Source organism: Somniosus microcephalus, chromosome 15, assembly GCF_052327205.1.
Source record: "Somniosus microcephalus isolate GS21.2 chromosome 15, FLI_Smic_1.0, whole genome shotgun sequence".
NCBI lineage: Eukaryota > Metazoa > Chordata > Chondrichthyes > Squaliformes > Somniosidae > Somniosus > Somniosus microcephalus.
Window position 1 is genome coordinate 108,300,467 of NC_141001.1, and position 72,089 is coordinate 108,372,555.

General features: G+C 48.5%; 1 protein-coding gene across 1 annotated transcript; it reads left to right on the plus strand.

The window, feature by feature from the left end:
* Positions 1 to 26,603: 26,603 nt before the first annotated feature.
* On the plus strand, positions 26,604 to 50,233 carry slc35c1 (solute carrier family 35 member C1). The gene is made up of 3 exons (XM_086008235.1): positions 26,604 to 26,794; positions 26,897 to 27,402; positions 48,759 to 50,233. Exons 1-3 carry the CDS (start codon positions 26,691 to 26,693, stop codon positions 49,316 to 49,318), a joined length of 1,170 nt encoding a protein of 389 aa, XP_085864361.1. The 5' UTR covers positions 26,604 to 26,690; the 3' UTR covers positions 49,319 to 50,233.
* The last annotated feature ends 21,856 nt before the right edge of the window (positions 50,234 to 72,089 follow it).

Here is a 72,089-nt window from a genome sequence, read left to right on the forward strand (position 1 = left end):
TGATTTTAAGGTTCTGCCCCTTTATTCTGGACTCCACCAACAGAGGAAATAGCTTTTCTCTCTCTACCCTATCAAATCCTTTAATCATCTTAAACACCTTAATTAGATCACCCCTTAAATCTTCTATATTCAAAGGTCCTCTTTGAGGAAGGACGTCCCCCCGCCCCCCGCACTCATTCAATGTTCCCTCTTTTTTTTCCCTTGCACAGATCCTTTAACTTTGCTGCGAGGTTGCGCATGCGCGGTATCTCTTCCAGCGGCAGCGGCTAGTGAGCAGCCTGCGCGGGACCCCGCGATCAACCTTTAGGGGAACATTGGCACCCCCCCCCCACCACCCACATTCCCGGATCGTCAAACATCAGTTTGTGTCATCTCTTACCAAGGCTGATTGTAAGGGAACTCATCGGAGGTTGTAAGGGGTTTTCTCCGATACCGGCCCCCCGTTACACACAGTTCTTGGACGTCAGGGCTTATGAGAACAAAATACACACGGCACAGGGTTTTGGCTCAGCCTTTGATTCATTCGTTTACTGAACACACATACACACAATTACTTCCCCAGTATAAATCCCTATGATTTATATCAGGCTAACAACCCCAAAATACAAACCCCTACGCAAGGGTCATTTGCATCGACACAATATGACACAGTTGAACCCGTCTGCAATTTGACTGTTACATATAAAGTTACCCAGACTCAATCACAAAGCCCTTATTGTGGCCATTCACACTTCATCTAGAGCCATCCTTTGTTCCTTGAATATCTCTAATATCTCTTAATGTCTCTTAATCTCTCCTGCTTTCTATCCTATCACTGACCTTCCCTATTGTTCTTTCATCCCCTCCCGCTTTTCCCAGCCCCTAAACTTGCTTTAAAATCTATTCCCTTTTCCTGCTTTTTTTCCAGTTCTGATGAAGGGTCCCAGACCTGAAACGCTAACTCCGTTTCTCTCTCCACGGGTGCTGCCCTGGCCTGCTGAGTTTTTCCAGCGTTTTCTGTTGTTATTTCAGATTTCCAGCATCCGCAGTATTTTGCTATTGCCTTATTGTGATCTGACTGAAACTCACAAACATAATCAGACTCAATCACAAAAGCCCCCTCTATGATTTGACTGAAACGTACAATCCCCACTGCCGATCGGCTGTCTCCTGGAGTCGATTGTCGGCCCGAATCTTTCTGTTCGCTGTTCTGCCGTTGGCTTCCCCCCACACCACTGTCTTCGAAGTGCCTCTTACTTTAAACCAAAACCAACTTGCAGTATCTTGACACACATTTCCAGGCCCCCTCCCGAGCATATGATGGCCGTTTCGAAATGTGTGAATTGTCCCTGGTATTGTCCATTGATTAGAGATACCTTTCTGACAATGCAACCTTCCCAAAGTGACTGTATATGCAAAGTTGTTGGTTTCTGTTAGCATTCATATTCAAAAAGTTCAAGGCCTGGCCCATTGTCTAGGCCTGCACTGAAACTAGTTATTCGGGGGCCATGGTCTAAGGTGAACGTAGGTGGGTTCAACAAGGTGGAGAAGTCCCGATTTCTCCAATAACTGGAGAATATTGCCAGCTCTTTGTGACCCTGCAGCAGCACACAGGTAGAAAAATGTTGCCCAACCATGCTTGACTCTGTCATTGCAAGACAAATTTGCAAAGGATCAGGAGGCATCGCCCACACTTTGCAAACAAGTCCTCCTCGTTCGCCTCTCGGTAATCTGGATTCCTGTAACTGTAAGCGCCTGAAACGATTCAGTTGTTATTCTTACCAAGGGATTCAGTGTTGCTCCAGAAGGCACGGGGAGGGATAAATGTTACCATTTAATGTCCCCAGCACAGAGCTTCGCACGACAGGGGAGCATGTATCAGAAGTTCACCTGCGGAGGGCTGTGCATCCAAATCGTGAGATAGGAGCAGGAGGAGGCCATTCAGCCCCTCGAGCCTGTTCCACCATTCAATGAGATCAGGACTGATCTGTATCTTAACTCTATCAACCCGCCTTGGTTCCGTAACCCTTAATACCCTCGCCTAACAAAAGTCAATCAATCTCAGTTTTGAAATTTTCCGTTGACCCTCCAGTCTCAACCGTTTTTTGAGGGGAGAGAGTTCCAGATTTCCGCTACCATTTGTGTGAAGAAGTGCTTCCTGACATCACCCGAGCGGCCTAGCTCTAAATTTAAGGTTGTGCCCCCTTGTTCTGGACTCTCCCACCAGAGGAAATAGTTTCTCTCTATCCACCCGATCAAATCCTTTAATCATCTTAAACACCTCAATTAGATCACCCCTTAAATCTTCTATACTCAAGGGAATCCAAGCCTAGTCTATGCGACCTGTCCTCATAATTTAACCATTATAGCTCAGGGTGATTTTCAGACTGGAAGATAAATCTAAATTTAGGCGGTGAATTGGGGCCCCAATTTTAACTCTTCAAACAGTTGCACAAACTTACGCAGAGCCAGGAGAACTGAAAAAGCACGTCAGCTGCAAGTTGTTGATCCCTTTAAATAGCGCTGCTGCGGAGGGGGGGGGGTCCTTCCTGCAGCTGCACACTTGGCCAGCTGGTCGTGATTCGGAGAGATCGTCAAAAGGAGCGGCGACGCCCAAAATGGTAAATGGGGCATCAAATCAGCGTTGCACACTCATTGACGTCATGATCTGCCTAATCCAAATAACTGGAGTGAGCGCTGGCAACGGCAGCGCTGCCGACCTTCACAATATGGCGGCCAGCCGCGGGACCCGCCGGAAGCGGGCGGAAGCAAGTCGACCGCCATTTTTTGCAACGGCGCTAAACCCCCCTCCCCCGCAATTTCGTGGTCATTGAATTTACAGCACAGAAACGGGCCATTCCACCCAACTGGTCCGTGCCGGTGCTTAGGCTCCACACGAGCCTCCTCCCACCCCTCTTCATCTCACCCTTATCAACATAATCCTAAAGGGGATTAACACAATTGTAAGGAAGGATATTAGCTCTGGTGATGTGGAATCTGTATGGGTAGAACTGAGAAATACCAAGGGGCAGAAAACGTTAGTGGGAGTGGTATAATAGACCCCCAAACAGTAATGCTGAGGTTGGGGATGGCATTAAAAGGGAAATTAGAGAAGCATGCAATAAGGGCACAGCAGTTATCATGGGTGACTTTAATCTACGTATAGATTGGGCTAACCAAATTAGTAACAATACTGTGGAGGAGGAATTCCTGGAGTGTTTACGGGATGGTTTCCTGGACCAATATGTCGAGGAACCAATTAGAGATCAGGCCATCTTAGACTGGGTATTATGTAATGAGAAAGGTTTAATTAGCAATCTTGTTGTACAAGGCCCCTTGGGTCTGAGCGATCATAATATGATAGAATTCTTCATTAAGATGGAGAGTGAAGTAGTTGACTCAGAGACTAGGGTCCTGAATTTAAATAAAGGAAACTTCGATGGTATGAGGCGCGAGTTGGGTAGGATTGATTGGGGAATGTCACTCAAAGGGATGACAGTGGATAGGCAATGGCAAACATTCAAAGACCGCATGGATGAACTACAGAATTTGTTCATCCCAGTTTGGCATAAAAATAAAACAAAAAAGGTGACTCAACCGTGGCTAACAAGGGAAATTAGGGATAGCATAAGGTCCAAGGAGAGGACATATAAATTGGCCAGAAAAAGCAGTAAACCTGAGGATTGGGAGCAGTTTAGGATTCAACAAAGGAGGACAAAGGGATTAATTAAGGGGAAAATAGAGTATGAGAGTAAGCTTTCAGGGAACATAAAAACTGACTGTAAAAGCTTTTATAGATATGTGAAGAGAAAAAGATTGGTGAAGTCAAGCGTAGATCCCTTGCAGTCAGAATCAGGGGAATTTATAATGGGGAACAAAGAAATGGCAGACCAATTAAATACATATTTTGGTTCTGTCTTCACAAAGGAGGACACAAATAACCTCCCAGAGATGTCGGGGAACATAGGCCTAGAAATTCAGTTTGGGGTGCCCAGCTCGCCTGGGCACCGGAATTACCGCTGCGCGCGGAGCCACTTGCGCCAGCGGGATATTCAGTTTCAGCGCCCCAAGTGGAAGCCGGCCGCTAAACAAGGGTTTCGGTGGCCCACTTGGGGCGCTGAAACTGAATATCGGCGTGCAAAGTGCCGCAGCGCCACTCGCTGTGGCACGGCAGCCTGCGGTACTGCAGGCCTTCCTCTCACTCTTAAGGGGGAGGTGCCTGCAACAGCGCGATCCCCGCTCGCGAGTGCCGGCAAATGAGCCCGGCACCAAGGAGAAGTGCCGGGCTCTCTGGAAACAGCCGGCAATGCCGCGGGGGGTGGGTGTAGGAGGCCGGGGACGGAGGTGCGGGCAGGCGGCCGCCGAAAAAGCGGCCGGCCGCACCTCCACCTTAACTCGCCCCACTACCGGCACAGGGAGGCCCCTGTGTACCGGTCGCTGTTTGCGGCCGGCGCGGAGGAGGCGGCAGCGACCAAATATGGCCAGCGGGGCGATAGCGGGGCGCTGCGCACACCGATGACGTCATCGGTGGCGGCGCAGCGCTACAGGCTAACGCCGCCATTAGCGCCCCGCTAAATATCGCGGTAGGTTTGGACAGTGGCGCAAAAGCCCTCTTTGGGCGCAAACTGGTGGCGCAGGCCACTGAATTTCTAGGCCATAGGGTCTGATGAAAGGGAGGAACTGAAAGAAATCAGTATTTGTAGGGAAATGGTGTTAGGGAAATTGATGGGATTGAAGGCCGATAAATCCCCAGGGCCTGATAATCTACATCCTAGGGTACTTAAGGAAGTGGCCCTAGAAATAGTAGATGCATTGCTGATTATCTTCCAACATTCGATGGAATCTGGAACAGTACCCATGGATTGGAGGGTAGCTAATGTTACTCCACTATTCAAAAAAGGTGGTAGAGAGAAAACGGGGAATTATAGACCGGTAAGCCTGACATCAGTAGTGGGGAAAATGCTAGAGTCCATTATAAAAGATGTAATAGCAGAGCACTTGGAAAACAGTGACAGGATTGGACAAAGTCAACATGGATTTACAAAAGGTAAATTGTGCTTGACTAATCTTCTGGAATTTTTTGAGGATGTAACTGGTAAAATAGATAAGGGAGAACCAGTGGATGTGGTGTATTTGGACTTTCAAAAGGCTTTCGATAAGGTCCCGCATAAGAGATTAGCGTGTAAAGTTAAAGCACATGGGATTGGGGGCAAGGTATTGACTTGGATAGAGAACTGGTTGGCAGACAGAAAGCAAAGAGTTGGAATAAATGGGTCTTTTTCCGAGTGGCAGGCAGTGACTAGTGGGGTACCGCAGGGATCGGTCCTTGGACCCCAGCTATTCACAATATATATTAATGATCTAGACGAGGGAACTAGATGTAATATCTCCAAATTTGCAGATGACACAAAGCTGGGTGGGCGTGTGTGCTGTGAGGAGGATGCCGAGAAACTCCAGGATGATTTGGACAGGTTGGGTGATTGGGCAAAAGCATGGCAAATGCACTATAACGTGGATAAATGCGAGGTTATCCACTTTGGTGTCAAAAACAGATTATTATTTGAATGGCAATAGATTGGGAGAAGGGGAAGTGCAACGAGACCTGGGTGTCCTTGTGCACCAGTTGCTGAAGGTAAGCATGCAGGTGCAGCAGGCGGTTAAGAAGGCAAATGGTATGTTGGCTTTCGTAGCGAGAGGGTTTGAGTACAGGAACAAGGATGTCTTGCTGCAGTTGTACAGGGCCTTGGTGAGACCACATCTTGAGTATTGTGTGTGGTTTTGGTCGCCTTATCTGAGGAAGGATGTTCTTGCCATGGAGGTAGTGCAGTGAAGATTCACCAGGCTGATACCTGGGATGGCAGGAATGACATATGAGGAGAGATTGGGTCGATTGGGCTTATACTCACTGGAGTTTAGAAGAATGAGAGGGGATCGCATTGAAACTTATAAAATTCTGACAGGACTGGACAGACTAGATGCAGGAAGGATGTTCCTGATGGTCGGGGAGTCCAGAACCAGGGGTCACAGTCTAAGGATAAGGGGTAAGCCATTTAGGACAGAGATGAGGAGGAATTTCTTCACCCAGAGAGTGGTGAACCTATGGAATTCTCTACCACAGAAGGCAGTAGAGGCCAATTCATTAAATATATTCAAGAAGGAGTTGGATATATTTCTTAAGGCTAAAGGGATCAAGGGATATGGGGAGAAAGCAGGGACCGGGTACTGAACTTGGATGATCAGCCATGATCTCATTGAATGGTGGAGCAGGCTCGAGGGGCCGAATGGCCTATTCCTGACCCTATCTTCTATGTTTCTATGTTTCTATCCCTTTCTCCCTCATGTACTTATCTAGTTTCCCCTTAAATTCATCCATGCTCTTCCACTTGATGTGTTACTGAATTGTAAAATAAGAAATTGGTGTGATTTAATCTGTAATTGGTGCCAGCCAATGAAAGCCAACAGTGAATACATTCTGAAGTATTTCTTATTGAACGTCTGAATGACTGTGATTAAGATAAGTAGAGGGAGAAAGAGAGATGCATAGGTAGAGTTAGATAAATAAATAGATACATACATAGAGACATACATACACGGTAAACAGATAGTCAGGCAGACAATAGCCAAATCCGTAATGATCATTTTAATCTCGCAGTGCTCAGTTGTGGCTGTCCTATTTGCAGTGTCGTTTATCACAGAGACTATTATGTGTCAGAAATCTGTCATACGCTCCATTGCTTTTCATATCGCTGCAGGAGTCTTCGCTGCTCCTAAGGTGGCTTTATTCCACAGGAACTCGGCCAATTCACGAGTTTCCCTTTTGCATCTGCAATGGTGTTTCTGGGTGTGATTGTTCTCCTTACAAAACGTGCCCAGATTCAGTTTAAAGAAGACGCAGAACTGAAGGTCACCGAAAACTAAAGTACAATCAGGCTGAAGTATCTGTTAGCGTACTCGCAACTCACGCCAATATAATATCAGATCTTCAGAAGGATTATTACAACTAAGTGTGAAGAATGGAAAAGCGAAACACTGCGGATGCTGGAATTCTGAAATAAAAACAGAAAATGCTCAGCAGGTCCGGCAGTATCTGTGCAGAGAGAGAGGAACAGAGTTAACGTTTCAGGTCGATGACCCTTCATCAGAACTGGGAAAATCATCGACCTGAAACATTGGCCGGAATTTCCTGCGGGTAGGCAGGTTGGGGCCGGGGGGCCTCTGAGGCGGGGGTGGGGGGGTGGGGGGGTACCCAGGAGGTTGGGTTTCCTGTCCGTGCAGCCCACTTTAACGGCAGAGCCTGATTTGCATGTGAGGCCTCGGTTTCCCACCCGCAGCCAGCCCAGATTGAGAGGTTGTGGCTAGCTGTGGGCGGGTAGGCCTGCAGATGTGAGGGGTCGTTCCGGGGGAAGGATGGGGGGAGGTGGTGTGGCTGGGGATTAGCAGGGGCTCGGTCGGGGATCACGGGGGCGGGGGGGACGAGGATCGGTGAGGGGGGGTCGGGGATCGCGGGGGGGGTCGGGGATCGCGGGGGGGCGGGGATCGCGGGGTCGTCGGGGATCGGCGGGGGGGGTGGGTCGAGGATTGGTGGGGGCTGAAGATCGGGGATCAGCGGGGGGGTCGTGGATCGTGGGGGGTCGGGGATCATGGGGGGTCGGGGATCGCGGGGGGTCGGGGATCGCGGGGCTGTTGGGGATTGCGGGGGGTCGCGGATCGCGGGGGGTCGGGGATCGCGGGGCTGTTGGGGATTGCGGGGGGTCGGGGATCGCGGGGGGTCGGGGATCGCGGGGGGTCGGGGATCGCGGGGCTGTTGGGGATTGCGGGGGGTCGGGGATCGCGGGGGGTCGGGGATCGCGGGGGGTCGGGGATCGCGGGGGGGTTGGGGATTGCGGGGTGGTCGGGGATCGCAGGGGGTCGGGGATCGCAGGGGGGTCGGGGATCGCAGGGTGGTCGGGGATCGCGGGGGGGTGGGTCGAGGATTGGTGGGGGCTGAAGATCGGGGATCGCGGGGGGTCGGGGATCGCAGGGGGTCGGGGATCGCGGGGTGGTCGGGGATCGCGGGGGGGTCGGGGATCACGGGGGCTCAAGGATCGCGGGGGGGTCGGGGATTGCGGCGGGTCGGGGATCGCGGGGGGGTCGGGGATTGCAGGGCGTTCGGGGATCGTGGGGGGGGTCGGGGATCGCGGGGGGTCAGGGATCATCGATGGGGGAGGTTGGCTTGTAGGTCGGAGGATCGGTGGAAGTCCGGTGTCAGAGGATTGGGGCAGGGGAGAGAGGATCAGGGCCGGCCTCAGCATCATTGGTGGGGTGGGAGGGAGGCCTCATGTTGGGGATCGGCAGCCTGGGAAGGCGATCGGAGGCCTTGTGGGGGATCTCTGATCGCGGGGGGTGGGTTTGGTGGGGACCCTGGATCCAGGAGATGGGTTTAAATTCACTTACCTCCTGGATGCAGCAGTCCCCGCCTCGGTTTAACTGCTGTGTTTCACGAATTGTGTGAAACCCGTCCACATGCAGATTAAATTCAAAATGAAGGGAGAAAAAGAGACTGACATGAATCTTGTCATTCATGTGGAAATGACTTATGAAATAATACTGGGTGGCCTGCTGGTGGCGCTCTCCCGGGAGAGTATAAATACTCGGGCATGGGCCCAGCTTGCTCAGGACATTCTTTAACAGGAACTAGTGAAGGACACAACTAGATCTCCATGTTGTAAAACAATTGATTGAAGCCTTGTTTAATGCTTAGACCAAGTGCCTAGTAGTTTTCTTACGTCAGAGGATTCCAGCCTCATTATATTTAAATCGACGTACCGCCCCTGAGAGTGGGTTGGTCGCCCGTCTCCCCGCCTCGCCCCCGTCCCACCTCCGTTAAAACAGGAAGTGAGCGGGTTGGAGGCGGGATCAGGTCAGGAATCCCATTTTTAACAATTTAGCGGCCCCCTGGCTCCAAACCCACCCGTTCTTTCAGGGGGGAAATTCCAGCCATTAACTCTGTTTTTCTCTCTCTCTCCACAGATGCTACCTGACCTGCTGAGTATTTCCAGCATTTTCTGCTTTTATGTTACGAACGGGTTTTAAGATGTCGGAACCAGTCCAGAACCCAGTGGAGATCATCAACCAGTGCAGAGCTAGACATTTATGAAAGAGAACTTGATTAGTCGACACACGTCAAACCTCTACATATAAAGTCCTGAACAGCTGCACTATATAAAAGTCACACTGCTGTCTATATAAAATTAAGCGGTACTAGCAGCAAGTGGTGAGAAGCACCAGGGAGTGGGAGCACTCAGAACTGGGTTGCCAACCCTCCCGGATTGCCCTGGAGTCTCCAGGAATTAAAGAATGATCCCCAGGGCACAGCCAAAACCCGGGAGAAAAATCACTGGGGCACCAAAAAAAAACATTGCGTGTGGGATTTTATTCAATTTCTTAGTCATAAAAATCTTGGCAACGGGATATAAAGGGCTGATTGGCTGACAGTCGAGCATCAGCCAATCGGATCACAAAGAGCCTGTTCGCTTTGCAGCTGGCGAGTGAAGGCGGGGCTTCGTGAGGATGGACGTGTCATAGAAATATAGAAACATAGAAGATAGGAGCAGGAGTAGGCCATTCGGCCCTTCGAGCCTGCTCCGCCATTCAATGAGATCATGGCTGATCATCCAAATTCAGTACCCTGTCCCTGCCTTCTCCCCATATCCCTTGATCCCTTTAGCCTTAAGAAATATATCCAACTCCTTTTTGAATATATTTAATGAACTGGCCTCCACCGCCCTCTGTGGCAGAGAATTCCACAGGTTCACCACTCTCTGGGTGAAGAAATTCCTCCTCATTTCAGTCCTAAATGGCTTACCACTTATCCTTAGACTATGACCCCTGGTTCTGGACTCCCCGGCCATCAGAAACATCCTTCCTGCATCTAGTCTGTCCAGGCCTGACAGAATTTTATAAGTTTCGATGAGATCCCCTCTCAATCTTCTAAACTCCAGTGAGTATAAGCCCAATCGACACAATCTCTCCTCATACGTCATTCCTGCCATCCCAGGTATCAGCCTGGTGAATCTTCGCTGCACTCCTTCCATGGCAAGAACGTCCTTCCTCAGGTAAGGCGACCAAAACTGCACACAGTACTCAAGGTGCGGTCTCACCAAGGCCCTGTACAACTGTAGCAAGACATCCTTGTTCCTGTACTCGAACCCTCTTGCTACGAAGGCCAACATACCATTTGCCTTCTTAACCGCCTGCTGCACCTGCATGCTTACCTTCAGTGACTGGTGCACAAGAACACCCAGGTCTCTTTGCACTTCCCCTTCTCCCAATCTATTGCCATTCAAATAATAATCTGCCTTCCTGTTTTTGCCACCAAAGTGGATAACCTCACATTTATCCACATTATAGTGCATTTGCCATGTTTCTGCCCAATCACCCAATCTGTCCAAATCGTACTGGAGTTTCACGACATCCTCCTCACAGCTTACCCTCCCACCCAGCTTTGTGTCATCTGCAAATTTGGAGATATTACATCCAATTCCCTCGTCCAGATCATTAATATATATTGTGAACAGCTGGGGTCCAAGGACCGATCCCTGCGGTACCCCACTAGTCACTGCCTGCCACTCGGAAAACGACCCGTTTATTCCAACTCTTTGCTTTCTGTCCGCCAACCAGTTCTCTATCCAAGTCAATACCTTGCCCCCAATCCCATGTCAGGCGACCAATGGCAGGAACGCGGGGGGGCGGGGCAGTGGGAGGCGGGCGGTCATGTGATTAAAACCTCCAGGGATACATCCAACCAGAGTTTGGCAACCCAAACCAAGAGGAGGGGGTACCTGGGACCTGCGAGCACTGGGAAGAGGAATTGGACGGGCCGAGTCAGAAGACAGTATTAAAAGTGGTGAGCCCATTCAGCGGCCAGCTCCTCCCTGACCCCACATGACTTCCCAGACCCGCCCTCACCCAAAAGAAAGTTCCAGGCTTTTTCTCTAAGAGGTGACTTGATTGAAACATATAAGATCCTGAGGGGCCTGGACAGGGTGGATGTGGAGAGGATGTTTCCTCTTGTGGGAGAATCTAGAACTAGGGGGTCACTGTGTAAAAATAAGGGGTTGCCCATTTAAAACAGAGATGAGGAGAATTTTTTTCTCACAGAGGGTCGTGAGTCTTTGGAACTCTCTCCCTCAGAGGGTGGTGGAAGCAGAGTCTTTGAATAGTTTTAAGGCAGAGATAGATTCTTGATAAGCAAGGGGGTGAAAGGTTATTGGGGGTAGGCGGGAATGTGGAGTAATCAGATCAGCCACGATCTTATTGAATGGCGGAGCAGGCGCGAGGGGCCGAGTGGTCGACTCCTGCTCCTAATTCATATGTTCGTATGTACCACCGGTTAGGCTGACTAGTACAAATGGACAGAGTGTGCATGATGCATATTTGTATCTGAAAATTGCAAACGGGGTCCTACAACCAGCGTAGGACCCCTATTTACATATGTAAGCAGCTGCTCGCCTGATTCTGACACGTGTGCTACGCGCCAATTTACAAGCCTGCCTGAAAATTGAATCAGGCAGCTGAGGTGCCCAACCACCCTCCCCCCAACCCCGATTTTCCACTGCCAATCGCGCTACTTTCATGCAAGAAAAAACAGACAGTGGCAGTCGAAAATCGCACCCCCACCCCATCTACGTTGCTGTCTCTCTTTATTACTTCCATTGTTACTATTTTAATTGTGACTGATTAAAATGTTTACATATCAACAAAACACTCTTGATTGTAATTACAGTTTATGATTACCTAAGAAATCAAATTAGCATGAGGAAAGACACTGGTGGGGTAGATTTTAACTGTCGGGCAGCTGACTGGTGAAGAGTTGCTGGCAGCACCCTGAGGAAAATGGCGGCGGAGCGGAAACAGCGCAATAAGTCCGCCACCTCCATTTTAACTCCGCCAATATGCCATTTCTGCTGTGCGGAGGGAGTGAAAATCTCCCCCATTATGGTTTTGTGGTCTTTCTCTGTCTCTCTGCTTGGCTGGCCAGCTCCCTCTGATTTATAAAGGGGCAATTTTACCACTACCCGCATGTTGGAACACCACCAGCATCTCACCGCTCGCAATTTTAACCTGCTCTCCGGAGCAGGCAGCAAGGAGTAATGCCACCCACCCCCCCACCCCCGACCCCGCCACCCCACCTCTGCCCCATTTGAAGCCTAGGAGAGGGTGCAGAGGAGATTTACCAGAATGGTACCAGGGATGAGGTGACTTCAGGAGACTAGAGAAGTTAGGGTTGTTCTCCTTAAAGCAGAGAAGGTTAAGAAGAGATTTAATCGAGGTGTTCAAAATTATGAATGGTTTTGATAGAGTAAATAAGGAGAAACTGTTTCCACTGGCAGGAGGGTCGGTAATCAGAGGACACAGATTTAAGATAATTAGCAAAAGAACCAGAGGGGAGATGAGGGGATTTGTTTTACGCAGCGAGTTGTTATGATCTGGAATGCGCTGCCTGAAAGGGTGGTGGAAGCAGATTCAATAGTAACTTTCAAAAGGGAATTGGATAAATACTTGAAAAGGAAAAAATTGCGGGGTTATGGGGAAAGAGCAGGGGAGTGGGACTCATTGGATCGCTCTTTCAAAGAGCTGGCACAGACACGGTGGGCTGAATGGCCTCTTTCTGTGCTGTGTGATTCAATGTAATCTTAGCCTAAAACAAGAGAGCAACAGAATAGAAGGGTGAATGACACAGACAAAACTGAAATTGATAACAGTAGTAATGTAACTTTGTGTTGGAGATTATGTTTATTACAAGTCCCCAGGGCTTCATTATCAGATGAAGCATGAGGATATTATTACTTTGTTAAACTGATATTGCCATTCTTTTTAGCATTTTGCATGCAGTTTAATGAAACCAGGCTGCTTTATGAAGCAGCCTGATCTGCTGAGCCATAGAATCATAGGATGGTTACAGCACAGAAGGAGGCCATTCGGCCCGTCGAGCCCGTGCCGGCTCCCTGCAAGAGCACTTCAGCTAGTCCCACTCCCCCGCCCTTTCCCCGTAGCCCTGCAAATTTTTTTCCTTCAGGTACTTATCCAATTCCCTATTGAAAGCCACGACTGAATCTGCCTCCACCACCCCTTCAGGCAGTGCATCCCAGAGCCTAAAAAAGTTTTTCCTCATGTCGCCTTTGGTTCTTCTGCCAATCACCTTAAATCTGTCCCCTCTGGTTCTCGACCATTCCGCCAATGGGAACAGTTTCTCTCTCTCTACTCTGTTGAGACCGCTCATGATTTTGAACACCTCTATCAAATCTCCTCTCAACCTTCTCTGCTCTAAGGAGAACAACCCCAGCTTCTCCAGTCTATCTATGTAACTGAAGTCCCTCATCCCTTGGAATCATTCTCAGAAATCTTTTCTGTAGCCACTCTAAGGTCTTCACATCAGTCAATCAAGAGCATGGTGGATGCTATTAGTTAATGTTTAACACACATAAGAGGACCATTCCCACACGATGCCCTGAAGTAAAATCTTTAATGTGGAAAAGTATTCCACTCCAGAGCGCACCAATGATGAACACAAAAGCTCACCGGAAAATATTCACTTGAAATATAACTCCTCTTGCACATCCCCAAATTCCTTCACCCCCACCATGGGAGGCCGTGCCTTCAGCTGTCTTGGCCCCAAGTACTGGAATTCCCTCCCCAAACTTCTCCACCTCCTTTAAGATGCTCCTCTCTGACCCTAATATCAGCTTATGTGGCTCGGTGTCAGCATGTTGCCTGATCATCGCTCCTGTGAAGCGCCGTCGGATGTTTTTACTATGTTAAAGGCGCTATGTAAATGCAAGTTGTTGTTGACGTTGGTGGGGGGGCCTCTTCCCAATGGCAGACTTCCCAGTGGCATCCCAATGAGGTGCGAGTGCCTAACTAACCCTCATGCAGGAAGGTTCAACAGAAGCATCCCAATCATTGCATCTCATGCTTTGTTCGGTAATACATGGAAGAAAACGTGTCAGCGTGATCAGGCAGCCAGCCTTGCCTGTTTGGCTGGACCTGCGGCCAACCACTACAGTGGTCCCAAGGGAAACCCACCGGGGCAATGCCTGCAGTTATCCGCTTTCTCAGTACGATAGCAAAATACTGCAGATGCTGGAAATCCGAAATAACAACAGAAAATGCTGGAAAAACTCAGCAGGCCAGGCAACATCCATGGAGAGAAGTTAGAGTCGATGTTTCGGGTGAACCCTTTTTCAAAACTGGAAAGGAAATGAAATAGATCGAAAGGCAGGGCTGCGAGAGAACAAAAGAGAAGTGAAGAGACATTAAGAGGTATTCAAAACGAGACGAGATGGTAATAGGACAGTGGAGACAAAAGACGACTCAGATTAGGTGTGAAATGTTCTGACAGAATGAGAGACAGCTGCCATGTGGGAGAGAAAAAACAAAAGGAAAGGGTGGGGGGGAGGGAAAACCCAAAACAAAGGGGTGGATAAAAAATATAAGTAAAAATGTAATAGGGGCCGAGGTTATGATCTGAAATTGTTGAACTCGATATTGAGTCCGGAAGGCTGTAAAGTGCCTAATCGGAAGATGAGGTGCTGTTCCTCGAGTTTACGTTGAGCTTCCGTGGAACAATGCAAGAGGCCAAGGACGGTGAGGTCCGAGTGGGAATGGAGCGGTGAATTAAAATGACAGGCGACCGGAAGCTCGGGGTCACCCTTACGGACTGAACGGAGGTGTTCTGCAAAGCGGTCTTTGTTATCCGCTTTCTCAGTGTCTGAATCAGCAAGCACTGCCACCTGCTGGTAGGACATCAGCAGCTACCATGGAGCACAAAGCTTTGCACATTGCGCAAAGGGACAGCAATGCCCAGCTCTGGTCTGAAACGTGACTGCACCTTCTGGCAAGGAGGCTGCCAGTGCCGACCCATCCAAAACTCTGCTGTCCGTATCGTAGCTCGCACCAAGCCCCGTTCACCCATCGCCCCTGTGGTAAACCACTGTTATACCTGTCTGTATGTGTATGTGTATTCCACTAGGTACAGGTCTGGACATGCCTCGGCTGACTCCTCCCACTATTCCAGGTATATAAGTGACTACCTCCCAGTCCCTTAGTATTCTGGACGGGTCGACCACTCGAGACAAGACCTTCATTCTTTAGTTAATAAAAGCCTGGTTGTTACTCGCTTAACCTCAGTCTTTTGAGTAATTGATGGCGCATCAATTTTATTAACTAAATTTTTTATAATGGAGAAGATCCTCACACCAGCATGCCTGGACCTGGACAGTCGGGAAGCGGACGCTTCCACCAAGTTTGCTCACTGGCTCACATGCTTCGAGACATTCCTGACTGCCTCCACTGCGGTCGTAACGGATGCAGACAAACTGTCTGTCCTGATCTCCAAGGTGAACCACCGAGCGTACTCAGTCATCCGGGAGGTGACCTCGTACACAGCCGCCCTCCAGCTCCTCAAGACCCAGTACACGCGCCCTGTGAACGAAGTATACGCCAGGCACCTTCTGGGGAGTCGCAAGCAACAACCTGGGGAATCGACTGAAGAATACCTCCAAGCACTGTCCGTGCTTGGCCGGGCCTGTGGGTGTAAGGCGGTAACGCCCGCTAAGTACACGGAGGAACTGATCCGGGATGCCTTCGTAGTGGGCCACAGGTCCAACTACACCCGACAGCGACTGCTGGAGCAGAGTGACCTCACCCTCGACAAAGCCTCCGAAATCGCACTAACGCTGGACGCAGCCTACCGGGGCATGGATGCCTACTCCTCTGCACCGTGGACGCCACGGGGAACGACAACCTGGGACACGGTAGGACAGCCCCATAGCACCGTGCCACCCCAGCCACAGCCAAACAACGGCCCAACTACCGCAGCAGTGTCCCAAAGCCAGACAGCAGTATCCCAAGGCCAGAAATGCTACTTCTGTGGCCAGGCCAAACACCCCAGAGCGCGCTGCCCGGCGAAGAATGCGACCTGCTCGGGCTGCGGGAAAAAGGGACACTACGCCAGCGTCTGCAAGGCCAAAGCCACCCCGAACGCCAGCAGCGCCGCGTGTGGGCCGGGCGAGCCGCCATCTTGGGCCCCCAACAGCGCCGCGTGTGGGCCGTGCAGGCCGCCATCTTGGGCCTCCCCAGCCATGTGCGAACCACCGCAGCAGCAGCCATCTTGGACGACTCCAGCCACATGGGAATCATGGACGCCGCCATCTTGGACACCAGCCGGGACGCAGCAGACCGCCAACCCCCCCCATCTGATACCCGCAGCGACACACCGACCCCTACGCTGGCCTCTGTTACGCTGGACCAAACGAGACCGCACCAACTAGCTCGGTCCAAAATGGACGTTAAGGTAAACGGCCATGCAATAAACTGCCTTTTTGACTCCAGGAGCACAGAGAGCTTCATCCACCCCGACACGGTGCGGCGTTGCTCTCTCCCAGTCCTGCCTGCGCACCAGCGGATTTCTATGGCCCCCAAGTCCCAGTCAGCGGACATTGGCGGCTACTGCGTGGTGACACTAGTAGTAGACGGGACTGTGTTCAATCATTTTAAACTCCTGGTCCTGCCCGACCTCTGCGCTGCCGTTCTACTGGGGGTGGATTTCCAGTGCCACCTCAAAAGCGTTACGATGGCGTACGGTGGCCCCCTCCCCCCACTCACAGTCCGCAGCCAGCAGCCTCCAAGTTGCCCGCCGCGCACCAGATGCAACCTCTCCACACTCAGAGTCCCACCCCCCCCCACTGTTTGCTAACCTCACCCCCGACTGTAAGCCCATCGCCACAAAGAGCAGGCGATACAGTGCCGGGGACAGGGTTTTCATCAAAACCGAAGTGGAGCGGCTCCTGAAGGAGGGGATTATTGAGGGCAGCTCCAGCCCCTGGCGAGCCCAGGTTGTGGTCGTTAAGACCGGCGAGAAACAACGCCTGGTCATCGACTACAGCCAAACAATAAACCGCTACACCCTGCTGGACGCCTACCCACTCCCCCGCATAGCTGACATGGTCAACCAGATCGCGCAGTACCGCGTCTTTTCGACCATTGACCTGAAATCAGCGTACCACCAGCTCCCCATCCGCCCTGAAGACCGCCAGTATACTGCTTTTGAGGCAAACGGCCGCCTCTATCACTTCCTTAGGGTTCCCTTCGGCGTTACCAATGGGGTCTCCGTCTTCCAAAGGGAGATGGACCGGATGGTCGATCAAAACGCGCTGCAGGCCGCTTTCCCTTACCTAGACAATGTGACCATCTGCGGCCATGACTTGCAGGACCATGACGCAAACCTCGAGAAATTCCTCCGCACCGCCCAACTCCTGAACCTGACATATAACAAGGAGAAGTGCATATTCCGCACAGACCGCCTCGCCATCCTTGGCTGTGTTGTGGAACACGGGGTCATCGGTCCCGACCCGGACCGGATGCGTCCCCTTATGGAACTCCCACTGCCCCACTGCCTAAAAGCCCTGAAGAGGTGCCTAGGGTTTTTTTCCTACTACGCTCAGTGGGTCCCCTACTATGCAGACAAAGCCCGTCCGCTGATCAAATCCACCTCTTTTCCCCTGATGGCAGAGGCCCGCTTGGCCTTCCACCGTATCAAGGAGGACATTGCCAAAGCCACCATGCACGCAGTGGACGAATCCATCCCCTTCCAGGTGGAAAGCGATGCGTCCGACTTCGCTCTGGCCGCCACCCTTAATCAGGCGGGGAGACCTGTGGCATTCTTCTCACGAACCCTCCAGGGCCCGGAGACCAGACACTCCGCGGTCGAGAAGGAGGCCCAGGCTATTGTGGAGGCTGTGTGTCATTGGAGGCACTACCTGGCCGGAAAACGATTTACCCTGCTCACTGACCAGCGTTCAGTTGCTTTTATGTTCAACAACAAGCAGAGGGGCAAAATCAAAAATGACAAGATCTTGAGGTGGAGAATCGAACTTTCCACCTACAACTACGAGATCTTGTACCGGCCTGGGAAGCTCAATGAACCCCCAGATGCCCTATCGCGTGGCACCTGCGCCAGCGCGCAGATCGATAGGCTGAGGGCCCTCCACAATGACCTCTGCCACCCGGGGGTCACCAGGTTCTTCCACTTCATCAAGGCCCGCAACCTGCCTTACTCCATCGAGGAGGTCAGGACCATGACCAAGAACTGCCAAGTCTGCGCTGAGTGCAAACCGCACTTTTATAGACCAGACAGAGCCCACCTGATAAAAGCCACTCGCCCTTTCGAACGCCTGAGCGTCGATTTTAAAGGGCCTCTCCCCTCCTCCGACCGCAATGTGTACTTCCTCAACATCATTGACGAGTACTCCCATTTCCTGTTCGCTATCCCCTGCTCGGACATGACCAGTGCCACGGTCATTAAATCTCTGAACAGCCTCTTCACCCTGTTCGGTTTCCCCAGCTATATCCATAGCGACCAGGGCTCATCGTTTATGAGCGACGAACTCCGCCAGTACCTGCTCGCTAGGGGTATAGCCACAAGCAGGACCACCAGTTACAACCCCCGGGGGAACGGACAGGTGGAAAGAGAGAATGCAACAGTTTGGGAGGCCGCCCTACTAGCCTTAAAGTCTAGGGGCCTTCCGACCTCCCGCTGGCAGGAGGTGCTCCCCGATGCGCTCCACTCGATTCGGTCACTGCTCTGCACTGCCACCAATGCCACCCCTCACGAGAAAATGTTTGTCTTCCCAAGGAAGTCCACATCGGGGACATCGTTACCGCCATGGCTGACGTCCCCAGGGCCGGTACTACTGAGAAGACACGTGAGGGCCAATAAAATGGACCCCCTGGTCAAGAGGATCGACCTCCTCCACGCCAACCCCCAGTACGCTTACATTGCGTACCCGGACGGGCGGGAGGACACAGTCTCCATACGAGACCTCGCACCCTCGGGGACCGCTGTAGGGCGGGAGGACACAGTCTCCATACGAGACCTCGCACCCTCGGGGACCGCTGTAACCCACTACCCATTACCACCCCCCCCCACGACCCGATATCCAACCCCAGCAGCCGGCTCGCCTTGGACCGTCACCCACGAGGACTACACTCCAGGGCCCCAGCCTACACGGGACGCGACGCCGGAAGCTCCACCACCCCTGCCGTCGCCACGTCGATCACAGTGGCAGACAAGACCTCCGGAGAGACTCCAATACATGAACTTTTAAATACACTTCACCCCGCCGGACTCATTTTTAAACAAGGGGTGAATGTGGTAAACCACTGTTATACCTGTCTGTATGTGTATGTGTATTCCACTAGGTACAGGTCTGGACATGCCTCGGCTGACTCCTCCCACTATTCCAGGTATATAAGTGACTACCTCCCAGTCCCTTAGTATTCTGGACGGGTCGACCACTCGAGACAAGACCTTCATTCTTTAGTTAATAAAAGCCTGGTTGTTACTCGCTTAACCTCAGTCTTTTGAGTACTTGATGGCGCATCAGCCCCCCCGCCGCCTCCCCCCCCGCCCCCCCACCTGTGCTCGCTGACCTGCACTGGCGCCCGGTCCGGCAATGCTTCAATTTTAAAAATTCTCATCCTTCTTTTCAAACCTCTCGCCCCTCCCTATCTCTGTAACCTCCTCCAGCCCGACAGCCATCGTTCCCGTGGCCGCGCGGGTGTCTGCCGTTCCCACGCAGCCCGGGACCGGCTTTTTAAATGTGAAATTTCGTGCATGCGCGAAAATTTGAATGGGCCGCGCACCCAAAAAATAAATTAGGGGGAACATTGCCTAAAAGCCTCAGAGATCTCGGCGCTCTTCCAATTCTGCCCTCTTGCGCATCCCCAATTTTCTTCGCTCCACCACTGGTGGCCTAGGCCCTAAGCATTGGAATTCCCTCGCTAAACCTCTTTACCTCTCTCTCTGCTCCTTTAAGACGCTCCTTAACACCTATTTCTTTAGCCAAGGTTTTGGTCACCTTATGAGGCTCGGTGTCAAATTTTGTTTGATAATCGCTCCTGTGCAGCGCCTTGGGATGATTTACTGCGTTAAAGGCGCTATATAAATGCAAGTTGTTGTTGTCGATGGTACAGAGAAAAACTCTCCTCGCAAGCCTATTATGCAACACCACCTCGACTTCAGCAGCCATCAAAGAGGAGGCCAAGTGCTGGGGCAATCTTGTCTGCAGACTCACACCTGTACCTATGGATTATTTTCCCTTTATCCTGGCCTGCCACTTCGCAGTCCCACTCTGCTTCAGCTCTGGCAAAGATTGCTGATGCATTGAGATGTCTTTTAATGCTCTCCAGATGCTTTCTAAATTCTCGTCCCCCCTCCTTGTGACCCTCCATCGATATATGGAGTGTATAGTGGGTTCAAGCCCCACTCCAGAGACTTGCGCACATAAATCTAGGCTGACACTCCCAGTGCAGAGCTGAGGGAGCGCCGCACTGTCGGAGGTGCCATCTTTCAGATGAGACGTTAAACCGAGGCCCCGTCTGCTCTCTCAGGTGGACGTAAAAGATCGCACGGCACTATTTCAAAGAAGAGCAGGGGAGTTATCCCCGGTGTCCTGGCCAATATTTATCCCTCAATCAACATCACTAAAACAGATTATCTGGTCATTATCACATTGTTTGTGGGAGCTTGCTGTGCATGAATTGGCTGCCGCATTTCCTACCTTACAACAGTGACTGCACTTCCAAAGTACTTCATTGGCTGTAAAGCGCTTTGGAACATCCTGAGGTCATGAAAGGCGCTATATAAATGCAAGTCTCTCTTTCTTTCTATATATATATTAAAAGTCTTACCTCCAGCACGCACTTTCTGTTTCTCACAGTTACAGCCTGTTGTCACACTTGCATTCTGTTGTCACACTTTCACCATTGCACTTCTGCTGTCAAACTTTGAAGAGGTGGGGAACGTACGAATCAAAAAGCAAGGCAAGTGACTAGAAAAATGTCAATGATAAACTGCTAAATACTTAGGAACACAACCGATTCTCAATGAGCTGTCAGAAGAATCCACCAATAAAAAAAATTTTTAAAGACAGTCTTGCATTTATATAGCGCCTTTCACGACCACCGGACATCTCAAAGCGCTTTACAGCCAATGAAGTACTTTTTGAAGTGCAGTCACTGTTGTAATGTGGAAAACGCGGCAGCCAATTTGCACACAGCAAGCTCCCACAAACAGCAATGTGATAATGACCAGATAATCTGTTTTTGTTATGTGGGTTGAGGGATAAATATTGGCCCAGGACACCGGGGAGAACTCCCCTGCTCTTTTTTGAAATAGTGCCATGGGATCTTTTACATCCACCTGAGAGAGCAGACGGGGCCTCGGCTTAACGTCTCACCCGAAAGATGGCACCCCCCACAGTGCAGCACTCCCTCAGTATGTTGAGGGATAAATATTGGCCCAGAACACTGGGGATAACTCCCCTGCTCTTCTTCAAAATAGTGCCATGGGATCTTTTACATCCACCTGAGAGAGCAGACGGGGCCTCGGTTTAACGTCCCTTCCGAAAGACGGCACCTCCGACAGTGTAGTACTCCCTCAGCACTGTGCTGGAGAGTCAGTGTGGATTATGTGCTCAAGTCCCTGGAGTGGGACTTGGATCCACAACCTTCTGACTCAGAGGCGAGGGTGCTGCCCACTGAGCCACAGCTGACATAGAGGTGAAACACTAAATGATTTTTGAAGAAAATTTGGCAACTAATTGTTTCTCATTGAGTGAGATTTCTAATGTACAAAATAAGATTTGTAAACAAAACAAAAACACAAAAATGCATATTTTACAATAACACAATGAAATTACCCGATTGAATTGTCTTTTGCGTCTATCGATACCTTTATTAAGGATGTACCCTAATTGCCCTCTAATTGACCTAAGAATGTGCCTTTTTACAGCAGTTAGACATTATAGCCTTAAAGGGATACAGCTCCACCTGAGCAACAGAATAATACATGATGCATCACATGGTCTAATACTCCTGCCCCTTTAAACAACGCTTCCTCCAATTTACCACAAGCAGCTCCACGGGAGAGCCAGTAGAATTTAAAATATTATATTTAGATACAGGTGAATAGATATTTTTCTGAAATTCCAATTAATAAGCTGATGGTGTTTGGTCGATACAGTCACTACTGGCTGCTGAATTAATTACACTTCCTAGAAAACCATCACTTCAGACTGGTTGGAAATCCAGAGCCTTGAGCACACAATCTAATCTGACACTTCAGTGCAGTACTGAGGGAGTGCTTTTGGGTGCATTGTTAAACTCATCTGCCTGTTCAGTTGAACATGAAAGATCCCACGGCACTATTCTGAGAAGAGCAGACATCTTGGCCAACATTTACCCCTCAACCACCATCATGAGAGCAGATTGCCTGAACATCTAGTACGATAGCAAAATACTGCGGATGCTGGAAGTCCGAAATAACAACTGAAAATGCTGGAAAAACTGAGCAGGCCAGGCAACATCCGTGGAGAGAGAAAGAGAGTCAATGTTTCAGGTCGAAACCCTTCGTCAGGACTGAAAAAACACAGGAAATGAAACAGGTTAAAAGGCCAGTTTGGGGGCTGGGAAATGGGGATGAGAGAACAAACCTCTCGTCTGGTTTTGAATACCTCTTAATGTCTCTTCACTTCTCTTTTGTTCTTTCATCCCCATTTCCCAGCCCTCAAACTGGCCTTTTAATCTGTTTCATTTCCTGTGTTATTTCAGTCCTGACGAAGGGTTTCGACCTGAAGCGTTGACTCTGTTTCTCTCTCCACGGATGTTGCCTGGCCTGCTCAGTTTTTCCAGCACTTTCTGTTGTTTGCCTGAACGTCTATCTCCTCGGGCATTGCAGTGAGCAAATTGCCTGTCTGGCAACTGCACTTCTAAAGTAGTTCACTGGCTGTGAAGCGCTTTGGGACATCCCAAGGATGCAAAGGGTGTTATATAAATGCAAGTTCTTCTTCCATTCACCTCCCTCCAAACTGATAAGATATTAGCCTGCTTTTTGCTGTGGTCACGATGGCAAAACTGTCATCGTTCGCTGTCATTACCCCTCTGAAACTGACAGCAAGTTCATGAGATAGCGCAGGCGCAGTTAAACGCAGAAATCCAGAAGCTCCTGTCAATGATTCCACGCTTTTCCATAGGGAGCGCTGTTGAATTCCCCGGAGCCGGCAGCCCTTAAGACATCACTGAATTGACGAGAACTTAAGCTTTTACCCTGTAATGTCACTCTTACAAACCCCCAAAAAAGTTAAGCCTTGTTGAATGAGGTGTAACTGGGATTTTAATGGCATACTGAGTCATATTTATGGCTGAACAACCATTCTGGCCCTGAAAATCTAATTTTATATTTGTGGAATGTGAAATTTTTAAATTCCATGGTTTTTAGCATCACATAATTTTTTTTTAATTTTAAAGTTTGTTTATAATATTTCTGCTTCTACCTTAATCCCATGTGTATGTCCCAATATTTATTTTGCTCTCTAAAATATTTAAAAAGTGAAGGAAAATCAATGCATTTTACTTCCTAGTTTGCTGTCTGTGAGAATTCTTCAATGTGATTGGCTGCTTATCGAGCTTGATGACATGACTGTTGCTGGACGCCGGAGATCCCCTAGACTTGACGCCAGCATGAAATTCACGTCGGGAGAGCTGAAATCGACGCCACAGAGATCGCTAGATCTTTGTGGGCAGCTTTCTTCAAGGTCAGTGGCGACGCCGTCACTTTGCCGCCGACTGAAAATTCCAGGCTGATGTTAATCTCCATCTTTCAGGTGGTTTACATACATTTTGGTGGCTCCATCCTTCTATCCACCCCGCCGCTGTGTCCAGTTGAGTTTCAAAATCGATTTCAGATAGTTGGAGTGTGCCACCCCTGCCTCAGCTCATCTGCTGCTGAAACCCTCATCCATGCCTTTGTTATCTCTAGACTTGACTATTCCAACACACTCCTGGCCAGCCCTGATATTCTTCCCATGTTCTACCCTACGTAAACTTGAGGTCATCCAAAACTCGGCTGCCCGTGTCCTAACTCGTACCAAGTCCAGTTCACCCATCACTTCTGTGCTCGCTGACCTACATTGGCTCACGGTTAAGCAAGGCCTCGATTTCAAAATTCTTGTCAAATCCCTCCGTGGCCTCGCCCCTCCCTATCTCTGTAATCTCCTCCAGCCCCACAACTCCCCGAGATATCTGCGCTCCTCCAATTCTGCCCTCTTGAGCATCCCCGATTGTAATCGCTCAACCATCGGTGGCCGTGCCTTCAGCTGCCTGGGCCCTAAGCTCTGGAATTCCCTGCCTCAACCTCTCTGCCTCTCTCTCTCCTTAAAACCAGCCTCTTTGACCAAGCTTTTCGTCACCTGCCCTAATATGTGGCTCTGTGTCAAATATTTGTCCTGTGAAGCACCTTGGGACGTTTTACTATGTTAAAGGTGCTGTATAAAAAAAAGACTTGCATTTATATAGCATCTTCACAACCACCAGACATCCCAAAGCACTTTACAGCCAATGAAGTACTCTTTGAAGTGTAGTCACTGTTGTAATGTAGGAAACGCAGCAGCCAATTTGTGCACAGCAAGCTCCCACAGTCATGTGATAATGAGCAGATAATCTGTTTAAGTGATGTTGATTGAGGGATAAATATTGGCCCAGGACACCGGGGAGAACTCCCCTGATATTCTTCAAAATAGTGCCGTGGGAACTTTTATGTCCACCTGAGAGAGCAGACGGTTTAACATCTCATCTGAAAGACGGCACCTCCAACAGTGCAGCACTCACTCAGTGTTGCACTAGAGTGTCAGTCTAGATTTTTGTGCTCAAGTCTCTGGCGTGGGGACTTAAACCCACAACCTTCTGACTCAGCGATGGTGGTACCAACTGAGCCATGGCTGACACACATGCAAGGTGATACAACCTACCATAAGTAACAGACTGGGATCAGCTCAGGAATTCAATACAACATAACTTTTGAATATTTCAAAAGTAAAATGATTTAAAGTACAATGTTTTTGTAAAAAAATTGAACCACTTCTCTCTGATGCCAGCTATGGCTCAGTGGTAGCACTCGCGCCTCTGAGTCAAAAGGTTTGTGGGTTCAGAGTCCCACTTCAGAGTCTTGAGCACAAAATCCAGGCGGACACTACTGAGGGAGTGCTGCATTGTCAGAGGTGTTGTCTTTTTGGATGGGACGTTGAACCGAGGCCCCGTCTGCTCTCTCGGGTGGTGCAAAAGGTCCCATGGCGCTATATGGAAGAACAGCAGGGGAGTCCTGCCAATATTTATCCCTCAACCAACATCACCAAAAAAACAGATTATGTGATCATTATCACTTATGGGACCTTGCTCTGCGTAAAATTGGCTGCCGCGTTTCCTACATTACAATAGCGACCACACTTCAAAAAGTACTTTGGGACTTCCTGAGATTGTGAAAGGCGCTATGTAAATGCAAGTCTTTCTTTAATAAATGTTACTGAGTCCAGCAAACAATTCTGAGGACCCACAGCTGTGAAGTCCATATTTGCTCACTGTTATACTTAGCATGGAGAAGACTGTGTAGAAACGAAGAACGTTTTAATCAAGAGGGATTAGGTGGTGCGGTGGTTTAATATAGAGTATTATCCACTTACCTCTGACATTTGGGTTCGAATCTTGCTCTGACTGAGGCGATAGATATGCTGTCTTCTGATGCTCCTGTCCTCCACTCCTTGGTTGATTTATGGCACTTATCCTCGGTGAAAGTCAATCTTACTTGCAATTAATCCTGATCCACGATTTGAACCCACAACCTTCAAACATGATTTTGAGCAGAGCGTGTAAGAGCGCTTACCCCACTGACTGACACACTACACACGTTGTTGGGCTTGAGGCATTCCGCGACCGGTGGGCGCCACGGGGACTGGAGTGCGTTATCAACCCGGATAATCAAATTTTAATTTAATTTGTTAAGTATTATTTAAAGTTTTATTAATTTACAGTCAATTTACAGGGCTGTCATCCTACTGAACTCCACAAATAAACTCTAAAGCCTGCACATCTGCCAATGCACTTTACTATGTTTATGTTAATGTATTACAAGCCAAATGAATGTTGAATGTTTAAATGTCTTAACCTAAACAGCTGTAGCTACTATGACCGGAAAGCTCTGCAGCGGGTAGTCAAAACTGCCCAACGCATTACCGGCACCCGGCTACCGACCATAGAGCACATATACCAGAAACGCTGTTTACGGAGGTCACGGTCCATCATCAAAGACCCTACCCACCCCAGCCACAGTCTGTTCGCCCTCCTGCCATCTGGGAGACGCTACAGATGCATTCGCACCCGTGCGACCAGATTTAGGAACAGCTTCTTTCCCAGGGCTGTCATCCTACTGAACTCCACAAATAAACTCTGAAGCCTGCACATCTGCCAATGCACTTTATTATGGTTATGTTTATGTTAATGTATTACAAGCCAAATGTATGTTGAATGTTTAAATGTCTTAATCTAAATGTACACTCTCGGGAGCCGCAAGCCTACATTTCGTTGTACTGCACTTGTGCACTAACAATGACAATAAAAGTTGATTTGATTTTAAATGTACACTCTCGGGAGCCGCAAGCCTACATTTCGTTGTACTGCACTTGTGCACTAACAATGACAATAAAGTTGATTATTATTTTATTATTAAAAGAGTACACAAGTTGTGGCTGTTGAGGCTGAGGCTGGGCTTCCTGGAGCAACGCTGGAATGTGGCATCCCATTGGCTCGCCGGTCGCCCAGCGACGGAGAAATTGACACACGGAATGGAACGTTACCCGGAAATGCGGCGTGCGCGAGCCTGTGGCTGTATCTGTTCCGCTGGGGTAGCTGCAGCTCTTTGTTCGTCTTTTATTTATTATTTGCACTGGTAAATGTTATTTTGATTCTTCTTCCGCGTTTAACACTTGAAAACACATTCTTTGCATGCGCTTGTGTCTTTAATCTCATTTCTCTTGCACACCATGAACAGGACGCCGCTGAAACGATCGAACATCCTCAAAATGGCCTTGTTCAACCTGGAGCTGGGCAAGGCGGAATCCTTCGTAGCCAAGGCGGCGAAGATCGCCTGCGTGGTGGTCCTGTACTGGTTCGTCTCCATCACCATGGTCTTCTTGAACAAGTACCTGTTGGACAGCCCGGACTTGCGGCTGGACGCGCCGCTCTTTGTCACTTTCTTCCAGTGTGCGGTGACGGTGTTGCTGTGCTGGCTCCTGAAGCTGCTGGCCGTCTTCTGCCCCAGCCTGGTGGATTTCCCGTCCATTGGCTGCGACCCCAAGATTTCCAGGGGGGTCCTGCCTCTGTCCCTGGTCTTCATCGGGATGATAACCTTTAACAATTTGTGCCTCAAGTACGTGGGGGTGGCCTTCTACAACATTGGGCGTTCCCTGACCACTGTCTTCAACGTCCTGCTCTCCTATGTGATACTGAAGCAGACCACCTCCTTCAATGCCATATTGTGCTGCGGTATCATCATAGGTAATGGACGTTTTTGCTGCCAGCTTTATGGTATTTCACAGTGCATGTAGTGATTGCCCATTTTCCACAGGAGTGCTGGCTGCAGAGGATAACTAAGGCATGCACACTGTTTATAAATATTGCTTGCAACATTTATGCATGTGGGGTAAACAAACAGCAACAACTTGCATTTATTTAGCGCCTTGAACTTAGTAAAGAGTCCCGAGGCGCTTCACAGCAACGTTATCAGACAAAAAGTGACACGAGTCAAAGAAGAAGGATATACTTGCCTTGGAGGCGGTGCAACGAAGGTTCACTAGATTGATTCCTGGGATGAGAGGGTTGTCCTATGAGGAGAGATTGAGTAGATTGGGCCGATACTCTCTGGGGTTTAATAGATGGATCTCATTGAAACGTATAAAATTCTTAGAGGGCTTGGACACGGTAAATGCTGAGAGGCTGTTTCCCCCGACTGGAGAGTACAGAACTAGGGGTCAAAATCTCAGTATAAGAGGTCGGCCTTTTAAGACTGAGCTGAGAAATATCTTCACTCCGATGGTTGTGGTTCTTTGGAACTCTCTACCCCAGAGGGCTGTGGAGGCTCAGTCGTTGAGTATATTCAAGACAGAGATCGATAGATTTTTGGACTCAAGGGATATGGAGATCAGGCGGGAAACTGGCGTTGAGGTCGAAGATCAGCCATAATCTTATTGAATGGCGGAGCAGGCTCGAGGGGCCGAATGGCCTACTCCTGCTCCTATTTCTTATGTTCTTAAGACATTAGGACAAGTGACCAAAAGCTTGGTCAAAAAGGTAGCAGAGTCTTAAAGGAATTGGAGAGGTGGCAGAGAGGTTTAGGGAGGGAAGCTTAGGGCTTAGGATCTAGACAGCTGAAAGCAAGGCAAAGGATGTGGGGGATGTACAAGAGGCCAGAGTTGGAAGAACGCAGAGTTCTTGGAAGGCTGGAGAAGGATGGATAGGGAGGGGAGGGGGCATGAAGGGACTACGAGGATGAGAATTTTAAAGTCAAGGCGTTGGTGGACCAGGAGCCAATATAGGTCAGTGAGCAAAGGGGTGATGGGTGAATGGGACTTGGTGCGAGTTAGAACACGGACAGCAGAGTTTTGGATGAGCTCACGTTTATGGAGGGTGTAAGATGGGAGGTTGGCCAGGAGAGCGTTTGAATAGCGGATTTACCAAAAGCATGAATTAAAATTTCAGAAGCAGATGGGTCATGGCAGGGGCGGAGCCAGGCGAGGTTACGGAGGTGGAAGTAGGCGGTCTTGGTGATGCTGAGGATATAGGGTCAGCTCAGGATTAAATAGGACGCCAAGGCTGCGAACAATCTGGTTCATCCTCAAGACAGTGATCAGGGCGAGGGGTGGAGTCGGTAGCTACGGAACAGAGTTCGTGGCGGGGACCGAAGACAATGACTTGGGTCCTCCCAATGTTCAATTGGAGGAAATTTTGGCTCATCCAACAAGCAGTATGACAACACGGAGACCGTGGAGGGGTCAAGAGAAGCCTGTGTCCAGTGGTGTACCGCAGGGATCGGTGCTGGGTCCCTTGCTGTTTGTAGTGTACATTAATGATTTAGATATGAATGTAGGAGGTATGATCAGTAAGTTTGCAGATGACACGAAAATTGGTGGGGTGGTAAATAACGAGGAGGGAAGCCTCAGGCTACAGGACAATATAGACTGATTGGTCAGGTGGGCAGAACAGTGGCAAATGGGATTTAACCCTGAAAAGTGTGAGGTGATGCATTTTAGGAGGACTAACAAGGCAAGGGAATACACAATGAATGGTAGGACCCTAGGAAGGACAGAGGATCAGAGGGACCTTGGTGTGCGTGTACATAGATCCCTGAAGGCAGCAGGACAGGTAGATAAGGTGGTTAAAAAGGCATATGGGATACTTGCCTTCATTAGCCGAGGCATAGAATATAAGAGCTGGGGGGTTATGATGGAGCTGTACAAAACGCTAGTTAGGCCACAGCTGGAATACTGTGTGCAGTTCTGGTCGCCACACTATAGGAAGGATGTGATTGCATTGGAGAGGGTGCAGAGGAGATTCACCAGGATGTTACCTGGGCTGGAGCGTTTCAGCTATGAAGAGAGACTGGACAGGCTGGGGTTGTTTTCCTTAGAGCAGAGAAGGCTGAGGGGAGACCTGATTGAGGTGTACAAAATTATGAGGGGCATAGATAGGGTAGATAGAAAGGAACTTTTCCCCTTAGTAGAGGGGTCAATAACCAGGGGGCATAGTTTCAAGGTAAGGGGCAGGAGGTTTAGAGAGGATTTGAGGAAAAACTTTTTCACCCAGAGGGTGGTTGGAATCTGGAACTCACTGCCTGAAAGGGTGGTAGAGGCAGGAACCCTCATAACATTCAAGAAGCATTTAGATGAGCACTTGAAACGCCATAGCATACAAGGCTACGGACCAAGTGCTGGAAAATGGGAATAGAATAGGCAGGGCTTGATGGCCGGTGCGGACACGATGGGCCGAAGGGCCTCTTTCTGTGCTGTATAACTCTATGACTATGAGGTCAGTGGCCATTGAATCAGCTGATGAGTTGACAGCTTCAAATGTCAAGTCAAAGCTCCCAGCTAATTGGGAAATGTTTCCTTAGCCACTAGCTTCTCCAAACTGCATTTCCAATACAGATTCAGAATGCTGCAAATCTTTACACAAGTCTCCATCCAGTCTGACCTCATTGCCTCTCCCACCATTGACAGATCACTTTTGTCATCTCTACTTCACCTGCCATCTATTCCATCAGCATGGGTGCCCTTTATACTCTCTCACCTTGGTCCTCAGAATCCCACCACGATCAGCCCCAACACCAGGCACACCAGCAGCACCAACAACAACACCAACCTTCTCCGCAATCAACTAATGCTGCACAGGACACAGGGCATCAGCACCCAACCACATTGCTGCCCGGGAGGCCAGGGATGACCGCACCATGGCCAGATTTACTTCACTTGGTGCTGTACACCCTGGCTGCCACATGATGCGTCAGGTTGGCACCACCCCACATCAGCACCATAAAGCATCCCTACAATGCCCAAGCCATTCCTTTCACACTCATCAGCATTGCGGGGACTTCCGTTATGTCTCACCATTCAACGCAACTCACTAAGCCACTTCCAAAATGTGCACACAAATCTGTCCAAGAATGCAAAGTGTTGAAAATAAAGGTTTCAATGTCTGACACCGCATTAACAGAAACTTTACATGAACATTGCATAAAACACACCGGTACCTACCCTTGTGTGTTGTTAGTTGGTATGATTGCACTAGGATGAGGGTGAGTGTGAGGGGTGGCTAGTGAGATGGGGAAGTGACAATATAGATAGAGAGGGATGGGTGGAGGTGCAAGGTAAGTTGGTATGAGTAAGGATGTGCAGGAGTAGGGTAGGGAAGGCAGAGTGATGGGGATGTGATGAGTGGCACAGCAGGATGAGGTTGAGTGTGGCTTCGTACTAACATTTTGTGATCTACTGAGATCGTTGAAACGTTTACGGCACTGCGCCCAGGTCCTCCTGACCACATCCCTGCTTGTGCCCTCCTCTGCAATGTGCAACCAGGCTGTGTTGATCTCCTGGGGAGGTCTCCTCCATCATGGGAAGGGAAGAGAACCTCCCTGTGTGCTGTGACTCCCTCCATAAGCATATGGAGGGAGTAATGGGAGAGCCAGGGTGCAACCCTGCACCTTTCATTGTCAGTGTTTGCAGCACCTCCATGCTGTAGAATAGTGACAGCAATGTCAAATGAAATTTGGACATGGTCCCTTTAAGGAAACCGGCTGATGACACGCCTTCAAATGATGTCACCAGACCCGCTTCCTCTAATTGGCCGGGAAACGCGCTGGGCGGGCTTAACGAGCCCAATCTCGGGGAAATTCATTCTACACAGCGGGCTGGAGCCAGCAGCGGGGCCGGGACCCGCCACCAACATCACCCGCCACGGACTCGCCGAGGTTCGTAAAATCCAGCCCTATGGCCCCTAGTTCTAGACTCCCCAGCCAGGGGAAACAGCCTCTCGGCATCTACCCTGTCAAGCCCTCTAAGGATGTTATATGTTTCAATGAGATCACCTCTCATTCTTCTAAACTCCAGAGAGTATAGGCCCAATCTACTCAATGTTGAACAAGCAGCGGTCTTAACCTCTGAATCATCAGGCCAAAACAGTTATAGAACAATTTATGAGCTAAATAACAATGGGTGTTTTATAATTATCTTTTGCAAACAACAGAACTTAAAGTAAATCGGATGTGATTTAATGCACTCCTCCTTCAAAAATGTTTTTGAATGTAATGTAAACATTGATCAAATTATCAGCTTTGCTCAGTGGTTGGAGTCTCATCTCTGAGTCAGAAAGATGAGGGTTTACTCCAGGACCTGGACGCACAAGCTGCAATAACTCACGAGCGTGACAGAGGTGCAGGGCTGCAACCAGGCTCTCGCATGAATCCCTCGATATGCTTATGGAGGGAGTCGCAGCACGCAGGGAGGTTCTCTTCCCTTCCCATGGGCGGAAGAGACCTCCCCAGGAGACCAATGCAGTCTGGTTGCACATTGCACAGGAGGGCACAAGCAGGGATGTTGTCAGGAGGACCAGGCTGCAGTGGCACAAACCTTTCAATGATCTCAGTAGCTCACGAAACGTTACTGCAAAGCTACACTCAACCTCATCCTGCTGTGCCACTCATCACATCCCCATCACGCTGCCTTCCCTACCCTACTCCTGCACATCCTTACTCACACCAACTTACCTTGCACCACCACCCATCCCTCTCTATCTACATTATCACATCCCCATCTCACTAGCCACCCATCACACTCACCCTTATCCTAGTCCAATCATACCAACTAACTGCACAACAACACTTGGGTGTTTTATCCAATGTTCGTGTAAAGTTTCTGTTAATGTAGTGTCAAACATTGAAATCTTTATTTTCAACATTTTGCTTTCTTGGCCAGATCTGTGTGCACATTTGGAAGTGGCTTAGTGAGTTGCAGTGAATGGTGAGACATAACGGTCCCCCCCCCCTCCCAAATAATGATGAGTGTGAAAGGAATGGCTTGGGCATTGTAGGGATGCTTTATGTTGTTGGTGTGGGGTAGTGCCAACCTGGCACATCATGTGGCAGCCAGGGTGTGCAGCATCAAGTGAAGTAAATCTGGCCATGGTGAGGCCGTCCCTGGCGTCCCAAGCAGCAATGTGGTCGGGTGCTGATGCCCCCTGTCCTGTGCAGCATCAGGTGATTGTGGAGAAGGTTGTCGGGGCTGCTGGTGTTGGGGCTGATCGTGGTCAGATTCTGAGGACCAAGGTGAGCGAGTATAAAGTACACCCATGCTGATGGAATAGATGGCAGGTGAAGTAGAGATGAAAGAAGCGGTCTGTCATGGTTGGAGAGGTAATGAGGCCAGACTGCATGGAGACTTGTGTAAAGACTTGCAGCATCCCAAATCTGTAGTGGAAATGCAGTTTAGAGATGCTAGTGTTTAACGGAATATATCTCAATCAGCTGGGATCTTCGAGTTGACATTTGAAGCTGTCAACTCATCAGCTGATTCAATGGCCACTGACCTCCCGCCTCAGCTTCACAGATGAGGTCTAGGCACAGCGGGAAACTGGTGGGAGACCTGTGAAAGTTCAAAAGCTGGGAAAAAAGCATTGTTAAGTGGCTGGAAACAAGCCACTAATGATTTGAATTGGGTCCCCCGCCACTGCCTGTTTGGTCTGCTCAGCGCTGGCAGACCTGACACCGGGAAATGCAGGGGTGTGCGTTTTTACAGTGGGTTCCCGACCTGCTGTCGATCATTTTAAATTTCACAGCTGACCCACCACCAATGAGCGCTGGGAAAATTGCAGCCTAAATATCTATTTCTGTCTCTTTCTCCAACACCCCCCGTCCCGCCCCCCCCCCAACCCAACACACTTTTGCCAGTCTTTTTATAAAAAAAAAAAAAAAAACATTTTTAAATCAGAATTGAACATTATTTTAGGAAGGAGTCGAGTCCTCCTATTGTTAGGTGGCGAAAAACTATTTCCTCCGGTGGGGGAGTCCAGAACAAGGGGGCATAACCTTAAAATTAGAGCCAGGCTCTTCAGAGGTGATGTCAGGAAGCACTTCTTCACACAAAGGCTAGTAGAAATCTGAAAAACTCTTTCCCCCCCCAAAAAGCTGTTGCGACTAGGGGGGTCCATTGAAAATTTCAAGGGTATTAAGGGTTACAGAACCAAGGCGGGTAGATGGAGTTAAGATACAGATCAGCCGCGATCTAATTGAATGGTGGAGCAGGCTGGAGGGGCTGAATGGCCTATTCCTGTCCCTATGTTCCAAACTCTCGTGCAGCAGACATTCAGTTTGTTACACGCTGCACTGCTGCAAGCAGTCTGGGCGCTCCTACTGTGGTCTTTTACCTCTAAACTTGGTCATTTATTTTTTTTATTCATGCTCGCTAAAGGACAGATTTAATTTGACGATTTAGTGGACGTGTGAGCCACAACGCAGGGAGTTTAAAAACCCCCATCTTACAATTGAAGAAAAAATATTCTACTCAGACTTTAGAAATGAAATCGGAAATGAGGAGGAATTTCTTCTCATAGAGTTATACAGCACAGAAAGAGGCCCTTCGGCCCATCGTGTCTGCACCGTCCATCAATCCCTGTCCAGTCTAATCCCATTTTCCAGCATTTGGTCCATAGCCTTGTATGCAATGGCATTTCAAGTGCTCATCCAAATGCTTCTTGAATGTTGTGAGGGCTCCTGCCTCTACCACCCTTTCAGGCAGTGAGTTCCAGATTCCAACCACCCTCTGGGTGAAAAAGTTCCTCCTCAAATCCCCTCTAAACCTCCTGCCCCTTACCTTGAATCTATGCCCCCTTGTTATTGACCCCCCTACTAAGGGGAAAAGTTCCTCTTTGTCTACCCTATCTATGCCCCTCATCATTTTGTACACCTCAATCAGGTCCCCCCTCAGCCTTCTTTGCTCCAAGGAAAACAACCCCAGCCTGTTTAGTCTTTCTTCATAGCTGAGTCGCTCCATCCCAGGTAACATCCTGGTGAATCTTCTCGGCACCCTCTCTAAAGCAATCACATCCTTCCTATAGTGAGGCGACCAGAACTGCACACAGTACTCCAGCTGTGGCCTCACCAGCGTTTTGTACAGCTCCATCATAACCTCCCTGCTCTTATATTCTATGCCTCGGCTAATGAAGGCAAGTATCCCATATGCCTTTTTAACCACCTTGTCTACCTGTTCCGCTGCTTTCAGGGATCTATGTACATGTACACCAAGGTCCCTCTGACCCTCTGTACTTCCTAGGGTCCTACCACTCATTGTGTATTCCCTTGCCTTATTTGTCCGTCCAAAATGCATCACCTCGCACTTTTCAGGGTTAAATTCCATTTGCCACTTTTCCGCCCATCTGACCAACCCGTTTATATCGTCCTGTAGCCTGAGGCTTTCCTCCTCGCAATTTACCACCCCACCAATTTTCGTGTCATCTGCGAACTTACTGATCATACCTTTTACATTCTCATCCAAATCATTTATGTAGATCACAAACAGCAAGGGACCCAGCACCGATCCCTGAGGTACCCCACTGGACACAGGCTTCCAGTCACAAAAGCAACCTTCGACCATCACCCTCTGCCTCCTGCCACTCAGCCAGTTTAGGATCCAACGCGCCAAGGCACCCTGGATCCCATGGGCTCTTACCTTCTTGACCAGTCTCCTATGCGGGACTTTGTCAAAAGCTTTACTGAAATCCATGTAAACCACATCCACAGCATTTCCCTCATCCACACACCTAGTCACCCCCTCGAAAAATTCAATCAGATTGGTCAGACATGATTTACCCTTGACAAAGCCATGCTGATTATCCCCGATTAATTCTTGCCTCTCCAAGTGGAGACTAATTTTGTCCCTCAGAATTTTTTCCAATAATTTCCCTACCACAGATGTTAGGCTCACTGGCCTGTAATTCCCTGGTTTATCCCTGCTACCCTTCTTGAATAATGGTACTACGTTAGCTGCTCTCCAGTCCTCTGGTACATCCCCTGTGGCCAGAGAGGTTCTGAAAATTTGTGTCAGAGCCCCTGCAATCGCCTCCTTTGCCTCACACAACAGCCTGGGATACATCTCGTCCGGGCCTGGGGATTTATCCACTTTTTGGCCTGCTAAAACCGCTAGTACCTCCTCCCTCTCGATGCTAATATGTTCAAGTATGTCACAGTCCCTTTGCCCGATTTCTATGTCTACATCGTCTTTCTCCATAGTGAACACAGATGCAAAAAATTCATTCAAAACCCCGCCTACATCATCTGGCTCTACACACAGATTGCCACTTTGGTCCCTAATGGGCCCTACCCTTTCCCTGGTTATCCTCTTGCCCTTAATATACTTATAAAACATCTTAGGATTTTCCTTTATTTTGCTCGCCAGTGTTATTTCATGGCCCCTCCTCGCCCTCCTAATTTCTTTTTTAAGTATGCCCCTGCACTTTTTATACTCCTCTAGGGCTTCCTCCGTCTTTAGTCTTTTGTAACTGCCAAAAGCCCCCCTTTTTTTCCTAATGCATTTTTGTATATCCCTTGTCATCCAAGGTTCCCTTTGCTTGTTGGTCCCACCCTTGACCTTTACAGGAACATGTTGGCGTTGTACTCTCTCTATTTCCCTTCTGCAAGTCTCCCACTGCTTTGATGTGGATTTTCCTATAAATAGCTGCTCCCAGTCCACTTTGGCCAGATCCTGCCTTATCATATTAAAATCGGCCTTCCCCCAATTTAGAACCCTTATTTCCGGGCCGTCTTTGTCTTTTTCCATGACCACCTTAAATCTCACCGAATTATGGTCACTGTCTCCAAAATGCTCTCCTACTGACACTTCCACCACTTGCCCGGCTACATTCCCTAGAATTAGGTCCAGTACCGCCCCCTCTCTTGTAGGACTTTCTACATGTTGGCTCAAAAAGCTCTCCTGGATGCACTTTAAGAATTCTGCACCCTCTAAGCCTTTCACACTCTGACTATCCCAATTAATATTGGGGAAGTTGAAATCCCCCACTATTATTACCCTATTATTTTCGCACTTCTCTGCGATTTGCCTACATATCTGTTCCTCTATCTCCCCCTGACTGTTTGGGGGCCTATAGTACACTCCCAGCAAAGTGCTTGCCCCCTTTTTGTTTTTAAGTTCTACCCATATGGCCTCATTTGAGGAACCCGCTAATATATCATCCCTCCTTACAGCAGTAATTGATTCCTTAATTAATATTGCAACACCCCCTCCCCTTTTACACCCCCCTCTGTCTCGCCTGAAGATTCTATACCCCGGAATATTGAGCTGCCAGTTCTGACCCTCCCTCAGCCATGTCTCCGTGATAGCAACAATATCGTACTCCCATGTGTTCAACAACAACTTCAGTTCATCCACCTTATTTGCAAGACTCCTTGCATTAAAATAAATGCCTTCTAGCCTTGCCATATTCCCTTTTGCCTTCACATATTTGCTCTGCCTTCCCAGCTGACTTGTTTTTTCCTCCGTATTTGGCTGCAAATCACCCCCTACTATAGTTCCACTCTGTATCCCATCCCCCTGCCAAGTTAGTTTAAACCCCCCCCAGCAGTGCTAGCAAACCTCCCCGCAAGGATATTGGTCCCCCTCTGGTTCAGGTGTAAACCGTCCGACTTGTACAAGTCCCACCTTTCCCAGAAGCAGACCCAGTGATCCAGGAAACTAAAGCCCTCCCTCCTGCACCATCCCTTTAGCCACGCATTCATCTGTTCTATCTTCCTATTCCTATACTCACTAGCACGTGGCACCGGGAGTAATCCAGAGATTACAACCTTTGAGGTCCTGCTATTTAATCTTCCACCTAGCTCCCTAAATTCTTGCTGCAGGACCTCATCCCTCTTTTTACCTATGTCGTTGGTACCAATGTGGACCACGACCTCTGGCTGTTCACCCTCCCCCTCCAGAATGCCCTGCAGCCGCTCAGTGACATCCTTGACCCTGGCACCAGGGAGGCAACAAACCATCCTGGATTCACGTCTGCGGCCACAGAAACGCCTATCTGTTCCCCTTACTATAGAATCCCCTACCACTATTGCTCTCCCACTCTTTTTCCTCCCTTCCTGGGCAGCAGGAGCACCCCCAGTGCCAGGAAGTTGGCTGCTGCTGCCTTCCCCTGGTGAGTCATCCCCCTCAACAGTATCCAAATCGGTATACCTGTTTGAGAGGGGAATGGTCACAGGGGTCTCCTGCACTACCTGCCTGCTTCTATTTCTCCGCCTGGTGGTCACCCATTTCCTTTCTTCCTGTGCAGCCCTTCCCTGCGGTGTGACCAACTCACTAAACGTGCTATCCACGACCCTCTCCGCATCGTGAATGCTCAACAACCCATCCACCCGCAGCTCCAGCGCCTCAATGCGGTCTGCTAGTAGCTGCAGCTGGATGTATTTCCGGCACACGTCATCAGGGGCACCGGCAGTGTCCCTGAATTCCCACATAGAGCAAGAGGAGCATAACACGGGGCTGGGCTCTCCTGGCATGATTTACCCTTTAATTAATTTAAATTAATTCACTATCACCAATTAAAGATATCTCTAAGGTGGTTGTATAGTCTACCAACAGTCCCTGCTACACCAGAAAAGACCCTAGTAACTATAAACTACAGAGTTAAAGTTTAAAAAAGAGAAATACTCACCAACCAATCACTTACCTGCTCCCTGGTGACGTCACACTCTGATTACTTTTTACCTCTCTCCCTGCTGCTGAGTTGGTAAGCCTCACCTCTCTCCTGCTTTTGTACTGCCGCCTCGGTGCTCTCCTGGTCCGATCTGGTCGGGCCTCGGTCTTCGCACCGGTTTTTATCCCGGCCTCAGAGGGTCGTGAATCTTTGGAATTCTCCTCCCCAGAGAGCTGTGGAGGCTGGGTCATTGAATATATTTAAGGTGGAGATAGACAGATTTTTGAATGGTAAGGGAGTCAAGGGTTACGGGGAGCGGGCAGGGAAGTGGAGTTGAGGCCAAGATCAGATCAGCCATGATCTTATTGAATGGCGGAGCAGGCTCGAGGGGCCAAATGACCTACTCCTGCTCCTATGTCTTCATGTTCTTATGAAATTTAATGCAAAGATGTTTGTGAGATGACACATTCTTTGAGGCAGAATGAAGAGAGGAAAATATGTGCTAAAAAGTCAAACATTAAAAGGAGTAGAAGAGCGGAGGCATTTAGCGATTTCGGCCACACAAATCCTTCAATGTGGCAGGACAAGTTGATCAAACTGTTAAACTTAGAATCCCATTTTTTTTAAATAAATCATAGCGATGCAGCACAGAAGGAGGTCAATCGTGCCGCAGCACAGAAGGAGGTCAATCGTGCCGCAGCACAGAAGGAGGTCAATCGTGCCTGTGCCGGCTCTTTGAAGGAGCTCTCCGATTAGCCCCACTCGCCCCTGCTCTTTCCCCATAGCCCTACAAATCTTTCTTTTTCAAGTATTTATCCAATTCCCCTTTGAAAGTTGTTATTGAATCTGCTTCCACCACCCTTTCAGGCAGTGACGACTCGCCACGTAAATTTTTTTTCTTCATGTCGCCTCTGGTCCTTTTGCCAATGACTTTGAATCTGTGTCCTCTGGTTACTGGCCCTTCTGCCACTGGAAACAGTTTCTCCTTATTTATATCAAAATCCTTCATGATTTTGAATGCCTCTATTAAATCTCCCCTTAACCTTCTCTGCTCTAAGAACAACAGCCCCAGTTTCTCTAGTCTCTCCACATAATTGAAGTCTTTCGTCCCTGGTACCATTCTAGTAAATCTGCCCTGCACCCTCTCTAAGTCCATCACATCCTCCCTAAAGTGTGGTGCTCAGAATTGTACACAATACTCCAGCTGAGACCAAACCAGTGTTTTATAAAGCAGTTCCTTGCTTTTGTACTCTATGGGCTCGATCTTCCAAGCCCCGAGGAGACGGGTTTGGAGGCGGAATGGTGGGAAAATTACAGAATCGGGGGGGCAGGAACCCATCCCACCCCCAACCCGCCTCCGTGCCAATGTCCCAGGAGGTGGGGACCCGACCTGTGCTGGGAGCCGCCTCCCCGAGGCAGGAAGGGGATTAGTGCCAATTAACTGCCTGTTAACAGGTAGTTAACAGGCAGTTTTTTGCCTAATCCCTATTTTTAGCCCTGAAGTGTGGGCTTCCCGACGGCTCCGAACCACGCCAAGTTCGCGAGGCGGGCCGTCGATCTGCAGGGGTTGGAGGGGTCGAGATGTCCATTGTGCAGGTGAGTGATAGGTGCATGTGTGCAGAGGTAAATGTAAAGTGTTTTAATAAGTTTTACTTACCTTTACTTTCTCCGGCAGGCTTCCTTCCTTCAGTTCTCGGGAGTCCCTCAGCTCACCGGCACAGAAAGCAGAATGGCCGCTGAACTGTCAAAAGCTGCAGCCTCTGCTTTCTGGTCTGGAGATATTTATAAAGACAAGGATCCCATATGCCATTTTAACAGACTTCTGTCCTGACAACTTCAAAGATTTGTGTACATTCACCCCTGGGTCTCTCTGTTCCTGCACCCCTTTTAAAATTGTACCATATCATTTATATTACCTCACCTTATTCTTCCTACCAAACTGAATCACTTCACACTTCTCTGCGTTAAATTTCATCTGCCCATTTCACCAGTCTGCCTATGTCCTCCTGAAGTCTTGCGAGTAAGGCAGATGAACTGAAGGTGTTGATGAACACATGGGAGTATGATATTGTTGCTATCACAGAGACATGGTTGAGGGAGGGGCAGGACTGGCAGCTCAATATTCCGGGGTATAGAGTCTTCAGGCGAGACAGAGGGGGGGGGGGGTAAAAGAGGAGGGGGTGTCGCAATATTAATCAAGGAGTCAATTACTGCAGTAAGGAGGGATGATATCTTACCAGGTTCCTCTAATGAGGCCATATGGGTAGAACTTAAAAACAAAAAGGGGGCAAGCACTTTGCTGGGAGTGTACTATAGGCCCCCAAACATTCAGGAGGAGATAGAGGAACAGATATGTAGGCAAATCTCAGAAGTGTAGAAATAATAGGGTAATAATAGTATGGGATTTCAACTTCCCCAATATTAACTGGGATAGTCAGAGTGTGAAAGGCTTAGAGGGTGCGGAATTCTTAAAGTGCATCCAGGAGAGCTTTTTGAGCCAGCATGTAGAAAGTCCTGCAAGAGAGGGGGCAGTACTGGACCTAATTCTAGGGAATGTACCCGGGCAAGTGGTAGCAGTGTCAGTAGGAGAGCATTTTGGTGACCGTGACCATAATTCAGTGAGATTTATGGTAGTCATGGAAAATGACAAAGATGGTTCTAAATTGGGGGAAGGCTGATTTTAATATGATAAGGCAGGATCTGGCCAAAGTGGATTGGGATCAGCTACTTGTAGGAAAATCCACATCAGAGAAATGGGAGCCTTTCAGAAAGGAAATAGAGAGAGTACAGCATCAACATGTTCCCATAAAGGTCAAGGGTGGGACCAACAAGCCTAGGGAACCCTGGGTGTCAAGGGATATGGAAGAATGGATTAGGAAAAAAGGGAGGCATTTGGCAGATACAAAGGACTAAAAACAGTGGAAGCCCTAGAGGAGTATAGAAAGTGTAGGGGGGTACTTAAAAAAAGAAATTAGGAGATCGAAGAGGGGGCATGAAAAAACACTGGCGGGCAAAATAAAGGAAAATCCCATGGTGTTTTATAAGTATATTAAGGGCAAGAGGATAACCAGGGAAAGAGTAGGGCCCATTAGGGACCAAAGTGGCAATCTGTGTGTAGAGCCGGAAGATATAGGTGAGGTTTTAAATGAATATTTTGCATTTGTGTTCACTATGGAGAAGGACGATGTAGGCATAGAAATCAGGCAGGGGAATTGTGATATACTTGAACAAATTAGCATTGAGAGGGAGGAAGTACTAGCGGTTTTAGCAGGCTTAAAAGTGGATAAATCCCCAGGCCCAGATGAGATGTATCCCAGGCTGCTGTGTGAGGCATGAGAGGAGATTGCAGGGGCTCTGACACAAATTTTCAGAATCTCTCTGGCCACAGGGGAGGTGCCAGAGGACTGGAGGACAGCTAACATAGTACCATTATTCAAGAAGGGTAGTCGGAATAAACCAGGGAATTACAGGCCAGTGAGCCTAACATCAGTGGTAGGGAAATTATTGGAAAAATTTCTGAGGGACAGAATTAGTCACCACTTGCAGAGGCAAGATTAATCATGGATAGTCAGCATGGCTTTGTCAGGGGGAGATCATGTCTAACCAATTTCATTGAATTTTTTGAGGGGGTGAATAGGTGTGTGGATGAGGGTAGTACAGTTGATGTAGTCTACATGGACTTCAGTAAGGCTTTTGACAAAGTCCCGCATGGGAGACTAGTCAAGAAGGTAAGAGCCCGTGGGATCCAGGGCATTTGGCACGTTGGATCCAAAATTAGCTTAGTGGCAGGAGGCAGAGGGTGATGGTCGAAGGTTGTTTTTGTGACTGGAAGCCTGTGTCCAGTGGTGTACCGCAGGGATTGGTGCTGGGTCCCTTTCTGTTTGTAGTGTACATTAATGATTTAGATATAAATGTAGGAGGTATGATCAGTAAGTTCGCAGATGACACGAAAATTGGTGGAGTGGTAAATAGCGAGGAGGGAAGCCTCAGGCTGCAGGATGATATAGACTGGTTGGTCAGGTGGGCAGAACAGTGGCAAATGGAATTTAACCCTGAAAAGTGTGAGATGATACATTTTGGGAGGACTAACAAGGCAAGGGAATATACAATGAATGGTAGGACCCTAGGGAGGATCAGAGGGACCTTGGTGTGCATGTACATAGATCCCTGAAGGCAGCAGGACAGGTAGATAAGGTGGTTAAGAAGGCATATGGGATACTTGCCTTCATTAGTCGAGGCATAGAATATAAGAGAAGGGAGGTTATGATGGAGCTGTACAAAACGCTAGTTAGGCCACAGCTGGAATACTGTGTGCAGTTCTGGTCGCCACACTATAGGAAGGATGTGATTGCATTGGAGAGGGTACAGAGGAGATTCACCAGGATGTTACCTGGGCTGGAGCGTTTCAGCTATGAAGAGAGACTGGACAGGCTAAGGTTGTTTTCCTTAGAGCAGAGAAGGCTGAGGGGGGGACCTGATTGACGTGTACAAAATTATGAGGGGCATAGATAGGGTAGATAGAAAGGAACTTTTCCCCTTAGTAGAGGGGTCAATAACCAGGGGGCATAGTTTCAAGGTAAGGGGCAGGAGGTTTAGAGGGGATTTGAGGAAAAACTTTTTCACCCAGAAGGTGGTTGGAATCTGGAACTCGCTGCCTGAAAGGGTGGTAGAGGCAGGAACCCTCATAACATTCAAGAAGCATTTAGATGAGCACTTGAAATGCCATAGCATACAAGGCTACGGACCAAGTGCTGGAAAATGGAATTAGAATAGACAGGGCTTGATGGCCGGCGCAGACACGATGGGCCGAAGGGCCCCTTTCTGTGCTGTATAACTCTATTAATATATATCAACAAGAGCCGTGATCCTAACACTGACCCCTGGGGGACAGCACTGTACACTTCCCTCCAGTCTGAAAAACAGTCGTTCTCCACTTTCTGTCCCTTAGCCAATTTTGTATCCACACTGCCCCTTTAATCCCATGGGCTTCAATTTTGTTAACAAGCCTATTACGTGGTACTTTATCAAACTCCTTTTGAAAGTCCATACACACATCAACTGCACTACCCTCATCAACCCTCTCCGTCATGATTTGTCTTTAACAAATCCCTGCTGACTTTCATTTATTAACCCATATTTTTCTAAGTGCCAATGAATTTTGTCCTGGATTAATGTCTCTAAAAGTTCTCCCACCCCCGATGTTGGGCTGAGCGGCCTGTAGTTTATCCCTCTGCCCATTTTTGAACAGAGTTGTAACATTTGCAATCCTCCAGTCCTCTGGCACCACTCCCATATATCTACGGAGGATTGGAAGATTGTGGCCAGAGCCGCTGCAATTTCCACCCTTCCTTCCCTCAGCAACCTAGGATGCATCTCTTCCGGACCGGGTGACTTTTTTTAATTACCTCCTCTTGATCTATTTTTATCCTATCCAATTTTGCTACTACCTCTTCCTTTACTGTGACAGTGGCAGCATCCTCCTCTTTAATGAAGATAGACACAAAGTACTCATTTAGTACCTCGGCCACACCCTCCGCCTCCATAAGAAGATCTCCTTTTTGGTCCCTAATTGGCCCCCACCCTTCTTTTGACTACCTATATGTTAGCCGCTAATCTATTCACATGCACTCTCTTTACCCCTCTTATTTACTTTTTTAGTTCTCCTCTGTACTTTCTGTATTCAGCTTGGTTCTCTACTGAATGATGAACCCATCATTTATCATAAGCCTCCTTTTTTAATCTCTATGGGGGAAAAATTGGGTATTGCCCATTTCAGGGCGCTAATATTGGCCGGGCGCAAAGTTGAGAGCCCGGCGCTAATTATCGCCTCCGACTGCAAAATTCGCCTCTATCGCCCCTGGGGGTGATTTGAGCGTTAAATCAGGTGCTACATGATGCGCTATCAATTACTCATAAAAGACGGCGAGTTAGGAGAGTAACTAAAAGGCTTTTATTAACAAAGAAACAGAGCATGCCTCTCGTGGTTGACTGGTTTCCAAGAAGGCAGGGGGCTGCAGAGCAGTCACCTTTATACCTGGGCATGTGGGTGGAGCCAGGGGCGGAGTCAGCTGAGGCATGCATAGATACAACAGTGTGCAACAACAACAACAACGGTGAACAACAATAACAGTGGTTTACCGCACTACACACCTCTCTTAAGGTGCTAGCGTCGGGGAGCAAGGCGCTACCTCAGAACGCTACCGAAGCTCAGGCGATGCCAGTTACCATGGAAGCCAGACAGACTGGCGCTGTCCAGTTCTTAAAGGGGAAGGGCCATCTTGCTGGCCAGCCACTCCCTGCTCATTGTAGCCTTGAATCTCGGCCTGGAGAGACCTCTAAAGCAATTGTGTTGGAAGCACCAATGGATAGGTTCAGGAAAGAGCTCGGCGCTTAGGAACCTCAAAAGTGGTGCTGAAGACCAAAATCCTTAGGACAGCGTTAAATCGCTCCAGACGTGTCTCCCCCTCTCAACCTGCGTGTACCAAAGATTTTTGCCAATAAGAATAGGCAGGAAGCGCCCACCTTTAAATAGCGCACCCCCAGTCCCTTCCCGACTTGAAAACGTTCCCCTCTACCTGTCGTTCTTAGCGGCAGGCGCTAAGGCAGAGGGTGCGACTCAATTTCCGGTCCAGGGCGCTACCAGGGTGTTACACGCTTGCATGGTGTCATGATTTGTGGGCGCAAGTGATCGTGGCGGTAGTGTTTAGCGCCAGCGCTAAATGACAAATCACTTTCGCAAGCAGCGCTAAAATCGCCGCACTTGGGCGCTAAGTTGCTAGCGCCCCCCGGAGGTGCTAACGGGAGGCGCTAACCAACGGAATTTTTCCCCTATATCTTTATCATCCAGGGAGCTCTAGCTTTGGATGCTCTTCCTTTCCCCCTCGTGGAATGTGTCTAGTCTGTACCCGAACTATCTCCTCTTTGAAGGCCTCCCATTGCCCAGTTACTGTTTCACCTGCCAATCTTTGATTCCAATCCACCTGGGCCAGATCCCTTTTCAACTCACTGAAAGTAGACCTCTTCCAGGTGAGTATTTTCACATTTGATTTTTCCTCGTCCTTTTCCTATTGTGATCGCTGTTTCCCAGATTCTCTCCTGCTGAGACATACGCCACTTGCCCCACTTCATTCCCCAGAACTAGATCCAGCACTGCTTCCTTCCTCGTTGGTCTGGAAGTACACTGATCAAGAAAGTTCTCTTGTACACATTTCAGGAATTCCTCCCCCTCTCTGCCCTTTACGCTGTAACTATCCCAGTCTATATTAGGATAATTGAAGTCGCCCATTATCACTACTCTGAAGTTCTTGCATCTTCCTGCAATTTGCCTGCATATTTGCTCCTCTATCTCCTTCCCGCTATTTGGTGGCCTATAGCATACAGCCAGCGGCGTAATAGCTCCTCTATTGTTTACTAGCTGAAGTGCCCGGCGGTGCCGAGGGATTTTTGAGGGCATGTTGTTGTTGGAAGAGAGAGAAAGAGAGAGAGCGACTGGGGGTAAGAGAGAGAGCGACTGGGGGTAAGAGAGAGAGCGACTGGGGGTAAGAGAGAGAGCGACTGGGGGTAAGAGAGAGAGCGACTGGGGGTAAGAGAGAGAGCGACTGGGGGTAAGAGAGAGAGCGACTGGGGGTAAGAGAGAGAGCGACTGGGGGTAAGAGAGAGAGCGACTGGGGGTAAGAGAGAGAGCGACTGGGGGGAAGAGAGAGAGCGACTGGGGGGAAGAGAGAGAGCGACTGGGGGGAAGAGAGAGAGAGCGACTGGGGGGAAAAGAGAGAGCGCGACTGGGGGGGAAGAGAGAGCGCGACTGGGGGGAAGAGAGAGCGCGACTGGGGGGAAGAGAGAGCGCGACTGGGGGGAAGAGAGAGCGCGACTGGGGGGAAGAGAGAGCGCGACTGGGGGGAAGAGAGAGCGCGACTGGGGGGAAGAGAGCGCGCGACTGGGGGGGAAGAGAGAGCGCGACTGGGGGGAAGAGAGAGCGCGACTGGGGGGAAGAGAGAGCGCGACTGGGGGGAAGAGAGAGCGCGACTGGGGGGGAAGAGAGAGCGCGACTGGGGGGAAGAGAGAGCGCGACTGGGGGGAAGAGAGAGCGCGACTGGGGGGAAGAGAGCGCGACTGGGGGGAAGAGAGAGCGCGACTGGGGGGAAGAGAGAGAGCGCGACTGGGGGGAAGAGAGAGCGCGACTGGGGGGAAGAGAGAGCGCGACTGGGGGGAAGAGAGAGCGCGACTGGGGGGAAGAGAGAGCGCGACTGGGGGGAAGAGAGAGCGCGACTGGGGGGAAGAGAGAGCGCGACTGGGGGGGAAGAGAGAGCGCGACTGGGGGGAAGAGAGAGCGCGACTGGGGGAAGAGAGAGCGCGACTGGGTGAAGAGAGAGCGCGACTGGGGGAAGAGAGAGCGCGCGACTGGGGGGAAGAGAGAGAGCGACGGGGGAAGAGAGAGCGCGACTGGGGGGAAGGGGGGGAAGGGAAGAGGGGGGAGGGGGGAAGGGAGGAGGGGGGAAGGGAAGAGGGGGAAGGGAAGGGGGAAGGAAGGGGGAGGAGGGGGGGAGGGGGAAGGGGGAAGGAAGGGGGGGGGAGGGGGAAGGGGGAAGGAAGGGGGAGGAGGGGGAAGGGGGAAGGAAGGGGGGAAGGGGGAAGGAAGGGGAAGGGGGAAGGAAGGGGGGAAGGGGGAAGGAAGGGGAAGGGGGAAGGGAGGGGGAGGAGGAGGGGGGAGGAGGGGGAGGAGGAGGGGGGGAGGAGGGGGAGGAGGAGGGGGAGGAGGAGGGGTGAGGGGGGGGAGGAGGAGGGGTGAGGGGAGGGGGAGAGGGGAGGGGGGGGAGAAAGGGAGGGGGGAGCCAGCAGACCCTCTCCCCTCTGCCGGCGATTGGAGGGGGGGGGGGAGAGGGGGGAGGGGGGGGGGGAGTCCCCGAGCCCCACCCCCCGAGCTCCACCCTCTCCCCTCTGCCGGCGATTGGAGGGGGGGGGGGAGAGGGGGGAAGGAGGGGGAGGGGGGGAGTCCCCGAGCCCCACCCCCCGAGCTCCCGATGTCCCGCCCCCCCGATCTCCCACCCACTGATGTCCCGAGCCCCGCCCCCCGATGTCCCGAGCCCTGCCCCCCGATGTCCCGAGCCCTGTCCCCTGCCCTCCCGAGGCCCTATCTCACGAGCGCCGATCTCCCGATCTCTGATCTCCCGAGCCCCGCCCCCCCCATCTCCCGAGGCCCGATCTCACGAGCCCCGAGCCCTGAGCCCTGATCTGCCAAACCCCGCCCCCCACCCGAGCCGGCTTGAAGAGCAGAGCGAGAGAGACGCCGCCGCGCAACCTACCGCGTGAGGCCCGGCCGGACTCAAGTCGCGCGCGCTGACTCCTGCCCCACCCGCCTTTACTAAGATGGCGGCTGTGGCGACGCTCGGCTCAGGCCCGCCCCCTCCAGCCTTCACAAAGATGGCGGCAATCGCGAGCCGCTTGTTGAGCGCGACGGGTGGTGCCTAGCTCGGGCGTGGCTGGGCAACAGAGGCCCAGGCTTACAGGCCTGGAAAAACGGTGAAAGGTAGGAAAATTCTAGATGTTAGAGAAAAGATTTATAAATTAATTAACTTTTTTTTAAAACAATTTGTGTTTTAAAAGCAACTTTTTTTTTGCTGGAAATGTAGATTTGAAAAGAAACACGCAGAAAGTGGGAAAAAGAAATGAAAAGTTTGGAATCAAGATGGCGGCGACTCACCTCGGTTCAGAATAAGGCCCGCCCACACATGCACCGATTGGTCAACCGTCAGGTCACTGAACTGTAGGATTGGTCAATCATCACGTCACTCAACTGTAGGATGGCCCGTCCGCACACACAATGAACCCGCCCCCACTCGATGCAAATGAGCAGATAATGAGAGGAATTTTGAACGTTTTTTGGATACCGTCAGCACAATTTTTGTCCAAGCAAAAAGTAAATACGCCTACAAGAGTCCCCTAATGAGCTTTCTTTTGATATAACATATGTGTAGGTACGCTCTATAACTTTTGATTGTATAGCCGGCCAGAGAGAGAGACAGACAGACAGATAGACCTATCCTTTTATTTATATATATATATAGATTAATTCGAACCAAATAGATTCTGACTTTGAACCCTTAAGTGCATTGTCTCTTTCTAATGCTGTAACAGTATCTTTGATCAATACTGCCACCCACCCCTTCCTTTTATTGCTTCCCTATCTTTCCTGAACACATTGCAGCCAGGAATATTACGTTCCCATCCCTCCCCTTGTTTGAGCCAGGTCTCCGTTATTGCCATTATATCATAATCCCATGTGGCTACTTGTGCCTGCAGCTCGCCAACCTTATTTACCACGCTCCATGCATTTACGCACGTGCACGCCAAGCCCATCCTAGTCTGCACTGAACAAGCACATAAATACTCTCAGTACGAAATTGCCAGCCCTTTTCCTACCACTCTTCTGTGGCCAAAGGTAATACGGGTTGTGTCAGACCAGTTGCCAGCCATTATTTTTGTCAATATAAACTAACTGGCTGGAACCCGAGTCGAGCTTGAAGGACTGTAACTTGGTGTAGTTTCCAGTATTGTGTTAACCACGCCATAACCAAAAGGCCAATGCTTTAAGTGATAGAAGGACGCTAGCTGAACATTAAAAATATAGCTTTTCCTGCCTCTTGTTTATGATTTCTGTCATTTCTTTCCCACAGGTGGTTTTTGCCTGGGATTAAATCAAGAAGATGCGGCAGGCAGCCTGTCCTGGACTGGAGTGATGTTTGGTGTGATTGCCAGTTTATGTGTGTCCCTGAATGCCATATACACAAAGAAGGTTCTGCCGGCTGTCGATGGCAGCATTTGGAGACTAACCTACTACAACAATGTCAACGCTTGCATCCTCTTTATTCCATTAATTGCAATCACCGGGGAACTGAAAACACTCTATCACTTTGACAAGATGAGCAGCAGTACCTTTTGGGGCGTGATGACCTTGGGCGGTGTGTTTGGTTTTGCTATCGGGTACGTCACTGGGCTACAGATCAAATTCACCAGCCCCTTGACCCACAATGTCTCCGGCACTGCCAAAGCTTGTGCACAAACCATTCTGGCAGTGTCTTACTACGAAGAGGTCAAGACCTTTTTCTGGTGGACTAGCAACCTGATGGTCCTCTTCGGCTCCTTTGCATACACCTGGGTGAAGGGACTAGAGATGAAGAAAGTGCAAGACGAGACGCTAAACAAAAACCGTGAGAGGAATGAAGCCGGAGTCTAAGAGGGGGGAAAAAAAGGGCATTCGGTTAGACTTAATGTACAGTGGAAGCTTAATTGTCTGCCCTGATGGAGGGGAACCCAAATGGTTAGAGAATGGAAATTGGCAAACAATCAAGATTTCACAACAATGCTCCCCTTTTATAGCACTCCCCGCCCCGCCCCCCCCCCCCCTGCAGATAAGATGGACCGTCCGCTGGAATGGTTGACCTATATTTGCTGATCTGCCCGGCTCCAAGTTCTCCAGACCGCCCACCCACGATAATCAGCCATTCAACAAGCACCCACCTGCCACTCCTGTTATCCAAGTTCTCGATTATCTCTGGAAGTCCTTGCGGATAATTGAGATTGTACTGTACATTAAATAGAAAAACTCCAGGGGATACTTTTATTTCATACTTCACCTACTATAACTTGGGGATTGGTCTGGAGCACTTGTTTGTTAGCATTTTCTGAAATTGAGGGTCTTTCTTGCTATTACCACACTCCCAAAGAACCTCTTGTGAAAGCCCTGATTGCTTTTGCCCCATTCCTTGCTTCTGTACACCTACAATCCGTGTTTCATATCTTTGGAAGAGGTGCAGGATGATCAAAAAAGGAGATTCTTTTTTAATTCCTTGAGGTGTACTCATCGTTTTTTTTTTTAACACTCCCACTTAGCAAAGAGCATCTTAACTCCTTCGGGACCTTCAGACCTGAAAGGTTCTGTTGCGAGTTTAGCCTGAAGTAATTTGATTGTATAAATTATTTTTTTTTATATTTTCACTGAAAGGGAAAACACATTGTGGCTGGGTTGAAAAATACTGTTTCATTATTGGGGTTTTCTATATGTACCGTGCAACGGGGCTGAGCCTGTCAATTAAAGTCTGTCTCACACATCTTTGATACTTCGAGAATAAAATAACTCCTTTTACCACAAGTTTTCATACACTTTTGTTTTTTGGTTTAAAAGTTAATTTCAACAGTATAACAAAGAATGTGTTTGCAGTTAAGTTGAATATTAAAGAGTATATCATTTTACAGCGCTTAACGCCCTGATTTCAATTTCCCTCTGCAAACAACAGAGCTCTGCAGGTAAATGCTAGATTGCACCAAGAAGGCAAACTTGTTTGACCTTCCTTATAAGTGTGTTGTCACAAGAACAGGATCAAACAATAAACTGTACTGGACGTGAAAGGCAACGCCTTCGCTTTGTAAATCAGATTAAATGATTACGGTACAGCGCCCTCCTTTTATAGTGACTAGTTGTTTAACAGCGCTGTTGTGTTCAGTGTTTGCAGTGTGGGCAGTGGAGACTGAAGGCTGCATCTCAAGCTGGAGTTTGAACTCTCGTTCCTGCCATTGCACCACACGGGTTTTGACTTGGTGTGATAGTCAATGGAAATACATGTACTTCTTGCAATCTAGTATACTGTATTCGCTGCTCACGATGCGGTCTCCTCTACATTGGGGAGACCAAACGCAGATTGGGTGACCGCTTTGCGGAACACCTCCGTTCAGTCCGTAAGGGTGACCCCGAGCTTCCGGTCGCCTGTCATTTTAATTCGCCGCTCCATTCCCACTCAGACCTCACCATACTCGGGCTCTTGCATTGCTCCACGGAAGCTCAGTGTAAGCTCGAGGAACAGCACCTTCTCTTCCGATTAGGCACTTTACAGCCTTCCGGACTCGATATCAAGTTCAACTATTTCAGATCATAACCTCGGCCCCCATCATATTTTTATATATTTTTTATCCACACTTTTGGTTTGTGCCTTTTCCTTTTTTTCTCTCTCCCACATGGCAGCTGTCTCTCACTCTGCCAGCGCATTTCACACTTCATCTAGAGCCATCCTTTGTCTCTTTACCTGTCCTATTACCATCTCGTCTCGCCTTGAATATCTCTTAATGGCTCTTCACCTCACAGAACTTCCCTTTTGTTCTTTCATCCCCTCCCCCATTTCCCAGCCCCCAAACTTGCTTTTTCATCCGTTTCATTTTCTGCTTTTTTTCTCAGTTCTGACGAAGGGTTTCGACCTGAAACATTAACTCCGTTTCTCTCTCCACGGATGTTGCCTGGCCTGCTGAGTTTTTCCAGCGTTTTCTGTTGTTATTTCGGATTTCCAGCATCCGCAGTATTTTGTTATCGAAATAAAAGTCGGGAGCGATGTAAAACGGGATTGCCCAATACGCTATCACCTGTTTTACACTATTACACAAAGTTAGAATCTGCCCCACCCCGCCCGGTATCTTTGATTCTACCGTTGTTTTATAGCCTCAACCCTGAAGAAATGTGCTGTAAACTTTGAACCAGGAAAATATCAAGAGATGTTACATAGGATTACATCGGATATACGGCACAGTGATATACCTATCAATTCATCCAATGAAAAGCGACGAGTTAAGATAGTAACTATAGGTTTTTATTGGCTAAATAACAGAGCCCACCCTCGTGGGTGATCGGGTCCAACAAGGAGGAATACCAGCCAGTCGACCACCTTTATACCTGGGCAAGCAGGCGGAGCCATGGGCGGAGTCAGCTGTGGTCAGCCCAGGTATAACAGCGTGACAAGAGGTGACCTTGTGTGGTGATACAACAGTGTAAACAGTGATAACCATAGTGTAACGATATAAACAGTGATAACCATAGTGTAACGATAGTGAACGATAAAAGTGGTTTACCACATTCACCCCTTGTTTAAATTTGAGTCCGGCGGGGTGAAGTGTACTACCAGTTCGGGTATGTCAGTCTGTCCGGAGGCCTCGTAAGTCTTTCTGATTGGCGCAGCAGCGGCGGCGGTGGTGCAGTATCCGATGTTAATGCTGGTGTCTGCGTGGTCGGCGAAGGCTCGTGGGGTTCCGGCATGCCGTCTACCTGGGCTGGATTTGGGGGGGTGGTGGGGGGTAACGGTGGTGTCTCAGGGGTGCCCGAGGGTGCAAGGTCTCGTAAGGAGACTGTGTCCTCCCGCCCGTCTGGGTATGCCACATAGGCGTACTGGGGGTTGGTGTGCAGGAGGTCCACCCTCTCGACCAGGGGGTCCGTTTTATGGGCCCTCACGTGCTTTTGCAGCAAGACGGGCCCCGGAGAAGTCAGCCATGTTGGTAGCGAGGTTCCCGTAGTCGACTTCCTGGGGAAAACAAACATTCGTTCATGGGGGGTGGCGTTAATGGCCGTGCAAAGCAGTGACCGGATGGAATGCAGCACTGCCGGGAGGACTTCCTGCCAGCGAGAGGTTGGGAGGCCCTTAGACTTTAAGGCTAAGAGAACGGCCTTCCAGACAGTCGCATTCTCTCTTTCCACCTGGCCGTTCCCTCGGGGGTTGTAGCTGGTGGTCCTGCTTGCAGCAATACCTCTCGCTAGTAGGAACTGGCGAAGTTCCTCGCTCATGAAGGATGAGCCCCGGTCGCTATGTATATAGTTCGGGAACCCGAACAAGGCGAAGAGGTCGTTCAGGCATTTGATGACCGTGGTACTGGTCATGTCTGGGCAGGGGAAGGCAAAGGGGAAACGGGAGTACTCATCAATGATGTTGAGGAAGTACACATTACGGTCAGAGGACGGGAGGGGCCCCTTAAAATCGATGCTCAAGCGCTCGAAGGGGCGGGTGGCCTTGATCAGGCTTGCTCTGTCCGGCCTAAAGAAATGCGGTTTGCATTCGGCACAAGTTTGGCAGTTCCTGGTCATGGTCCTGACCTCCTCGATGGAGTAAGGCAGGTTGCGGGCCTTAATGAAGTGGTAAAGTCTGGTGACCCCAGGGTGGCAGAGGTCGTTGTGGAGGGTCTGCAGTCTATCAATTTGCGCGTTGGCGCATGTACTTCGTGATAGAGCATCTGGGGGTTCGTTCAGTTTACGAGGCCGGTACAAGCTATCATAATCATAGGTGGAGAGCTCGATTCTCCACCTCAAGATCTTGTCGTTCTTGATTTTGCCCCTCAGCTTGTTATTAAACATAAAAGCGACAAAACGCTGGTCGGTGAGGAGGGTAAATCGTTTGCCTGCCAGGTAATGCCTCCAGCGTCGTACTGCCTCCACGATCGCCTGGGCCTCCTTCTCGACCGAAGAGTGTCGGATCTCAGGGCCCTGGAGGGTCCTTGAGAAGAAGGCCACAGGTCTCCCCGCCTGGTTAAGGGTTGCAGCTAGGGCGAAGTCGGATGCATCGCTCTCCACTTGGAAAGGGATAGACTCATCCACCGCATGCATTGTGGCCTTAGCAATGTCTCCCTTTATGAGGGAGAAGGCTGCGCACGCTTCTGCCGTCAGGGGGAAGGAGGTGGACTTCATGAGGGGTCTGGCTTTGTCCGCATAATTCGGCACCCATTGGGCATAGTAGGCGAAGAGCCCCAGGGTTCTCTTCAGCGCCTTTGGACAGTGGGGGAGGGGAAGCTCCATGAGGGGGCGCATTCTTTCGGGGTCGGGGCCGATGACTCCGTTCTCTACTACACAGCCGAGGATGGCAAGACGCGAGGTGTTAAACACACATTTCTCCTTATTGTAAGTGAGGTTCAGCCGTTGGGCCGTACGGAGGAATTTCTCCAGATTAACATCGTGGTCCTGCTGGTCGCGGCCGCAGATGGTGACGTTATCTAGATAAGGGAACGTGGCCTGCAGCCCGTTCTGGTCAACCATCCGGTCCATCTCCCTTTGGAAGACCGAAACCCCGTTGGTGACGCCAGCATTTGTTGCCCATCCCTAGTTGCCCTTGAGAAGGTGGTGGTGAGCCGCCTTCTTGAACTGCTGCAGTCCGTGTGGTGAAGGTACTCCCACAGTGCTGTTAGGGAGGGAGTTCCAGGATTTTGACCCAACGACGATGAAGGATCGGCGATATACTTCCAAGTCAGGATGGTGTGTAACTTGGAGGGGAACTTGGAGGTGGTGGTGTTCCCATGCGCCTGCTGCCCTTGTCCTTCTAGGTGGAAGAGGTCGTGGGTTTGGAAGGTGCTGCCGAAGAAGACTTGGCAAGTTGCTGCAGTGCAACTTGTAGATGGTGCACACTGCAGCCACGGTACGCCAGTGGTGGAGAGAGTGAATGTTTAAGGTGGTGGATGAGGTCCCAATCAAGCAGGCTGCTTTGTCCTGGATGGTGTCGAGCTTCTTGAGTGTTGTTGGAGCGGCACTCATCCAGGCACGTGGAGAGTATTCCATCACACTCCTTGCTTGTGCCTTGTAGATGGTGGAGAGGCTTTGGGGAGTCAGGAAGTGAGACACTCGCTGCAGAATACCCAGCCTCTGACCTGCTCTTGTTGCCACAGTGTTTAAGTGGCTGGTCCAGTTAAGATTCTGGTCAATGGTGACCCCCAGGATGTTGATGGTGGGGGATTTGGCAATGGTAATACTGTTGAATGTCAAGGGGAGGTGGTTAGACTCTCGCTTATTGGAGATAGTCATTGCCTGGCGCTTCTGTGGCACGAATGTCACCTGCCACTTATCAGCCCAAGCCTGAACATCATCCAGGTCTTGTTGCATGCAGGCATGGACTGCTTCATTATCTGAGGAGTTGTGAATGGCGCTGAACACTGTGCAGTCATCAGCGAACATCCCCATTTCTGACCTTAGGTTGGAGGGAAGGTCATTGATGTGATGGGATAATTACTAGTCCTAGCCCTTTCCGGGCTACCCCAGATCAGGCGTATTCCCCAAACATTCACCTTCAACTAAAGTTAAAGATAGCCAAATTCTATAAGACTCTTAACTGGGTCTAAAAGTTCAGACTATCTCTCCCTAAAGGAAAGGAACGTCGTGAAGATGTTACCGTCCTCTGGATAGCACTTGTAATAAGTTTAACTAGACTGTAACCTTCCAGATATTATGAGGGTCTGGAATACCCCCCAGAATTCTGCAACTCCTCATAAGAGTGTACAGAAATTGAGTTCATGAGATTGATACAGAAATACTACTTGAGACAATTCTAAAAATATATAGATTTATTTAAGAGCCGACATACAGTTAACAGCTTTTGAGTCAATCGCAACATTAACAGTTCAAAAACAAATAACTTTCATTTCTTATCCTCAGAGATTCTTATTCTCAAATCTTAACTTCATACATTTTTACATTTCTTATTCTTAATTCTAATCTAGGGTATCCACCAAAATCAAATACCTTGATTGCCCGAGACTCAGTGTTAAAAACTTACAGAGCGTGCCTGTGAAGTTGAGAAACGCTTGCCCTTCCAGCGACTTCTGACTGTCTATCTGAAAAGCTCTTATTTTTATATTTTTTTTAGTGGTTTATCCTTTGAAGTTTTCTGCTGATGTAAGCTAATTATCTCTAAGTCATCCTGGGCCATTTCTGGGCCATTAATATGTTTTGGTGCTGGTGGTTGACAACAATGTTCCCCCTAACTTTTTTGGGGGGTGTGCGGTCCCTTTTAACAGACTGCGTGGCCCATTCAACATTTTGCGATTGCGAAATCTCCCATTGAGAAGCCGGTGAGTGGCCTGCGCAGGAATGCCAGACAGACAAGCGGCCGCGCAGCTTAATGAGGACGTTGGTTCAGAGCTAACCGTCGGCCAGGAAACTGGGGAAAATACTCTGCTCTTCTTCAAATAGTGCTACAATATCTTTTACATCCACCCGAACAGGCAGAGGGGACCTCAGTTTAACACTTGATCTGAATATGACGCCTCTGACAGTGCAGCACCTCCCCCAGTACCGCACTGAAGTGTCAGCCTAGATTAGGTGGGACATCAGTGCACACGCATGATGGGCTGAATGGCCTTCTTGGGGCTTGAACTCAGAACTTTCTCACTCGGGGGTGCAAGTGCTGAGTCGAACTTATTGTGCACCAGTATCGAACAGTTGCTATTTACTGTTACTAAATAACAGAAAGTTTGTAAATTCAAGGAAGCCAAAGTTTTTTTTGTAACATTTTTAAACTTACTCGGTGGTTGGCGAAGTAGACTCCCTGAGGAGAGTTTGGGATCCACAATAAAACTAAAAGCAACATAGTAATGCAACACTGTCCCTGACAACCTGCGCAGGAACCTCTTTATCCTTCTGCCCCGGTAGTAAAGATTTGAGAGTCCCAAGTTCAAATCAGAGTCTTGGCTGCTATTCTGGAACACAGGAACAGGAGGAGGCCATTCAGCCCCTCGAGCCTGTTCCGCCATTCAACTAGATCATGGCTGATCTGTACCTCAACTCCATTTACCCGCCTTAGCTCCATATCCCTTGATACCCTTAACTAATAAAAAATTATCAATCTCAGTCTTGAAAGCTTCAATTGTCCCAATATCCACAGCTTTTTGGGGGAGAGAGTTGCAGATTTCAACTACCCTTTTAGTGCAAAAGTGCCTCCTGATTTCACCCCTAAATGACCTAGCTCTGATTTTAAGATTATGTCCCCTTGTTCTTGATTCCCCCATCAGAGGAAATCGTTTCTCTGTATCTACGCTATTGAGTCCTTTTAACGTTTTCAACACCTCGATCAGATCACCCCTCAGTCTCCTATACTCAAGGGAATACAAGCCAAGTTGATGCAACAGACTAAAATCAATGTTTGGAGGTTATGGCCCAGAAATTCGGCTCTCCCCGGGTGAGTACGCACGGGGTACTCACCCGTGGGCCTGATGGAAGTGCCGGTTTCCTGCATGCACTGCATATGCGCGGGAAACCGGCACTTCCGTTCCTCTGAACGAAGAGGTTCAGAGGTCGAACGCATGCGCAGGGGTGGCTGCGCGTGCACATCAAACTTAGGGGGTTTTTTTTACACGTTTTCCCGGGAGGGTAAGCCTGCAGAAATTACACATTTAAAAAGCAGGCGTAAGGCCTGCTTTTTACAAGGTAAGTGGTGAATTAATTAAAATTAAAACATTTTTTCCACAGGTTTATTATTTTTAAATACTTTAAAGCAAGGTAAGTTTATTTTTAGCCCCGTTAGAATATAAAATTATTTTTTTCAATAATTTAAATTATTGTTTAAAATAGTTATTTAATGTAATTTATAGTTTATTTAAAAAATGTGATTTTTTAAAAATTTATTTGAAGATTTAGTGCTATTTTGGGGCCGTAGTATTCATAAGTCTTGACTGCACTTCCTGTCAAGACTTATGAATGAAGCATCCCGTGCTCCGATTGGCTGCCCATGGCCCACGTGATCCCAGGGGACGCAGCGAACTAACTGCACCCCTGGGATACGCAAGCACTGCACGCCGGCAACTGGACCAGACCCCGGATTGGAATCCCACGGAGCCCTACAGCTCAACGGCCGGCGCGCAAGGTAAGTGCAGGTCGGGGGCTTACACCCACGGGAAGCCCCCAACCTGAATTTCTGGGCCTATTTGTTCTTAACCAAGCTGCTGGAGTGATGGGGATGAAGATCCCACCCAGAGCGTGGCTCAACCTTGTTAAGCAGGTCATTGGGAAAGCACGTTAAGTGATTCAGATATGTAGGTAGACTTCATTTTTTATTTAAATTCAAACTTTTTTTGTTCTGTGTTATGGCAACTTTATATAGAATTCTTCAAATTTATGTTCACAGCCTTTGAAACATAGGCATTGCACTGGATGTCTTGACAGTGAAATGCTGAAAATTAATATGAAAGAAAGAATTTGCATTTATATAGCGCCTTTCACAACCTCAAGACGTCCCAAAGCACTTCAAAGCAAATGAAGTACTTTTAAAATCTAGTCACTGTTGTAATGTAGGAAAAGTGGTGGTTAGTTTTCACACAGCAAGCTCCCACAAACAGCAACGTGATAATGACCAGAAAATCTATTTTAATGGTGTTGATTGAGGGATAAATATTGGCCCAGGACACCGGGGAGAACTCCCCTGCTCTTCTTTGAAATAGTGCCATGGAATCTTTTACGTCCACCTGGGAGGGTAGACGGGGCCACAGTTTACGAACATACAAAATGGACAGGCAGGAAAAGACCAACTAGTCCATCAAGCCTGCCCCACACTCGTGATGGCTGGAGCATCATGTTTATCATCTCATCTGAAAGACGGCACCTCCGACAGTGCAGCACTCCCTCAGTACTGCACTGGAGTGTCAGCCTAGATTTTGAGCACATTTCTCTGGAGTGGGACTTGAACCCACAAACCTTACGACTCAGATGCGAGTGTGCTACCCACTGAGCCCCGGCTGACGCATAGAATTACATAGAATGTACAGTAGAGAAAAAGGCCATTTGGTCCAACTGGTCCATGCCGGTGTTTATGCTCCACACGAGCCTCCTTCCTTCCCCATCTAACCCCAGCAACATATCCTTCTATTCCTTTCTCTCTCGTGTTTATCCAGCTTCCCCATAAAAGCATCCATGCTAGTTGCCTCAACTGCTCCTTGTGGTAGCGAGTTCCACATTCTCGCCACTCTCAAAGGTAAAGAAGTTTCTCCTGAATTCCCTATTGGATTTATTAGCGACTATCTAATATTTATGGCCCCTAGTTTTGGTCTCCCAACAAGTGCAAGCATCTTCTCCATGTCTACCCTATCGAACTCTTTCACAGGTCACCCCTCAACCTTCTCTTTCCTAGAGAAAAGAGCCCCAGCCTGTTCAATCTTTTCCCATAGGCTCTGGTATCATCCATGTAAATCTTTTTTGCACCTTCTCCAGTGCCTCTCTATCCTTTTTATAATATGGAGACCAGAACTGTTCACAGTACTCCAAGTGTGGTCTAACCAAGGTTCCATACAAGTGTAGCCTGGCGAAATGGAGCAGCACAGGACACGAACTTTCGTTTTTGGGGTTTTTTTATTCTGTATTAATAACTTGGGTCTAGGTTTAGGATGAAATTGTAAATACATAAAACACAGTCGACAAAATACGGCAGTGGCTTGCCCAACTCTCCTCAGAGCACATCCCTCACGCTGGATCTAGAAAATGGAGGCTGTGAAGAAAGGGGAGGTTCCTTTGGCATCACATGGCCCTTCCCATAACCCTTTTTTCAAATTCTAAAGGGGAAAATGAACCGCGCCATCTAGTGGACTTAAATATTCACTGCATTTTCCCACTTGGCTACATTCTCCCCTGCTTTAAAGTCAACGTCCTCGGTGACTTAGCACCCGTTTTTCACTTCTTTTACAGCTTCTCGAAAAAATGCAGTACCCAGACTCGATAAAACATGAGAGAACACCTCAGGACTGAGTGAGACTGCATTACAGGCTGACTGAGGCAAATGGTATGGGTTAGGGTTTACCCCAGCATTGGCTCTTTTAGTTCTGCGAGGAGCCGGAATGGGTACCTCAACCTCAGTCCCACACTCAGAAGGATCTGAATGCTCTGGCTCAGAAACAGCCTCTGATTCCTGTACATCTTGGGCGTTACCAACAGGATCATTGTTTACTTTTTCCTCCTGAGTTAACTCTGGATAGGTGACTTCCTCTACCACAACAAACTCAGTATCAGAGGGCTCTGGCAACGATTCTGTCAAAAGAGTGACAGGGGGTACGGTGACAGGGGACTTGGTTCTCGTCCGCCTAGGCTCAGGGACAGGGGTAACACATGGCCTAAGATTAACTCTATGGACCCTTTTTAAAGGACCGCCCTCTACAGGCTCAACTGCATGTGTAGTACCCTGTACCTCCACCACTCTGTACACAGTAGGACCCCAAGCATCCTGAATTTTGTTCCTACCCAAAGGCCTGTGTCGTAAGTATACCAACTGACCCACCTCAATGGTTGGACAGTACACTTTGTCTTTGTTAAGTTCAATTCTTTGAGCTGATTTCTTTTCAGTGTACTCTCTTGCCCTTGCATGTGCCTCCTTCAAACGCTCTTGGTGGACAACCAACCACTCATGTTTCTTGTCTAACACTTGCTCCTGACCTAATAAAGCATCTACAGGAAGGTGTGGATGAACCCCGAAAAGCAGATAGTACGGTGAGTAGCCAGTCGTAGCATGGGGTGTTACATTGTAGGCATACACCAACTCAGATAAGTGCTCAGGCCAGCGGCACTTCTTTTCTGGAGGCAGTGTACGCAAAAGATCATGTAAAGATCTGTTGAATCTCTCACATTGAGCATTTCCTTCTGGGTGGTGTGGGGTAGTGCGGGTTTTCTTTACACCATAAAGCTTACACAGCTCGGCAATGATTTCACTCCCAAAATTTCGACCTCTGTCTGAATGCAATCTTTCTGGGACCCCATACTTCATGAACCACTCTTTGAGAAGGACTTTTGCCGTGGTATCAGCCTTTTGGTCCCGAGTAGGGAAGGCTTGTGTGAATTTAGTGAAACACCACTAACACATTCTCACGACCATCGGAGGCCGGTTCCAGCATGGTGAAATCTACAGCAACTACTTCAAGGGGCCGGGAGGCTAGAAATGATTTCATAGGGGCATGTATCTTAGGGTGGGGCATTTTTGTCAAAACACACCTCTCGCATTTCTTGACCCACTGTTCCACATCCTCATACATCCCAACCCAAAAACATCTCTGTCTCAAAAGGTTCTGTGTGCGCTCTATTCCCTGATGGCCCATACGATCATGCACACCTTCAAGCACGACTTCTTTCAAACAAGAGGGCAGTAGTAGCTGGTGACACTCACCAACATGGACATCCTCGATTACACGGTACAACAAACCATCTTGCTCACAAATACGGGGCCACTGCTTTAACGTGGATAATACTAGCTTGGATAACTGCGACCTCTCCTTGTAAGTTGGCCTTCGCTGCTCACCCCAAAACTTCCTAAACACGCTGAGGGTGGGGTCTGTGTCCTGAAACTTACGTAGTTCCTCTTTAGAGTAACCGGGAAGTGTTGGTGTGTTACCCTGCAACTCACTACGCTCAGTACTTTCTTCTGCGTCCGAAACACGGATCTGTCTGACTTTACAGCACTTGACTCCTGCTGTCCCTAAGTCTGGTCCTAGAGCTGTTCCCTTGTGAGTGACATTACATATGGCCACACAACCATCATAGTCTGCATCCCCACTGTCTGACTCGGGCTCCCCTGCTAACGGCTGCCTAGAGAGGGCATCTGCTGCTGCATTACAGCGGCCTGGGCGGTACTTGACGTCAAAGTCAAAAACAGCTAACTGAGCCACCCATCTTTGCTCAACAGCACCTAACTTAGCTGTAGAAAGGTGACACAGGGGGTTGTTATCTGTTATGACAGTGAACTTGGAACCTAGAAGGTAACCTCGAAATTTCTCTGAAACAGCCCATTTGAGGGCGAGGAGCTCTAGTTTCATACTGCTGTAGTTTCTGTCATTTCTTTCAGCATTACGGAGCCTCCTACTGGCATATGCTATCACTCTCTTCCTATCTCCCTGCTGCTGGTGGAGGATGGCACCTAATCCTAGGTTACTGGCATCCGTCTCTACAATAAAAGGCTGAGTGAAATCTGCGTAACCTAACACTGGAGCACTGATCAGCTTTTCTTTCAGCTGTTCGAAAGCAGCTTGGCACGCAGCTGTCCATGAACCTTCAAACAACCGTTTTGCTTTTGCTGGGCTGTCTTCCCTAAGGCATGCATTGACTACGTCATGGAGAGGGCCAGCTCGTTTAGAAAAATCCTCAATGAACCTCCTGTAATAACTACAGAAACCAAGAAATGACCTCAGATCTTTGACTGTACTGGGGACCGGCTACTTCTTTACGGCGGCAATTTTCTCTGGATCTGTCCCTATACCCTCCCCTGAAATTTGATGCCCAAGGAACCTGACTTCCTGCTGCAGGAAGTGACACTTTTCAAGCTTTACTTTCAAACCTGTCTCTTTCAGTCGTCTTAGAGCTGTCTCAAGCCTCTCTAAATGGTCCGGGAAGGTCTGAGAGAACACAAGGATGTCATCTAAATACACTAATAGGATGTGGAACACTAAGTCGCTCATAGTCGCTTGCATAAGTCGTTGAAAAGTCGCAGGTCCATTACAGACACCAAAAGGCATTCTGAGGTACTCAAAAAGGCCAAAAGGAGTTGTAAAAGCAGTCTTAGGCCTGTCACTTTCACGAACAGCAACCTGGTGGTACCCACTTGCAAGATCAATGGTCGAGAAGAACTTTGCACCATGAAGGGCATCAAAACTCTCGTCAATGCGGGGCAAAGGAAATGCGTCACGTCTGGTTTTTGAGTTTAGTTTCCTAAAGTCAACACATAGTCGTATGTCTCCATCAGTCTTACGAACTACCACTATGGGTGAAGCGTATGAACTATTGCTCTCCTGGATGACACGCTTTCTTAAAAGCTTAGTGATGTGGTCCCTCACCTCTTTGTACAGTGTAGGTGGGATACGACGGTATGGCTCTGTAACTGGTGCGTCATCTACCAAGTTAATCTCATGCTCAACTTTATCAGTGTAGCCTAGGTCCTCATCCTTAAAAGCAAATACTTCCGAATACCTGGCTAAAAGTGCACCTAACTCTGCTTGTTGGCCCTGTGTGCCACCTATGTGTAGTTTGTCCAAAAGCAACTGAATGTCTTGGTCTGTCATCTGTCCTTCTTTTCTGCCAACAGTTACTTCCTCTGTGTCAGCGGAGATGCGTTGAAATCGCACCTCACAGGAGTCCTTGTCTACACACTCTGCCTGAGTCGGAATACCAAGCCTGGTCCTGGGGCTTAACCACACATCCTCCTCAGAGAAATTTACCACCTGCACTGGAAATAAATGTCCCTTTGATTCAACTAGAGTGGGGACAACTACCAGGCCACCTGGCAATGGTGTGTTACCTGGCTCCAACAGCATTTTAGTGCTGCCACCTGACTGAGTTTTAAGTCCCTTTACATAGACTGTAGCTATGGAAGAGGCAGGCACATGTACAGCACCCCTACCAGCTACACGGACAGAAGATGACTTTGGAGTGATGTTACACTGTTGTACTTGCTGAAATGCTTCCCTCCAATCTGAATCCAACTTTCCCCCTAGAGTAGTGTCAAACTCAGCATGAACGAGTTGTCTGCATCGGCTGATGATGTTCATACCAATAAGACCTGGTGCTGCAGGCTGTGACTGCTGATGCTCTTTGACTACCAGGAAACCACATTCGGGTAAGGTTATGCCCATAGTTTCAACGTCTAACTCAAGGTAGCCCAAGTAGGGAATGTCCAACCCGTTGGCGGCAGTGATCTTAAGCCACCCGGTTGTAGGCAGCATATCCTCATCCCTCCCAAGTAAGTGCTCTCTGAAAAAAACTTCAGTAATAGTGCTGACTTGGCTCCCGGTATCCAGTAAACAGTTAGCAGTAACCCCCCCAATCTTGAGATCTACTACTGGACATTTACCTACTGCACGGTCAAGAAATCTGTCACGAATACCAGTACTGTTCTGAGAGCCTGCAGGTTTTCCTCGCATTGCCCGGCTCATGGCAATCGAGGGAGTTAGTTGTCCTGCACCCCAGCCAGCATTGGTGGATGTGTTTGCTACCTCGTGCTTCTGAGGACACTGTTTGGCAATGTGCCCCGCCCCGTTACACTTAAAGCAAATAGGCTGACCTTCATCAGTGAACTTTGGCTTGGCTCTAGGTTTCCCAACCTTGTCATTACCCGTGTTTTCCTTCTGTAGAGCAAGACCCCATACTGCCTCTGTTAGTTCCCCGATAGCTTTACCCTGTTCCGCCACCACTTTAAGAACATCCTGTAAAGTGACAGCCTGGCTGCCTGGTACCCCAATGGCAGAACACTGAAGATCCCTCCCCGTACTGTCACACACTACATTCTTGCTCTTTGCAACTTTAGTGCTACAGGGCTGGTCTTCTAAGGACCATAAAACAGCTTCCTCACGTACATCGAACAGGGTAGACTGGGGGTTGTCTCGTACAAACTTGCGCAACTCTCTCCGGAGTGAGGGATCTCTAACACCATCAACAAATCTGTTTCTGACAACCCGTTTTGTGTCCGGCACAGCATCAGGTGATTGCTTTACCAAAGTTCTAATAATCTGAGAGAGTGCATGTGAGTATTCTCGGAAATCTTCACCCTCTTCTTGCTTGCGTCCATAGAAAGTTTCTAACAGCTGGGACTCACTGCGTTTTTCGGTGAAAGCCCCACTTAGGTAACTGAACAGGTCACTGGGCTGCTTAGACTCTCCACCCAACCGTAACCTAATTTCCTGTAGGGCTGCCCCCCTCAACAAAGATCGAATGAAATCTACCTGCTCTGCAGGAGTCTGATCTCTAGCTCGTAGTACACTTTCAACCTCTTCAATGAACTCATCAACTGAACGACTATCTTTGGATACCTCACCACTGAATGGTTGGATCTGACGCTCTCTGGGTACATACACATATGACTTGGTTGCCCCATTACCTAGAGTGGCAATAATTGCCATTGCTTGGTCATGGTTTTTTTCTCAACTCTGAAATCTGTGCCTTGAGTTGATCTATCTGGTTGCCCTCACCCACACTAGAGGTATTGTCCTCACCATCCGAATTGTGAGCTCCACCCGCCTCTTCAGGAGGGTCTAACATTTTGACTCTGTTCACAAGTCCCTGACAGTCACTGAATGGGATGGCCGCTGCGACGATTCTTCTCCAATGGTGTCCCTCCTCGGTGCCTTGATGGGTCCTCTCCCAGATTGGTCCTGGCGCCCTCTGGATCCCGTCTGTCTGGTCTGGTCCTCCTTAGCAACCCCAGGCAGCACTCTCCGTCCGTCTCCAGGTCCACTTGGCACCACACCGCTCTTCCCCCACTGCCGTATTTTATGTAACTTTCCCAAACCTGAGAAACTCCAAGCTAACAGACCCCACTCCTGGTACCAAAATGTGTAGCCTGGCGAAATGGAGCAGCACAGGACACGAACTTTCATTTTTGGGGTTTTTTTATTCTGTATTAATAACTTGGGTCTAGGTTTAGGATGAAATTGTAAATACATAAAACACAGTCGACAAAATATGGCAGTGGCTTGCCCAACTCTCCTCAGAGCACATCCCTCACGCTGGATCTAGAAAATGGAGGCTGTGAAGAAAGGGGAGGTTCCTTTGGCATCACATGGCCCTTCCCATAACCCTTTTTTCAAATTCTAAAGGGGAAAATGAACCGCGCCATCTAGTGGACTTAAATATTCACTGCATTTTCCCACTTGGCTACACAAGTTTAACATAACTTCCTCGCTTTTCAATTCTATCCCTCTAGAAATGAACCTCAGTGCTTTGTTTGCTTTTTTATGGTCTTATTAACCTGCATCACTACTTTTAGTGATTTGTGTAATTGTACTACTCCTAGATCCCTTTGCTCCTCTATCACGTTTAGACTCGTATTTTCCAAGTATGTGGCCTCCTTATTCATCCTACCAAAATGAACCACCTCACACTTGTATTGATTTCTTTGTGGGTTCAATGACGAGACATTTATGAAAGAGAATGTCTTTTAATCTAAAGTCTGTTCAACTCTTTATACAGCATTTACAGGAGACACTATGCTAGTGATGCATCTAGAACGAAACTGAAACTAAACTAAACTGCCTTGCTTGTCTCTGTCACATGCCCTCTGCTGGTCAGGCACAAGCAATCAATACATGCAAACATGCTGTTAAGGCATCATAATCGAACAGGCAAATACCATCTCTATTTGCTGATATCATTACAACACTTATCTGTATTGAAATTCATTTGCCAATTACACGCCCATTCTGTAAGTTTATTAATGCCTTCTTGTATTTTGTTGCAGTCTTCCTCAGTAATTTGGTGTCATCCGCAAATTTTGAAATTGTACTTCTGATTCCCGAGTCCAAATCGTTTATTATATAATATAACCTAATTACATTGCATACCAATGTTGAAACAACTCTAGCAACCAAAACTGGAAGAACAGTTTTATAGACGTGACAGGTACCAGGTACTGTCATTTGTAGCTCAGTGCGAGAATGTTAACATTTGGGTCATTCACATCAAGATATGACTAAAATACTCCTTGTGGATTTGGGTTCAACAGAAAATAGACAGGTTAGTTTTTTAAGGATTTGTTTTTGGGATGTGTGTGGCGCTGGCAAGGCCAGTTTTATTGGGCGTTGGGCGGCCTTCTTGAACCAGTGGAGTCCTGGTGGTGATGTTCTTGGCAGGGAATTCCAGGATTTCGACCCAGCAATGATCAGGGAATGGCGAAATATATCCCAAGTCAGGATGGTGTGTGACCTGGAGGTGATGGTGTCCCCACGACATTGCTGCTGTTGTCCTCCACGGTGGTAGAGGCCATGGGTTGGGGAGCTACTGTTGAAGGAAGCTTGGTGACCTGACTGGATTTCACTAGATGGTCATCTGCTTAATTTTAAGAGCAAGAGGTATAATGCACTCCCAAGTTGCAACTTTTGCTATTGTATCTGAACTTACTTTGTGCTGATTTTATTGAAAAGGTTTGCAGCTGTTTGTGTTAATTGGGCCTGTGGCTGGTACCACAGCTCCGTCAGATATTCGTGCTATCCTAGTCTTTGTCATTTCTTTTATTCTCATTGGACTTCTTTGTCATGCTCTGCTATCTATCGATTCTATGATTCTATCACTCACACTGCAGTAACAGCAGTACATCACGATTTTAGTTGGGACTTTCCATTGTCATTTTTTAATACAGTTCTTCTAATTGAAACGGTTGTGGTGCTCTATTTGGCAAAAAAGATTTCTGACTTGTCATATAAACGGAATGACTAGTTTCTTTTACCTAATGTTTTAAGAGGTCAGAATTTGCACTTTAGGAAGGATGTGAAGGCCTTAGAGAGGGCGCAGAAAAGATTTACAAGAATGGTTCCAGGGATGAGGGACTTCAGTTATGTAAATAGACTGGAGAAGCTGAGGTTGTTCTCCTTGGAGCAGAGAAGGTTGAGAGGAGATTTGATAGAGGTGTTCAAAATCATGAGAGGTCTAGACAGAGTAGATAGAGAGAAACTGATCCCATTGGTGGAATGGTCAAGAACCAGAGGACACAGATCCAAGGTGATTGGCAAAAGAACCAAAGGTGACATGAGGAAAAACTTTTTAACGCAGCGAGTGGTTAGGATCTGGAATGCACTGCCTGAAAGGGTGGTGGAGGCAGACTCAATCGTGGCTTTCAAAAGGGAATTGGATAAGTACCTGAAGGGAAATTTTTTTTGCAGGGCTACAGGGAAAGGGGAGTGGGACCAATAGAAGTGCTCTTGCAGAGAGCTGGCGTGGGCTCGATGGGCCGAATGGCCTCCTCCTGTGCTGCAACCATTCTACGATTCTATAATTTCACTAATCACATGTTTGTCACATAATTTGCAGCCGTTCTAGTGCCGTCATAACTCCGGAAGAAGTGCACTGAAAATCAGGCCGAGACCCAGCCTTACGTCAGGCTTTCCTCTGGTCACTGTTGGGGGTGGTGTCTTCACCTGCCCCAAGCAAGGCCATCAACATAGATGGGGGGGGCAGGAACTCCCAACAGGGTTTTCAACTCTTGGAGAGACTGCATAGACCAGGCCACCTAATGGTGGAAGTGGGCCCCTAACTGAGTTCAGGCCAGGGTCGTGGCTTGGTTTCCCCCCCCCCCCCCCGACCAAAAGAAAAAATAGGATTTTTTTTTTAATTTAAATGTGGTCACGTTACAAAGCGCCTACTCCAGAGGGCTGTGGTTGCTCAGTCGTTGAGTATATTCAAGACTGAGATCATTAGATTTTTCAACACTAAGGGAATCAAGGGGGAAAAGCCAAGTTTTTTTCCAGGAGAGACCTCACACCCGCCCACCCACCACCTCCCGCCGCCCCCCCCCCCCCACCGCCCCCCACACCCCGGAACCACGGCAGATTGCAGCCTGTGAAGATGGACGTCCACCATTGACATGCTGATAAAGTGGAACTTGGTGTGGGACAGGATATAAGGTGGTGGAATTTGGGATGAAATAGAGTTTGGGAAGTGTTGAGTTTGGGTCAGTGGCAGAGGTCTCAGGTGGGCACAGCTCGGCAGTCATGCCAGGATGTGTCTCCCTCTGACCCCTGACCCCCAAGAATTTTCAGCGCCAAGATCTGTAAATACCTTCAAATCGTCCCATGATATGAAATCTACTATTTAATTATGAAGAGGTATACAGCAACAGAGGTGGTGAGAGGGAGGGGTAAAGCGTGCATTGTAATTCATAGGCCTAATCAAACTACCATTTGGGGCTAGGACAATTTTTATTCTTGGTGTAGGGTAGATGGGGTGGAAGCCAGTTTTAACGGTGTGGGTGTGAGATCTGAACTAAACAGAGCGTTAGCATGAAAGCACCTTTCATTTAAATTTAATTTTTAAGCTGTTCAGTGAAGCAAAAAGCAAGGTGGCCGTTTAAACAGTAGGAGAAACTGCCACTGAGTAGTAAAGGACTGTGAGACATAACTCAAAATGCAGGGAGACTGATCTTGGAATCGGAAGTTGTCTAGAGAGAAAGGCAGGCCAAAAACCAGTAGCTCAGCCCATGGAAGGGACCGGGCGTGGGGTTTATTATTTTGCCGATGTTTTTGAGAACTGAGATTGAGTTAAGCGGGTGAAATTTGCTTTGATTGTTTGTGTGCACGTTCAATCAATAGAGCAGCTTAACGATTTATATCTGATCTCCTTTCGCCAAGTGTTTCTCAGTCTGCCTTTGAAAAGATTAGAGAAGTACCCACGAGGGCACAATATCCAGTTCAGGGTCCTATTTTTACACCCCTGGGCTATGCGATCATAAAGTTAGAAAAGGGGGCAATGCCGGCATGTTCCTGAACGCGAGACATTCAAACGATTTGTGGGAGCGTCGATCACTGCTATACCCGAGAGTCTAAAGCAGACCTGAAACTTGCAGCCGTATGTTTTACTGAAAAAATGCTTTACACAGCTCCACACTGGCAATGGAGAGGGAACATTGTAAATACATCAGGATGCTGCCTGGTCAGAGGAAATATAAATACAAAGAAAGACTTGGAAAATTGGGACTCATTTCGTTAGAGCAGGGGAGATTAAGGGGTGATTTGATAGAGCTGCTTAAAATTATGAAGGGAGGTGACAAAGTTGATCGAAACAGACTGTTGTTGAGGAGTCTAGAACAAGGGGACACAGACGTAAGATTAAATATAAGAAATTTAAGACGGAGAGCATGAGAAACTTTTTCACACAGAGGTTTGTGAGACTGTAGAATTCACCACCAGAGTCAGTGATTGAAGCAAAGACCATGTTAACATTTAAGAATAGTTTAGATAGGTGGTTGAAGAAATGGATGATAAAGGGATAGGGGAACAGGGCGAGCACATGGGATTAAGACTGTGTGGAGGAAAAACACCAACACGGACTGGTTGGGCTGAATGGCCTGTTTCCATGTTGTAATTTCTATGTAATTATATGTATATCATTACCATTTCATTATTAGAGTTTTTTGAGGATGTAACCGGCAGGGTAGATAAAGGGGAACCAGTGGATGTAGTATATTCGGATTTCCAAAAGGCATTAGATAAGGTGCCACATAAAAGGTTATTACACAAGATTAGGGCTCATGGGGCTGGGGGTAATGTAGTAGCATGGCTAGAGGATTGGTTAACGGACTGAAAACAGAGAGTAGGGATAAACGGATCTTTTTCAGGTTGGCAGGCTGTAACTAGTGGGGTGCCGCAAGGATCAGTGCTGGGGCCTCAGTTATTTACAATCTATATTAATGACCTAGATGAAGGGACCGAGTGTAATGTATCCAAGTTTGCTGATGATACAAAGCTAGGTGGGACAGTAAGCTGTGAGGAGAACACAGAGTCTGCAAGGGGATATAGATAGACTAAGTGAGTGGGCAGTAAGGTGGCAGATGGAGTATAATGTAGGGAAATGTGAGGTTATTCACTTTGGTAGGAAGAACAGAAAAACAGAATATTTTTTAAATGGTGGGAAACTTTCAAATGTTGGTGTTTAGAGAGATTTGGGTGTCCTCATGCAAGAAACACAAAGCTAGCATGCAGCTACAGCAAGCAATAAGGAAGGCAAATGGCATGTTGGCCTTTATTGCAAGGGGGTTGGAGCATAAGAGTAAAAAGTCTTGCTACAATTGTACAGGGCCTTGGTGAGACCACACCTGGAGTACTGTGCACAGTTTTGGTCTCCTTATTTAAGGATATATTTGCCTTAGAGGCGGTGCAACGAAGGTTCACTAGATTGATTCCTGGGATGAGAGGGCTGTCCTATGAGGAGAGATTGTGTAGATTGGGCCTATACTCTCTGGAGTTTAGAAGAATGAGAGGTGATCTCATTGAAACATATAAGATTCTGAGGGGGATTGACAGGGTAGATGCTGAGAGGTTGTTTCCCCTGGCTGGAGAGTCTAGAACTAGAGGGCATAGTCTCAGGATAAGGGGTCGGCCGTTTAAGACCGAGATGAGGAGGAATTTCTTTACTCAGAGGGTTGTGAACCTTTGGAATTCTCTGCCCCAGAGTGCTGTGGATGCTGAGTCGTTGAGTGTATTCAAGGCTGAGATTAATAGATTTTTGGACTCTAGGGGAATCAGGGATATGGAGATCGGTCGGGAAAGTGGAGTTGAGGTCGATGATCAGCCATGACCTTATTGAATGGCGGAGCAGGCTCGAGGGGCCGTGTGGCGGAGCAGGCTCGAGGGGCCGTGTGGCGGAGCAGGCTCGAGGGGCCGTGTGGCGGAGCAGGCTCGAGGGGCCGTGTAGCTGACTCCTGCTCCTATTTCTTATGTTCTTAGTATAATTGTCAACTAGGTCAATATTAGTTTATTCAAAACTTGGCTCAGCATTTATAAATATTCCAATTCAAGTATTAGAAAAAATCATTGAGAGTGTGGATTGAATCTGAAAGTTTAACTATCACCAGTTATTAGAACTTTGCAGAAATGTGATGGAAATTTAGAAGTTAGCCTGCGTGCAGTAACAGCTTGCTGCCAGCAAGTAGTGCTGCTGCACTTTGTAATGGGTCTACGCGGTGCATCATACTATTTTTTGTAGTGGAAGTAGCACGATGTAAGAAAGGCAGTCTAGGAATTACTGTTAGCGATATTAGCGGGCAAATGCTGAAAGCATATGTATGACATTCCTTTGTCTGCTATTTTAGCATTGCATAAATTGTAATAGCATTACGTAAAATGCCTGTGTTAAACTAGTGAACAGAGGAATGTCAAAATAGTGAATAAAGAAAAGAAAGTCTTACATTTATATAGCGCCATTCACAACCTCAGGACATCCCAAAGCACTTTGCAGCCAATGAAGTACTTTTTTTGGAGTGTAGTCACTGTTGTAATGTAGGAAACACAGCAGCCAATTGCGCACAGCAAGCTCCCACAAACAGCAATGTGATTAATGACCAGATAATCTGTTTTTTAGTGATGTTGATTGAGGGATAAATATTGGCCAGGACTCTTACAATACTTACAAGGAAATCTTCGCAAATGCATTTATAATGTCATTATGTATAACAACCAGAGGAATTCATGTAATTAGAGCTTAAAATGAAAAAAAGTGGGGAAACTAGGTCAATTTCATACCTTTTAGAGGCATGGGTATTGCTGAAATAAACCCATATGTCAGACTGAAGGTGTCTTTCTCCTGTGTGGATGAACCATCTAATCTTTTGTTAACACACAGCACTACTTAGCAAGAATTCGATTCTATAGTTTATAAAAAGTATTGTTACTTGGAGTATTGGAACAGTGAATATAGACAAGAAACTTAACTGGACCAGCCACATAAATATTGTGGCTACAAGAGCAGGTCAGAGGTTAGGTATTCTGCGGTGAGTGTCTCACCTCTTGACTTCCCAAAGCCGTTCCACCATCTACAAGGCACAAGTAAGGAGTGTGATGGAATACTCTCCACTTGCCTGGATGAGTGCAGCTCCAACAACACTCAAGAACCTCGACACCATCCTGGACAAAGCAGCCTGCTTGATTGGCACCCCATCCACCACCTTAAACATTCACTCCTTCCACCACCGGCGTACCGTGGCTGCAGTGTGTACCAT

What these genes read in the sequence shown, in the direction of transcription:
- slc35c1 (XM_086008235.1), top strand. Translation starts at nt 26,691, where the DNA reads ATGGAACGTTACCCGGAAATGCGGCGTGCGCGAGCCTGTGGCTGTATC. An exon ending in TTTATTTATTATTTGCACTG is followed by an intron (nt 26,795 to 26,896) that starts GTAAATGTTATT and finishes CACCATGAACAG; the next exon opens with GACGCCGCTGAAACGATCGA. An exon ending in GTGCTGCGGTATCATCATAG is followed by an intron (nt 27,403 to 48,758) that starts GTAATGGACGTT and finishes TCTTTCCCACAG; the next exon opens with GTGGTTTTTGCCTGGGATTA.